Below are 61386 nucleotides of genomic sequence, written 5' to 3'. Positions count from 1 at the left end.
GCCATCTCATGGATAAAAACAAATGAATTTTTTAGCTAACCCAGTATCTCTATGTTCCACTTTTTTATGTACAAGAATAAAACAGTAAAGTCAAATGTCCTGTAAATACTAAGAACAGCACAAATTTGTCACAATTAAACTTAAGAAGCTGATATGAGTATTAAAAATGTAGAAATGTAACACATGTAAGTACAGAATGCCAAGATTGTATCAATAAGTTTTATATACAGAACAATATACTACACTATTTCGAGCTTTTTAGATTTTTGTGTTTATTAATACATGTCTTTGGTTCTAAATCAAGACCTTTTTTTAAAAAAGAAGGTCACTTGAAGATACAAAAGATTTTTTGTAAATACACTTTCTGACCTGTCTTCCTGACAAATTCAGCACTAAATCACAGCTAAATCTTAGTACCAAGCTCTTTGACAATTCCATATTCAAAAGCAATGTAAAATATAAAAGGAGAATGGAAATATTTTGAGGAATAATCAATTTTGATATTATTATTTTCTTAGCTATCTATTTTAATAATTTTCTTTGAAACTCTAGATAAATGATTTCAATAGTCTCATAAAATTAACATTTAAATAAAATCATTCATCCAAATTATTTTATGCTACTTATAATGACTGTCTCAATTTTTATCTTAAATTGAAATGTTTCTATTCACAAAATGAGAGTAATTTATCTCTAATACATAAAGTACTCATTTTTGTAACTCAAATGAAGATAAAGTCACTTCTCACAAAATAAATAGTAACTTAAGAGAATTAACTTTCCTCTATTGGCACTAGATGCTTGAAGATTATCAAAGATCAACACAGAGCACAATAGATGTTGGAATTAGTTGAGAATACTACAAAATTTCTACTAGTAAATATAATTTTATCCAAAAATGAAGACAAAAGACAGAAGTAATGACAATTCTAGAAGAACACTTCTAGTCACAAATAATTAGGTCTTACTTAAGTTTATGGAAAGCGTTTAATTGCATAAAACTTATAGGGGAAAATGGCCATATTTGAAGACAGCCACAAGGATCAAAGTAGAACAAAGGATGGTAACAAGTAGAGTCGCAGAACATACTAAAGAGGTATGTGTAGTCAGTCCCACTGGGACCTGTAAAGTCACATTTTCATATACCTATAAAGAGAGATGGAGAGAAAAGTTAGAGACATTTAAAATGCATGCTATAAGTGAGACCACTATTTCTTTGTTTTTAAGTTTTTTTAAAAATATCTTTCAGCCAATGCTATACTATATGTAACATTATTGATTGAATGATTCTTTTGGATTGAACATTTCATTTAGTATAATAAAATCAGACTCATCTCCCACAATAATTCTTAAATTCTCATTAGTTTTGACTTTTTGTACCTTTTACAGAGAACTGAGTATATTCTTTTTTAAAAATGCAGGCTATATCCCAATGTCACCTCTGTAATCAATACAATATATGTTTCATATTAAATTACAGAATTCTAAGTTGAAGCCTTAAAGGAAAAATATTAAAACAACAATAAAACTAAAGTATCCATTCATTTTGTTTTGCTGTTTCTCTCCCTAAATAGCTTTTAAAAGTCTGTTGTTCAAAAATTATATAATTGAATGTATCCTTTACTATTAACACAATATTAAATAGTTGTGATAATGACTAGCAATGAAAAAGTGCTCCTATGTTCAACTTAATTTATATTTTCTATTTGGTTTTGAACATAAAGGGTTCAATTAGAAACTCTGGAAAATCTTATGGTTTAAAAATGGGTTTTTAAATACATTAAAATTAGGTAATTTGGGGATATATTTATTTTTGGCTTCCTTTTATAAATACCTAGATTATAATTTCACATACAAAAAAGATTATGTTACCAACACAGTCTGTAACAAAGTACTACTTGAAAATTATCTTTCAAAAAATGGCATCTTAAACAAACAAGCCCTGGTATATAGATCATCACCTTAGTAACGGTCACCTATTTTCTGCTATATATAAATAAGAAATGTAACACAAAGTAAATTTAAAAAATCAAACTACTTTTTAAAAAAGATTTTATTTAATTATTTTTAGAGAAAGGGTAAGGGAGGGAGAAACAGAGGGAGAGAAGCATCAATGTGAGAAAGAAACACTGATCAGTTGCTTCTTGGATGTGCACCAAACCTGCAACCTAGGCGTGTGCCCTGCCTGGGGATTGAACTGGCAACCTTTCACTTTGCAGGACTATGCCCAACCAAACCACAGAGGTCAGGGTTAAAAATATCAAACTGCTTAATTATGACCTCTTATTTGAAGTTACATGGTCTTAAATGGAATTGAATTAAAAATGTTTTAACAGGGTAATTACTTATTTTACAGCAATGCACATCACCAATTTTTAAAATTAATAAATCATGTATAAACACTAATCATACTCTTCATTCACACAAGAAAATCTAATGCAATTCTCCAGATGTATTTTAGAATTTGAAAAAATTGAAGTAGCATGTGATACTGTGATTTATATAATAAGAAATACATATTTGGTTTTCATTCTCCTTCCTTGCTCAAACCTCCCCACACTGTTGGAATTTCCTAAGTGTTGAGAGTGACCATGGATGTCTTTTATGATGATGAAGTCACTTTTGAAAAGCACCTAAGGATGAAAGCTGGTTGCCTGTGGAGCCAACCATATGATAACAGAGTAGGAACTCTCAGTCCCACCTCTTGACTTCTAGGAAGAGGAGAGGGACTGGAGGTCTTGTAAAGATTTAACCACTTTGAAGAGAGAAAAGAAGTAGACTATGTTAACTAAAGAAGGTAAAAAGAGCCCTGGCTGGTGTGGCTCAGTGTATTGAGCACAGGCCTATTCACTAAAGGGTTGTTGGTTGGATTCCCAATCAGGGCACATGCCTGGGTTGTGGGCCAGGGCCCCAGTGGGGGGGTGCACGAAAAGCAACCACACACTGTTGTTTCTCTCCTCTTTCTCTTCCCTTCCCCTATCTAAAAATAAAGAAATAAAATACTTTAAAATAATTAAAAAAAAATAAAGGTGAAAACTGTAGACTTCTTAGACAAAACCAGTGTTAATTCAATTATTAATACTTACCTAATTTAATAACTAAAAACAAGTTAGGAGGTCAAAACTATAAAAATGGTCTCAAACAGCCTAGATTTAAATATATAACAGTACCCTAGCCAGTGTGGTTCAGTTGGCTGGGCACCATCCCACAAACAGAAGGGTCACTGGTTATGGCACGGGCCTGGGTTTCCAGCCCGGTCCCCAGTTGGGGAATGTACAGAAGGCAACCAATCGATGTTTCTCTCCCTCTCTTTCTCCCTCCCTTCTCCTCTCTCTGAAAAAGAATAAAAATAAAATAATAGATATATAATAGTAATACAACTGTCTAAAAATTAATCACAGTAGAAATGATTCTACTTTAAGTTTTATTTTCCTTTTTTCACTTGTTCTGCGTAACACAATGAAGTTAACTACTTTATTTTGCTGTTCAAAAAATTAATAAATATTTCTAAATAAACTAAAGTTTTAACCAGATGGACATACTATTTTTTTTTTAGCCATTCCACACCTTTAAAAAGCCTATCAGCTACACTTAAGATCTGGACCAATGTGGCATGGGATTAATGCTAAATTACCAGCCCTCAAAGTAAATGATTCAATGACTCTTTATAAAGGAGAAACCACTATTGCCATCAGTAGCAAAGAAACAACATTAACAACAACAAAACCCCCCCTAGTTTTCTATGGTAGAACATAAAATTCTAATCCCTTAAATGTGGCAGAAACATTACAGAAAGAATTTTAGATGAGGCAGTATGATCTAAAACCATAAAATATTAACTTACTGATCTATATTTCATATTGTCCCACTGGCAAATATCCTTACTCTTCAAAGCACAAGGAGCTGCCACTTTTGACTGAGACCAGCATTTCAAAATGGGAAACTCTGAGAAAAGTGGTAGAAGATCGTATCAGAAAACCTGTATCTAGATTAGAGGCTAGTCCAGAGGCCAAACCAATCAGTCATGTTGGTATATAAGTATTCAAATATTTTAATACACAACATACAGGATTTGGATCCATCTATTACATGCTGTTTTATTTTAATAGCCTATACTAAGTGAATGCGTGAGAAATTATAAAATTACTTCTTAACAAATCTCATTAAACTAGGGACTACTTTAAAAAATTTTTAATTTAAACTATTTCTTGAAGTAGATAAAACATACTTAGAACAGTGCACAGAACCTAAGCATACAACTCAATAAATTTCCAAGATTAAACACATCCATATAAAAAGCACTCAGACTAAAAAACATAACAGCATCAGAACCCCAGATTCTTTCTCAGAGGGCATATTTTTTTCAAACTTTACTTTGGATATGTCAAAGGTATAATTAAGCCCTGGCCAGGTAGCTCAGTTGGTTAGAGCATTGTCCTGATAAGCTGTGGTTGTGGGTTCGATCTCTGGTCAGGGCACATACAAGTAGCAGCCAACAAATGCATAAATAAGTGGAACAAGAAATTGATGTTTCTTTCTCTCTCTGAGCCTTCCTCTCTAAAATCAAAACTTTTTTTTTTAAGGTACTACTAATAAAAACAGAAACCTAGGTTGGATGAACAAAGCTAACACAGTTGAACACTTTTTTATTTTCTCATTATGAAACATATGATGGCAGCAAATGTATGGATTAAACACTTCTTATCTGTCAGTCTTTAGTAATCATACTAGTGACTTATACAAACACTTTAATCAGCCAAAATTTGGAAATACAAAGAACCAAAATCTGAAAGGAATTTCTGTCTTGATTCGAAGAAAAACAAAAATGGTGAAAGCATAGTTTGTTTTTATTTATTCAAATCTACACATAAATACAGAACTACACACAGAATCAAAAACTCATGGACTATGTTTATAGCAAAACTAGGTGATAAAGTACCCCCTCAAAAACCAATAGCTGCAGTCCTGTACTGCTAGCACAAATACATGGAAAGCAGCCAAGAGGCAATGAGGACCAATGTCTGAAAAAAGAAACACACCAGACATTATATATCTACTCATAAAAGAACATGGCACCACCCTTAGTCTTGCCAAAAGAAGTAAACCTGAACTGATCACACCTCTGGAGCCAGTTGCCAATTTCCAGTAAATAAAAAGATCAGATGAACTACATGAATACTGTCACCAAAACCCCAACTCTGAGAAAACTTTTTAAATGGGCAAGACTAAATTAGTGTCTAAGAATGCCCATGTGGGTGATAAAAGTATAAAGAAATATAAGGAAGTGATTAAATGTCAGGATAGTGGGTTTGGTCTTAAAAGACAGGACGTGGCTACGAAGGAGACAGCATACATGAACTGTTGCTGGGGTGGCTGGCAAAGTTCTATTTCTTGACCTGGGTAGTAGTTAAAGGATATTTGCCTTATAATAATACACTAAACTATATATTTGTGAAGTTTTTTTATTGTGCTTTATTTTATAATCAAAAAGTTAAAAAGAAAAAAGAAACACATTTTGTTATCCCTTGACTTCAGACCTGCCACCATACCTTTATTTTTATTTTCAGCCCTCAGAAAAGATGTGCAACCCTACCTTGGTCACAATACATGAGTAAATCAGGGTTATTGATTACAATAAAGGTTTCTCCATCTTTACTATGTGGCCGATGATAGCGGTAGTGCACAGGCAAAAGAGCCTGGAAACAATCAATGCACTGTGAATCCTGTCTGGCATAAATGAGAACTTCGGATTCCTCAGACAAATAGTTGGGAGCTTCTATATTAAAATCTTCTGAAACCATCACTGCCTGTCAGAAAGAAAATAAATATTAACCCAATAGAAAAAAATGAATGAAGATTTCAAAAACAAAAATAAAACCAGAAGACTGCTATACAGGTGAAGAGAAATGTCAAATTCATCCCCCTTATAAACAATCCCACTGCCCTTCCATCTTCAACTTTAAGAAAACACAAGACATGATGATCTCTGTTTAATAAAATTTTGTTTATTAAAAGTAAAGTGAAGAAATTATACTGAGATGCAAAATTTTCTAACAAAAATTATTTCTATGTAATTTCTTTATCAATCTTTGTTTAGGTAATAAAACAGGCACTAAGAAAAATTTTGTGAATAAATATAGCATTATTTGATAAGTATGAAAACCATTATGTAAAAAAGTTAACCCAGTATTGGGTTAAAATGATTGGTATCCTTCTAGTAATTTCCTGTTCTTCAGGAAAGCAGGTAAGATGGTAGTGAGATAAAGCACTGTGTCAGGAAGTCAAAGCAAAGGTCAGCACTCTTTCTATACTAGTTATGAAAAGGTAATGGAAAAAATGGTAATAATGCCTATAAGAAATAATATAGTAAAAACCATTTTAAAGTAAGTATTCTATACTAAAAGTAAAAATGTACATGTGGAAGAAATTAGCCCTATAGTATAATATGCACATTTGTGTATTACATATGTGTCCATATATGTACACATATTGATACAAGTATGTAGGCATTATATACATACCTGTGTTTGCATATGGATGTATTCACACATACAACTTCCCTCTAGATTATCTATGCAAAGCCCTGACATATCTCAGAAAACAAAGCAGCATTAACTTCTTCCCATCACAGCAAAAATCCTAATGCTCCTGTTTGATAATGACACCAATTGCTGTATTTTTTTCAGATGTTGTTGAACTCAGTGGCAAAGGTCATGGGATTATATAATCTTATGAGTCATAAGGAAACTCAAGAGGTGATCAAATTAAACTACTGTCCCAACAAGGATATTTTTCAAGTGTCCAGCAACTGCTTGATTACTTTCAATGACTGAGTTATTTCATTTTATCTAATGTTAAAAGGTTTAATGTTATTCTCTTCCTATGAGTAGAAACTTGATGCTCTGGTCTATAACATTAACCAATTGTCCTTGCTTATAATATCTGCAATGAATCTGTTCCTCATTTCACTAAGGGTCCTTAAATATCAAAAGTCCTCCATCACGCTGCCTCTACTACATTTTCTCCCCCTTTCTCACAACATGGCTTCCAAACCATTTATCATATTAGTTGCCTTTGGAAATACTCAGGAACCAGGGTAACAATATTACCTTCTTTAGCCAAAAATTACATTAGCTTTGTAGCAGCCCTATTTCAGTGTGATATCTAGCTAGCTAGCTATAGATAAATTCTTAAAAAATTAATAGACTTTATTTTTAAGAGCAGTTTTAGGCTTACAGAAAAAAATGAGCAGAAAATGCAGCATCCACATATAGCCTACTCACCCTCCACACACAGTCACATAATTTTCTCTACTATTAACACAGGTGCAGTACAGTAATTTTCAACTGGTGTGCCACAAGAATTCTTAAAACATGCAACACCTGACTATTTAGTCAGGGGCACAGACTTCTCTTACGTTGTCAAATAAAAATAAAAGGACAACAGCCAACACAATAACTGCCCAATGTGAATGAATCAAAATTATACCTATATTTTGTCAGACTGGCAAAAAATTTAATATATCTTTTGGTGTGCCACAGAATTTTAGTAATTATTTTATGTGTGCTACCACTGGTGTAGCACATTTGTTACAATTGATACCCAATATTGATATGTTATTAACTAAAGTTCATAGTTTTAAAGTCAGGGTTCACTCTTTATTTTGTATAGCCTATGGATTGACAAATGTAAAATGACACGTATCCACTATTACAATATCATACAAAATAGTTTCAGAGACCCCATGCTCTACTTACTCATCCCTATAGTTTTGATTTGAACTTTTTGCAGAAAACTTTAGGTAAATTCCATCCTACTTTTTCAAGTAATTAACTCAATCAATTAAATGCAGGACTTTAGATTGATCTCTATTAAATTTTATCTTTCTGGCTACAGTTCATTTTTTTCTAGACTGTTGAGATTTAATCGAAATCCCAATCTGTTAACCAACATTTATCTAATATTTATGAACATAGTAGCTATGTCTTCAGTATTTTTAATCTAAGGACAAAAATGTTGACTTTTTTTTGTCAACATTGGAAGGTCAAGAGAAAAGTCCTAAGGAATATTACCAGAGACCTTCCACTAGAAATTTTTAAATGAACTCTTTCAGTATAGGATACAAATCAAAATAACACAGCCCAAATTTTTCTATCTTGTCTACAAAGATGTATATGTGACCTGATATCAATAAAGGTACCTTTCTTTGAGTACTTACAATTAGGAAGCATTTCACAAAGTGGTTAATGTACATTATACCCTTTAACTTTCACAAGAATTTTATTAGGAAACTATTAACTCTGTTTTGTGTGTGTTACATGCTATTGAATTAGCTTCAACTCCTGGTGACCTCTGAATGAGTGATTTTCACAATGTTTTGTCTTCAACAGCCCTGCTCAGTTACTGCACAGTCACACATACAGCTTCTTCTATGGAGTCAATCCATCTCTCATTTGCTCTTTCTCCTTTCCTGCTGCCTTTTATTTTCCCCAGCATTATTGTCTTTTCCAAAAAAACTCTGCCTTCTCATAATGTGCCCAAAGTAGGGCACTTTCCGTTCTGTCATTTTTGCCTCCAGAGATGATTCAGGCTTAATTTGCGATAGACCCACTTGTTTTATACTTCTGGCAGTGCAGAGTATCTGTAGAGTTGTCCTCAAACACCATATATTTCAAATGAATCAATGTTTTTCCTATCAGCCTTCATCACTGTCCAACTTTCAAATCTGTACCCAGTATTTGGGAATATAAAGATACGGATATCTTAGCCATGGTCTCTAATGATACATCTTTGCTCTTGGTGATCTTTCCTAATTCTTCCATTGCTGCCAAGACTTCTCCTGATTTTTTCCTTCCTTCCCTTCCTTCCTCCCTCCCTTCTCTTTCTTTTCTTCCTTCCTTCCTTTTTTTTTTTTCCTCAAGATTTTATTTGTTCATTTCTAGAGAGAGGGGAAGGGAGATGGAGGAAGAGAGGGAGAGAAACAGTGATGTATCAGATGTGTGAGAGAAACATCAATGGTGGTTGCCTCTCACATACCCTGATACCCATAGCCCAGGTACCTGGCCTACAACCCAGGGATATGCCCTGCCTGGGAATTGAACCAGCAACTTTTTAGTTTGTAGGCTGGCACTCAACCCACTGAGCCACACCACCCAGGGCTCTTTTGTTTCTTAATCTCACAGGAGGACATGCTTACTGATTTTAGAGACAGTAGAAGGAGGAAGAAAGGAGAGAAACATCAATGTGACAGAGAGACATCGATTGCTTGCCTCTTGTATGCATCCCGAAAGGGGATAGAACCCATAACCTAGGTATGTGTCCTGACCAGGAATTGATCTCATGACTTTTGGTTTTACTGGATGATACTCCCACCAACTGAGCCACACCAGCCAGGGCTTCCTTTGATTTTTTTTTTTTAAATTTAACCTTTTTTTAAAAAAAGATTTTATTTATTTATTTTTAGAGAGGGAAGAGAAGGGGGGAGAGAGAGAGAGAAACATCAATGTGCGGTTGCTGGGGGCCGTGACCTGCAACCCAGGTATGTGGCCTGTCTGGGAATTGAACCTGCGACACTTTGGTTTGCAGCCTGCACTCAATCCACTGAGCTACGCCAGCCAGGGCTAAAATTTAATCTTTATTGAATATTTTTCCATTATCATTTATATCCTTATACCTCCCTCCCCCTGGCAATCACCACACTGTTGTCCATGTCCATGAGTCCTTTTTCCTCAATTTCTCCACCCCCTAACTTTTCCCCGCAACTGGCTGTCATCTGCTCTCCATCTATGAGCCTGTCTCTGTTTTGCTGGTTAGTGCAGTTTGTTCATTCGATTCCACATATGAGTAAAATCATATGGTATTTATCTTTCTCTGACTAGCTTATTTCACTTGGCATAATGTTCTCCAGGTCCATCCTTACTGTTGCAAAGGGTAAAACTTTATTCTTTTTTATGGCCAAGTAGTATTCCATTGTATAAATGTCCCATAGTTTTATCCACTATCTACTGATGGACCCTTGGGCTGCTTCCATATCTTGGTGATTATAAACAACACTGCAGTGAATATGGGGGTGCCTATGTTTTTTCAAATTAGTGTATATCTTCAGATATATTCCCAGAAGTCAGATCACTGGGTCAAAAGGCAGATTCACTTTTAATTTTTTTAGTTATATTCATACCTCTTTCCACAGTGGCTGCACCAATCTACATTCCAAACAATGCAAAAGGTTTCCCCTTTCTCCATGCACTTGTTACTTGTTGATTTACTGATAACCATTCTGACAGGTGTGAGATGGCATCTCATTGTGGTTTTAATGTGCATTTCTCATGATTACTGATGTTGAGCATCTTTTCATGTCTGTTGGCCATCTGTGTGTCCTCTTTGGAGAAGTATCTGTTTGGGTCCTTTGCTCATTATTTAATTGGGCTGTTTTGGGGGTGCTGAGTTTTAAAAGTCCTTTGTAATTTTGGACATTAACCCCTTGTCAGATGTATCAGCAAATATGTTCTCCGATTTTGTGGGACGTATTTTTATTTTGTTGATGATTTCCTTTGCTCTGCAAAAACTTTTTAGTTTGATATGGTCCCATTTATTTTTTTTCTTTTGTTTCTCTTGCCTGTGGAGGTATATCCAATAAAAATTGTTATGTTCTAAGATTTTGCTGCCTATGTTTTCTTGTATGATTTTTTGGTTTCAGATCTAACATTTAAGTCTTTGATCCATTTTAAATTTATTCTTGTGTGTGGTGTAAGGTGGCCTAACTTCCTTTTTGTGCATGTATCTGTCCAATTTTTCCAACACCACATATCGAATAAACTTTCGTTAGCCCAGTGAATATGCTTGCTTCCTCTGTTGACTATCAATTGACTATCAAAGCACAGGTTTGTTAAGAACCGCCCTGCCTGGTATCAGAAGCTGTAACCCCCGCCTAGGCTATGGCTGCGGGAACGCCCTTGGAACAGTAAGCCAGCAAGGAGACAAAAGCTTATCTCCCTGGCAGAAGCGCTGCTTCTGCCGCTTCATTCATAACTGAACCCCAATGCTTGGTCAGTTAGCCAATGATGGGTAAGATTCCCCAAGGGGGGAACAACGTAAGACAGGCACGATCACATGGGAGGCCCCCAAGAAAGGACTTTGGGGGCTACAGCAAAATGGGGTGATGGACCCTCACTCCTCAGGTTTGATATAGCCTGAGTCCTCATTGTCTGGGAGAAAATCTCCTTATCTCTAGGTTGCCTTAGTTCCCTTGCTCCACCTAAGCCTGAAACAATGACAGGGTAGTGTAGCTCTGTGCTGAAAAGGGGGGGTTCCCCGGGTGATCAGGCCTAAGAAAGAATATGTAAGATCCTGTGAAACCTGCTTTGTTTAGAATGCTATCAGTTGAATGATAAGGGTCTAAGGAAGAAGTAAGTTTGTTCTTTAAAGTTTTACAGCTCTTTGATCCTGACTCAAAATAGGCCCTCAGACTTCCTTGCTATCTATTGTTTGATCTTTACTTCCCCAGCAATGTTTAACGAGCTTTTACCTGAATTCTTACTCAAACGAGCTTTTACCTGAATTCTTACTCAAATGAAACCAATAAAAAGCCTCAATAAAAAGCCTCTCCGGAGAGGGAATGGCGTGCCCTCGAAACCAATAAAAAGCCTCTCCGGAGAGGGAATGGCGTGCCCTCGAAACCAATAAAAAGCCTCTCCGGAGAGGGAATGGCGTGCCCTCCCCACCAGAGAGAGCGTGGCGAGGAGTGGTCCTTCTGTTCCTATTCCCCCACAGGACCTGGTTGTCTCTGTGTATGTTTTTAGCATGTTTCAATGAGCATCCGCAGCTGAGATGGATACTGCTAGCCGGTATCCTCCACATGGGTTTATTTCTGGGCTCTCTATTCTGTTCCATTGATCTATGTGTCTGTTTTTATGCCATGACTATGCTGCTTTGACTATTATGGTCTTATAGTATAGTTTGATATTAGGTAGTGTGATTCCTCCAAATTTGTTCTTCTTTCTCAGGATCAGTATTACTATGTGGGGCCTTTTGTGGCTCCATAAAATTTTTTGAAATATTTGTTCTAGTTCTGTGAAATATGCAATTGGAATCTCGATAGGAATTGTGCTGAATCTATAGATTGCTTTGGATAGTATGGACATTTTAATTATGTTAATTCTTCCTATCCATGAACACAGTGCTTCCACTTATTTGCATCTTCTTAAAATTTCTTCAGTGCCTTCTAATTTTCTGAGTACAGGTCCTTTGCATCCTTGGTTTATTCCCAGGTGTTTTATTCTTTTTGAAGCAAGTATGAATGGGACTGTTTTCTTAATTTCCTTTCTGTTGGTTTGTTATTGGCATATAGAAATATAACTGATTTCTGGATGTTAACTTTGTATCCTGCTACTTTGCTGAATTCATTGATCAATTCTAGTAGTTTCTTGGTGCAATCTTTGGGGTTCTCTGTACAATATGATGTTGTCTGCAAATAAACAGACAGTTTTACTTCTTCCTTTCCAAACTGAAAGCTTTTTATTTCTTCTTGTCTGACTGCTATGGCTAGGACTTCCAGTACTATGTGAATAAGAGAGGTGAAAGAGGACATCCCTGTCTTGTTCCCAATCTTAAGGGGGAACGCTTGTAGTTTTTGCCCACTGAGTATGATGCTGGCAGTGAGTTTGTCTTATATACCTTTATTATGTCTAGGTATGTTCCCTTCAATCCCACTTTGCTGAGAGTTTTTATTGTAAATGGGTGCTGGGTTTTATCAAAAGGTTTTTCTGTATCTATTGATATGGTCATGTGGTTTTTATTCTTTTGTTTATGTGGTGAATCACAATTACTGATATGTGAATGTTATACCAACCTTCTATTTCCAGAATAAGTTCCACTTAATCATGCTGTATGATCTTTTTGATGTATTGCTGTATTCAGTTGTTTGCTAATATTTTATTGATGATATTAGAATCTATGTTCATCAGGGGCACTGGACTATAATTTTCTTCCTTTGTGTTGTCTTTATCTGGTTTTGGAATTAGGATAATGCTGGCCTCGTGAAACGAATTTAGGAGTCTTCCCTCTTCTGAATTTTTAAAAATAGTTTGAGAAGGAGAGGTGTTAGTTCTTCTTGGAATGTTTGGTAAAATTCACATGGTGAAAGTTTTTGTGCTTCAGTTTCAAAAGGTGTAATCTGTCTATTCAGAATCTCTAATTATTCCTGATTTGTTTTGGAAGATTATGTGTTTCTAGGAATTTATCCATTTCTTCCAGGTTGTCCAGTTTGTTGGCACATAGTTGTTCATAACATTTTCTTACAATCTTTTGTATTTCTTTGGTGTCAGTTGTTATTTCTCCTCCTTCATTTCTGATTTTATTTGGGTCCTTCTTTTTCTTGATGAGCTTGGGTAAAGGTTTGTCAACTTGTTTATCTTTTCATGACATTTTGTATCATTTTTTTAGACTTTATTTCATTTATTTCTGCTGATATTTATTATTTCCTTCCTTCTACTCACTCTGGGCTTTGTTGTTCTTTTGCAAGTTTCTTTAAGAATGAAGTTAGATTGTTTATTGGAGGTTTCTCTTGTTTTTTGGGATAGGCTTGTAATGCTATGAATTTTTCTCTTAGGATTGCTTTCCCAGTGCCCCATATATTTTGGGTTGTAGTGTCCTCAATTTCATTTGTTTCAAGGTATCTTTGGAGTTCTTCCTTGATTTCGTTGTTGGTCCACTAACATGTTATTTAATTTCCACATCTTTATGTTTTTTTCAGTGCTCTTGTGTATGAATTTAGTTTCATAGCATTGTGGTCAAAGATGCTTGATGTGATTTCAATCTTTTTAAATTTATTGAGACTTGTTTTGTGTCCTAACATGTGGTCTCTCCTAAAAAACAGTCCATGTGCACTTGAAAAGTATGTATATTCTACTGCTTTGGGGTGAAATATTCTGAAGATATTGATTAAATCCATTAGATCTAATGTGTCATTTAAGGCCACTCTCTCTCTGTTGATTTTCTGACTGGAAGATCTATCCACTGAAGTCAATGGGGTGTTAAAATCCCCAACTATGACTGTATTTCTGTCTATCTCCCCCTTTATGTCCATCAAGATTTGCTTCACATATTTAGGTGCTCCTATTTTGGATGCATAAATGTTTACTAGGGTTATATCCTCTTGTTGGATTGTTCCTTTTATCATGATGTAGTATCCTTCTTTCTCTCTTACTGTAGCCTTGATTTTAAAGTCTATTTTGTTGGATATAAGTACTGCTACCACAGCTTTTTAAAATTTTCCATTCACATATCTTTTTCCACCCCTTTACTTTTATTTTGTGTGAATCTTTTGATCTGAGATGGGTCTTGTTTTCTTACCCATTCAGCTACCCTCTGTCTTTTGGTTGGAGCATTTAGGCCATTCACATTTAAGGTGATTAATGATATATACATATTTAGTGCCATTTTATTGTTAGACTCTTTTCCTCTTTTTTTGTTGTTGTTTCTCTTCTCCTCCTCCTCCTTAAAGCAAGCCCTTTAATATTTGTTGCAGTATTGGTTTGGTGTTAACCAACTCCTTTAGTTTTTTCTTGCCTGGGAAAACCCCTTATATCTCCTTCAATTTTAAATATAGTCTTGCTGGGTAAAGTGGCCTTGGTTGTAGGTCCTTGCTTTTTATCATCTTGAATATTTTACACCACTTCCTTTTGGCCTGAAATATTTCTGTTCAGAAATCAGATGAAAGCTAATCGGTGTTCCCTTGTATGTAACTACCTGCTTTTCTCTTGTGGCTTTTAGGATTCTCTCCTTGTCTTTAAGCCTTGTCATTTTAATCAGTGTAGGCCTCTGGGTTCAACTTGTTCAGGACTCTTTGGGCTTCCTGGACTTGTGTGATTCTTTCCTTCACCAGATTATGGAAGAGTTCAGTCATTATTTCTTCAAATAGATTCTCGATCCCTTGCTTGCTCTCCTCTCCTTCTGATATTCCCATGATACAGATGTTGTTACAATTCACATTGTCCAAAATGTTTCTTAAGCTCTCATTTTTTAAAATTCTATTTCCTTTTTGCTGTTCTGCCTGTGTGTTTTTTCCTACCTTGTTTCCCAAAACATTGATTTGATCTTCTGCTTCATCTAACCTACTGTTTATTCTCTCCAGTGTATTATTTATTTCAGATATTGCATTCTTTATTACTTATTGGTTCTTTTTAATGGTTTTTATGTCTCTTTTCATGTTGTTGAGTATCCTTATAATCATTACTATAAACTATCTGATCAATTGCTTGTCTCCATTTCACCTACTTCTTCTGGAGAATTCTCTCATTCTTTCATTTGGGGTCTGTTTGTCTTCCCATTTTGGCTGCTTCTTTGTATTTTCTGCCTTAGCTGCTAAACTAGTCAGTCATCAAACAGATCACTTGTTGATCTAATCAGGCTGTGATCAGCAGCCTGGCTTAAACACCACACAGCAGGGAAGAGTAATTCCTGTGAGCAGCACTGTTGCTTTCCCTCAGGCTGATGTCACTTAGAGAGGAGTGCTCTGCCTGAGAAAGATGGCTTCTGTAGCATACAGTATGACACAGCACATGGATCCTGGTAGCTGTTTCTTCAGTTCTCTCCCTAGAGCCACCAGTCCCAGACTCTCCTCAAGCATTTCTAGTCCACTCTGCCTTCCCTCTGCCAGAGCCCAGGGTACAAAAGAAATTTTGGGTATTGGCCCTTTAACAGGCTCTCTGCATCTCCAGCTGTCTCTCCCTGGCAGACAGAAATCCTGTTGCTTTTCACAGCTGGATGTTACCTGGGTTCCTTTCCAGCTGTGGTGCTGTAGACTGGGGAGCCCAGCTTGGGGTTTAGACTTCATACTTCTCAGGGGAAATCCCTGTGTGCTGAAATATTCCTCTGGAACTTTACCTGCTGTCTGTGGGAGCCCAGCTAGCCCTCTCATGCCTACTCTGCACTGCCTACCTGTCTTGTTGTGGTGAAGTGGTTTCTTCTGCCTCTCCTTGATTATAAGGCTTCTCTCTACCTAGTGTTCAGTTGACGATTTCTCTACAATTTATTGTAATTCCAGATTGGTCCTGGGAGGTGGTTAGTGTAGCTTCCACTTACTCCTCCACCACCTCGGATCTGGATTTCTTCTTTTTAATTTCTTGAGTGCAGATTTTATTTGAATTGATGAATGAACCAAGGTAAGGAAAACTTTAATAGTTGTAATGTGTTCAGTGTCAATGTTAAAGCTGTGTATTTCTTCTGTAATCATGAATTCTGTCTTGATGTTCAAATGCAGACCTACTTTAGCTCATTATATAAATGGACAAAGTTATCAGAGTGGATAAACAATATAGTTAGGAAGTAGAGGAGCCAAAATTCGAAACCAGGTCAAATTGACTCCCCTATTGTACTAGGTTAAACAATATAAAATAATGTTTGACTAGTTGAAAATTATGCATAGTAAGAACTGACATAAAATATATTCCTGACTGTGCTGTTTAGAATTTATGACGGCACTATGACTTCAATTTCTCTAATTATTTATTTGTTTTGTTTAATATTTTGGTTTTTTTTCACAGAAATAAAAACATGGTAACTCTCCCAAAATTGAGAATTTTTAAAAATATGAATTTAAGCTAAGATATATGAAAAATGAGGCAGGCAGAAATGGCAATTTGGTCTTTAGAGAGGGCTCTGTTGCTCAAGGATTATTTGGTGATGGTTAAAAAAAATTTATTCCTGGTACCTTAATTTCAAAAATTATCCTTATAAGGGGTTTCTTTTCAGGTGATGAAAATGTTCTAGAATTAGATAATGGTGACAGATGTACAACTTTATGAATATACAAAAACTACTAAATTGTACATTTCAAAAGTGTGAGCTTCATGTTGCATGACTTATGTCTTGATTTTTAAAATAAGGATAATTTTTTTAAATGAACCTTAAATGAGACCCAAATCTATTTTAAACCAAGATCAATTAAGAACGAGCAGAAGTTAATCCACAGACAATAATTTGAGGTCTTGAAACCAACTTAGGCGTTTTAGGTATGAGTTTTTTTGAAACCTAGTTTAAACAGGGAGAGAGAAAAAAATTATACAAGTTGGTACATCAATTGACAAGTGATTAAAATTTCAGACAGTGGAGGTATGGATATCACTTTAAATTTAAAACAACGGAAAACCATTTTTAGAAATTATAACCTGACAATCAAAAGTGATTTGGACAATGACTGGATGCTGGAAAAACCTCCCAAACATGTGAGAAACCATTAATGGAATCCCCAAAAGTACAGTGACTATATGCTGACCTGCAAAAATTATAACTCATTATTTCATTTTTCACTCCAGATAAGACAACAGCAATAGCACGTTACCAAGAAATTGAAATTATGCATTAAAAATTAATCCTAAAGCACATGCATTGGTTAACACACATGGACCTATACATTTTCATGACGACACTCAACAACATGTGTCACAAACTGACCATAGCAAAGTTAAATGAATTAAGCTACAAAATTGCTATATTCACATTTGCAAAATCTTTCTCTCATGGACTAGAGTTCTAAAAAAGAATCCTCAATTAAAACAGTAACTGGTGCCTTTGAACAACTCAAACATATAATCTAAAAATGTAAAACTTTATAAAAATGAAATATATAATATTTTTCTGACACTGGGATGTTAATCCTTGGATGTTAATTTCAAGTGGGAGAGTATCTGGTACCTGTTCTCCAAGTTGGGCATGGCAGAAATCCTAATACTACATATTTTGATTGAGTAAAATTTATGATTTCAAAAACACAGCATTTCCATTTTGACCATAAAATGTTAATTTCATGTTTCAATATAATATAATGCTGTTTTCAAAGAATGTGAGAGGTTTTGATTAAATATATCTAATAGATCTATCTAATAATGGAATTATTACTTAATAATGTTAGCTGCTCACAAACCATCACAAGCTGTTTTTAAAAAAATATTTTATTTCTTTATTTTTAGAGAGAAGGGACAGGAGGGAGGAAGAGAGGGAGAGAAACATCAATGTGTGGTTGCCTCCCATGCATTCCCCCATTGAGAACCTGGCCTGCAACCCAGGCATGTGCCCTGACTGGGAATCGAACCAGTGACCCTTTGGTTTATAGGCCGACACTCAGTCCACTAAGCTACACCAGCCAGGGCTCAAGCTCTTTAGAAAACATTTTGTTGTCACATCACCCATTTGATATAGACTCACTGTTCTATTTGCTGCAGCCAAAAATTTCATGTCATGGAACAGAGTCAAGATCTCAAGCTAAATATATAAGCATCAATCTATATATAAATTCTCTTCTTTCCATTTGAATTCATCACATAATATCGCTTCTCATGACAAATTTTCTGTTCACAAAGAATTGAGCCACAGTCTCAAGTCACTGAGGCAGAAGGAAATAGCACCTAATAGAGCAAGAAATCAATTTCCAATGATTTATATGTCATAAGTGAGACATCTATTTTTCTAAAAATTACCAAAAGAAAAAGCAAATTCACCTAACTGCCTTATAATTTAGGATTAGAAGATTAGGAAGCAAAAAATATTCAAGAAAAAGAGAGTTATCAATCAATCTATAGTGGCACCCTTTACTCCCTTCATTATCTTTACTATACAGTCAACCAACACACATCCCAATCTCATCCCAACCAAAGGTGTGGGCATGTGACTTCACTCTGGGTACTTCTATGCAAAAAAAAAATTCCATTTTCTTACAACATAGAAGACAATTTTATTAAGTAGATTTAAATATAATTCTAACACATATCACTACAAGTCGAAAACTGCATTTAAATTCAAAGCCTATTATTTGAAGTTTCAAAAACCTCATTCAGAATTCATGATTCAGAGAAGAAACAAATGAGAAAAAAAGCAACAAGGTCTTTCCACATGTGTATATGTATCTAAACTGGTATATATGTAAACATGGGTATCAAAACTGCTATATATACACAAAACAGAGCACAGGAGAAACCTTGATGAGTGGGAATTAAGAGAGATGGAAGCTTATTATTGTGTACCTTTTTATACATTCTGAATTTTGAAGTACGAGAATGCAATTACCTATTCAAAAAGAAATTTAAATAAAGAAAGATATAAAGAAAGAAAGCAGGTGGAGAAACTGGCCTCAACAGAATTAGAAGTAAATTGCCGTCATGAATGCGTCCAAGTGCATCCATATTTTGTCTTTTTAAAATTCATATTTACTTCCGGCAAGATGGAGGAATAGGTGGACGCACCGTGCCACCTCGCACAACCAAGATTAGAGCAACAATGATTTGCAGACAGAATATCACTCAGAACTGACAGAGGATTTATCTGAATGGAAGTCAGACAGCCAAGAAGTTGAAGTGGACCCGTACATCCAGGCTGGTAGGAGACGACAAGCCGGGCAGGCACGGGGCTGGCGGGGGTCGGCGGTGCGCGGAGGTCGGGGAAAATTTGGCGCAAAATCGGTGCGACAGCCATCCGGGGCGCAAGGACGCAGTGGTGATCCCTGAGTAGACAAGCTGTAGCTGGCAGACCCAGTGGGGCAGCGATTGTGCACCAAGGCAGAGCTCGCAGCCCGGGAGCCCAGAGAAGGGTCTGAGCCCAGGAGAACGGAACTATCGCCATTGTTTCCTCCCTCCAGTCCCCGCTCCCGCCCCCACATATAATGTCACAATCTAGCGACTGGAGTAACCAGCCCCGTTGAACACCTAAGGCTCTGCCCCCCCACCGTAACAAGAGCAACCAGACCGAAAAAAAAAAAAAAAAAAAAAAGGAGGAGAGACAGGGAAAGATGTAAGACATGTTTCCAACAGAACAGATCAGTCCCCCAGGACTCATCCTTTTGAGCGACCAAGAAATAGCCAATCTATCAGATGCACAGTTCAAAACACTGGTGATCAGAAAGCTCACAGAATTGGTTGATTTTGGGCGCAATTCGGATGAAAGGATGCAGGTTACCATAAAAGAGATGCAGGAAGATACACGGAGGAGAGCCAATAGTGAAAGGAAGGAATCTGAGTCTCAAAACAATACAGTGGACCAGAAGGAAGATAGAATCAAACAAGCAGGAAAGCATGATGAAATAAGAATTCAAAAAATCGAGGAAAAGCTTAAGAGCATCCAGGACACCTTTAAACGTTCCAACATCCGAATTATAGGGGTACCAGAATGGGAAGGAGAAAAGCAACAGATTGAGCACATATTTGAACAAATAATAAAGGAGAACTTCCCCAATCTGGCAAAGGGAACAGTCTTCCAAGAAATCCAAGAAGCTCAGAGAGCCCCAAAGAAGTTGGACCCAAGAAGAAACACACCAAGGCACATCATAATTACATTAGCCAAGGTAAAAATGAAGGAGAGAATCCTAGAAGCAGCAAGAGATAAGGGGACAGTAACCTTCAAAGGAGTTCCCATCAGACTGTCAGCTGATTTCTCAAAAGAGACCTTATAGGCAAGAAGGGGCTGGAAAGAAATATTCCAAGTCATGAAACACAAGGACCTACATCCCAGTTTGCTCTATCCAGCAAAGCTCTCATTTAGAATGGAAGGGCAGATAAAGTGCTTCTCAGATAAGGTCAAGTGAAAGGAGTTCATCATCACCAAGCCCTTATTTTATGAAACGCTAAAGGGACTTATCTAAGAAAAGAAGATAAAGAAAAGACATGTATAGTAAAAGGACAGCAAACTCACAATTATGAACAACCACACCTAAAGCAAAACCAAAAGAAACTAAGTAAACAACTAGAACAGGAACAGAACCACAGAAATGGAGGGCACATGGAGGGCTAGCAGCAAGGGGGTGGGAGGAGGAGAGAGGGGGGAAAAGGTATAGAGAATAAGTAGCATAGAATGTAGGTTGAAAATAGATAGGGGGAGGGCAAGAATAGTATGGGAAATGTAGAAGCTAAAGAATTCATAAGTATGACACATGGACATGAACTAAAGGGGGGGAACGTGAAAGGGAGAGGGGGTACAGGGTGGAGGAGAGAGAAGGGGGAAATGGGACAACTGTAATAGCATAATCAATAAAATACATTTAAAAAATAAAATAATAAAATAAAATTCATATTTAGATTATAATCTTATGAACTAAGACAGTGTCTTCCAAAATTTTTAATAGGATTCACCTGAGCCATTAAAAGTAGATTTTGGGATGTAATTTAGACCAACTGAATTAAGATTCCCCGGAAGACAATAAACTGTAGGAAAAGTACCCCCAGGTGATTCTTATTAGATAAACCCCTTAACTAAGGAGTAAGGTTTGTTTCTGGAAAGAGCAACAACTTTGCAATTAGACAAACCTAGATTCATTTCTTGGCTCTTCTTTCATCTACCTATGTGATCCTGGATAAACTTGATCTCTTTATGCTTTGCTATCCTTATCTATAAAATGGAGACAATATTTCCAGGGTTGTTATAAAGACTAATCTATGTAAAGGATGTGGGACATAATTTTTCTTAAATGCTTAATTTTACCTTTCTTAAAAACAGATATCTGGCATACAGAAATCCAATAAATGCCAACTTTCTTTCCTCTCATACTCAAATTATACAGATGTTGGTGTGTGTCTCTCTAATTTAACAAAGTTGCTCCCTGGGTAGAGTGGCTCAGTGTTTCCCGAAATTTCTTAATAGGAGTCACCTGAGTCATTAAAAGTAGATTTTGAGGTCTAATCTAGACCTACTGAATTAAGATTCAGTGAACCAAAGGGCTGCTGGTTCCATTCTCAGTCAGGACACATGCCTGGGTTGCAGGCCAGGTCCCCAGTTGGGGTCACGCGAGAAGCAACCACACATTGACGTTTTTCTCCCTCCCTGTTCCTCTGTCTAAAAATAAATAAATAAAATCTAAAAAAAAAAAAAAGAAATCCAATAAATATTAATTTCCTTTCCTCTCATACTCAAATTATATAGATGTTGGAGTTATGTCTCTCTAATTTAACAAAGTTATTGCCCTGGCTGGTGTGGCTCAGTGGATTGAGTGCTGGCCTGAGAACCAAAGGGTTACTGGTTAGATTCCCAGTCAGGGCACATGCCCTGGGTTGCAGACCAGGTACTCAGTCAGGGATGCTCCAGAGGCAACCACACATTGATGTTTCCCTCTCTTTCTCCCTCCCTTCCCCCATCTCTAAAAGTGAATAAAATCTTAAAAAAAATAATTTAACGAAGTTGCTGTTGAAATAGGATTAATTACTTGTTAATCTTCTTAGATACATATATAATTTTTCTAGTTACTAAACTAGGAACCAACTTGCCAAAAAGCATTTACTAGTTCAGTTTAGGTTTACTACTGACATGTACAAGTATCACTCACTTGTTAAAGAAACTCCTACCCCAGAGAGGAGCAGGGAGGGAACAGTGGGGAGAAGGGTTTTCAGGAACTACTATAAAGGACACATGAACAAAACCAAGGGGGAGGGTGGAAGCAAGGGAGGGACGTGGGATTGGCTAGAGTGGGAGGAAAATGCAGACAACTGTAATTGAACGGTCAAGTAATTAAAAATATATATATAAAAGAAACTCTTATCCAAATTAAAAGATGTTACTTTTTACACTTTTACAAAAGGAATAAAAAATACTACAGTTTAGTTTTCTTGCATACTAGTTTGCCTTAATCTAAATTATAGCTTCCTTTAAAAAAAACTCTCAAAAAATCTTCTAATAGTTGTAAAAATCCTCTAATAGTTGTACCTCTGTTATGTTTCTCTCTCGTAATGAAGCCAACTCATATGGATCCACAAAAAGTCCTGTTGGGATGTACTGTTTAATTAAGAGTCGGCAGGTCTGTAAGTCCTCAATGCTTTCTCCAAATTTCACTTTTATTAAAAGGTCCCTGTAAGACAAGTATGTTTAAAGTAAATCTCTTCATTCAATTGTTAATGAGATAGCATAATACTACATTCAAATGAGTAGAAACACTGTATTTCAAAGATTATAAATAAAGTCAAATGAAATATCTAATATAATGTCAGAACCACCCATTAGATCAGAGATGTCAAACTCATTTTCACCAGGGGCCACATCAGCCTAGCAGTTGTTTTCAAAGGGCCGAATGTAATTTTAGAACTGTGTAAATGTAACTACTCCTAAACTAAGGGCAAGGAGCTCGGTGCTACCGCCAGGTAGAAACAAGGTGCTGGGCCAGATAAAACAAGGTAGAGGGCTGGATTTGGCCAGTGGGCCTTGTGTTTGCCACCTGTGTATTAGATCTTTCATATATTTATGTCATAAGCCACAGTATTATATTAGTGCAACAATTTTCAACCAGTGTGCCACAAGAGGGACACTGCTGTGCTGAAAGAATTTTTAAAACATGCAATACCTGACATTTTTTTTAGTCAAGGACACTGACCTCTTTTCCCTTAGTGTCAAATAAAAAAACAGCCAACACAACAATAGCCATCCAATGTGAATAAATCAAAATTATACCTATTTTTTGGTGTGCCACAGAATTTTGGTAATTAGTTTACATGTGCCATGAAATGAAAAAGGTTGAAAATCACTGTATTAGTGTGAAATCAGACAAAAGTCAATAGAAAGAGATAGAGTCCAAAAATGGTCAAACACATATTATCTTCCTTTAGAAAAAAATTTTTGACTTATTTATTTTTAGAGGGAAAGGAAGGGAGAGCGAAGAGAGAGAGAGAAACATCAATGTGAGGGAGAGACACTGATTGGTTGCCTCTCAAGTGTGCCCTGACCAGGGACTGAACCTGCAACCAAAGCATGTGCCCTGACTGGGAATCAAACTGGCGACCTTTTGCTTCATGGGATGATGCCCAACCAACTAAGCCATTCCAGTCAGGGCTAGACACACACATTTTCAATAACAGTGCCAATATAATATGACGGGGAAAAGATAGTCTTTTCAAAAAAAGACACTGAGTGGGGAGGGTTGGGAGGGTGAGCTGGATTGGGAGTAAAAGGAGAAAACTGTACTTGAACAATGATTAAAATAAAATTAAAACAAACAAACAAAACGACACTGAAACAACTGGATATCTATATAGCAAAAAATAAACCTTGACCTACACCTCATACCATATACAAAAATTAATTTGAAATAAACTATAAACCTAAACATATAATTGTCCTAATTTTCTGTCTGGAGGCACATTTGGACCAAACGCAGGAAATGAGATCCAAAGCACACCATGACAATTTTGCTTAAGTGAGAAAATAGATGTAAAAGTTAGGGAAAGCTGAAATGGCTGGAAGTCATAACACTAAGATCCAGAGAGGAGGAAACTATGTAGGAAGAGCTTAGAAATATGAACTGGGGAGTCCCCTTGAGTTTTTGTGGAATATTAAGATACACATGAGTAAGGTGTGACTCAACAAGATGGGCAAAGGATGATCAGGGAACCGAAAGATGAGAAATTCTAAAATTTCACACAAGGTAGGGAGATATTTCCATTCCAACCAGTCAAAGCAAAGAAATCCCAATGGGGATCCCAATCAAAGCTTTCACTTGAAATCCCAAAGGGTAAAGCCTTAGTAGCTAAATTAGCCTTGCAGTAATGAAGGGCCATTTGTAACTTTAGACCCATACCAAAAAAATGGTTAAAAGGATCAAGTTTATAAATAAGTAACTTAAAACTGCTAACAGCCCTGACTGGTGTGGCTCAGTTGGTTGGGCATCGTTCCACAAAGCAAAGGGCTGCTGCTGATTCGATTCCTGGCTGGAGTACATGCCTGGGTTGTGGGTTCAGTTCCCAGTCAAGGTATGTATGAGAAGCAACTGATCTATGATTCTCTCTCACATCAATGTTTCTTCCCCTCTCTTTCTCCCTCCCTTCCCTTCTCTCTAAAAATAAATGAATAAAATCTTTAAAATAATACCTTAAGAAAAACTGCTAATGAAACTGCTAACTCCTTTAAAAGATAAAATCCACACACTGAAAAACATTTATATCTACAATATTCAGTATCCAATTAAAAGTTACTAAATATGCTAAGAAGCAGGGAAATGAGACCAATAATGAAGAAAAAAATCATTCAAAAAAAGAGAAGTAGAAGTAACAGTGACAAAATTAGCAGAGGACATTAAGTCATTATAAATATTCCTAACATGTTAACATGTCAGAGATTTAAAGAAAAACATGAACATTATAATGGAAAGTGAAGAAATATATATAGAACTAAATACAACTTTGAGAGATGAAAAAGACAATTTCTGAAATAAAATCTATCCAGATATGATTAAAAGCAATTAGACACTGCAAAAGAAAAGATCAGTGTCTTGGAGATACAATAACAGCTATACAAACTGAAGCATTCTGAGCAAAGAAGAATGGGGGTGGGAGAAACCATTTCAGAGATCTTTCAACAATCTCAAGTAGAGAATATCAAAAGAGGCAAAGAGAGAGAGAGACAGAAAAAAGAACATAACAGAAAGAAAATCTGAAGATGATATAATGGATGAAAATTTTCTGATTTTCATGAAAACTCTAAGTTAATAAATCCAAAAAGCTCAACAAATACCAAGCAGAATAAACACACACACAAAAATACTCCATACTAAGACATATTATCATCCAGTCACTGAAAAAAAGTTTGTTTAAGCAATTAGAGAAAAAAGGAACATTATGTATAGAGTAACAAACATAAGAACACACCAGAGGACAATGGAACAATGTATGTAAAGTATTAAAAGAAAAAAAGCTGTCAATTTAGGATTATATAGGAGATAAATCCTTCAAAAATAAAGATTAAGACAAACACAAACTAACAGAATATGTCACTGCAATAAATAGTAAAGGAAGTTCTTCAGGCAGAAAAAGGAAATCAGATGGAAACTTGAATCTACAAGGAAGACAGAAGAGCAAATGGTAATGTGTGGGTGGACATAAAAACATTTTTCTTACTTTTTAATTTCTTTAACATATAATTGATAGAGAAACTGGAACCCTTGTGCATTGTTGATGGCAATGTGAAATGGTGCAGCCACTACTGAAAACAATATGACAATTCCACAAAAAAATTAATATAAATGAAACTTGAGGACATTAAGCTATGTTTGATAATCCAATCACAAGTACTGTACAATTCCACCTATATGGGGTACCTAGAATAGTCAAATTCATAGAGATAGAAAATACAATGGTGGTAGCCAGAGGCTGGGAAAAGGGGGGAATAGAAAGTTGATGTTTAAGAGGTATAGAGTGTCAGTTTTGCAAGGTGAAGAGTTCTGTGGATGGATGGTGGTGATGGTAACACAAGAGTGTAAATGTTCCTAATTCCACTGAAGTGTACAATTTTAAAAGTTTAAGATGGTATATTTTATATTACGGGTATTTACCAGAATTAAAATAAATAATAATGTAATAATGACTTTCCAAAACAAAAATAATAACAATATATGATGGGGTTTACAACATAAGTAAAATATAAAGTTAACAAATGTATGTCAAAAATAGCATAAAGAAAAGGAGAAGGAAATGAACTATTTTGATGAAAGAGTCATACACTATTCATGGTGTAAAATAATACTATTTGAAAGTAGACTGTGTTAAGTTAAAATTGTATACTATAGACCCTAAAGCAACGAACTAAAAAAAAAAACAAATACAGTTAGTAAGCCAAAAATGGAGATAAAATGACATGCTTAAAAAATACTTAAGTTTATCCAAAATAAGGCAAGAATAAAAGACTATATGGGCGGAATAGAAAATAAGTACCAGATGGGTGAGTTTCAGCCAACCCAAACAAACCAATATTTACTAAAAGTAAATGGTGTAATCACTCCAATTAGAATGTAGAGATTGACAGACTGGATAAAATAGCAAAGTTTAATTCAATGTCCTATTGGAGATCCTAGCCAGGTAAAAAGGGGAATAAAAAGATATAAAAAGTGTACAGATTGTCTTCATTCACAAACCCATGATCATCTATGTAGAACAGCCCAAGGAGTCTACAAGAAGGCCATAGGCATTGATAAGTGATTTCATAAGGAATCGGGGTTCCATAACACCATATAAAAATCAATTATAGTTCTATTATTAGCAACAAACAAGTAAAAATGAAAATTTTACTTAAAAAAACATGAAATATTTAGGGATACATTTAATAAAATATGTGTAAGACATAGACTCTGAAAGTTACAATATCATTAAGATTAAACTGATTAAACTTCATTTACTTCTAAGTAAATGAAGATCCCATTTTCATGCATTAGAACACTCAATGTTCACAATCAGTTCTCTACAAACTGATCTAGAGTTTCAACAGAATCCCAAACAAAATTTCACAAGGCTTTTTTGATGAAATCTACAAGTTAATTCCAAAAGTTAGATGGAAATGCTCCAGCATTTCTCTGATCTACCTATCTAGTAGCTCTATAAAGAAAATAAGTTTTTAATAAATTTGTGCTAATTCCCAGAGACCTCCACTTCCTCCTGTATGTACTTTTAATAATTCTGGTCTAGAATTTTGCCCAGAACCTACATGAACTAACTCCCAGATTATCCAAAGATTACAAACATAAATTCAGCAATAATTTAAGCAAATTCTCCCACTGAAATGAGATATAGTTCATCAGAGAGGGGAGACCCTACAGTCTTTTGTAGCAGTAAGGCCCTATTGTATACCTCCCTTCCACATTCTGCACTTCAGTTTCCGAATACCAATGCTTGCTTGATCCTTTCCAAAGTGGAATTTTCCTTGACCAAGAAGCTACAAATAAGAGGACCTATCGAAGTTTACTTTCTTTAATTTGTTAATGTTTCCTCATCCACCCTAGCAGCAAGACTACACATGCTCTACACATAACTAAAAAGCCTTTTTTAAAACAATGATTACTGGCATATTCTGAAGGTCTCAAATAATAGATTTCCAGTTTCTGAAGCTATTCTTGTAGGTGCTGTCTCTCTTCATATTTGGTTTTAGGTACTGCTTTTTATCTGCAATATTTACAACTGAACAGCTACTTCTGCCCTCACAACAGCCTCTCTAGGCACTTCTTTCTTCCATATTAGAATTATTTATGAGTATACTGCCATCTTTATAATATTTATTATCTCTCAATCCTCTTGAGAATACATCCCAATGACTTTAAAGAGAGAAGCTATACACTTGGCACAGTTACCTTGGCACCGTATAAAATGTGCCAGGAACTCTGTCAAAAAACTCCTTTCAAAAGCAACTGCCCTCCCAAAGTCAGTTTTATTACTTTATAGTAATACCACCTTTTTGAGTGAAACTGTACTTCCCTGCTTGATCACTTGTCTCAGTATTAATAATACCTAACCTTTTCTAGGTATGTACTATGTAACAAGCACCATATTAAAGGGCTTTCCATATGCTGATTTAGTTCTCACAACCCTAATGAGGAACTACTATAGGTAGATAAGGTAGTAAAACTTAAGTAATTCGATTAATACCATGCAGATACTAAATAATAGAGCTAATTTTTGAGCCCAAATCTGAGTTAAAAAGAAAACAACAAAAAACAACCCCGCCCCCAAGTTCTTTCTATGATACCTCCTAGTCATTCACATGTAGGCCAACTTTGAAGAGGAGAGTGAGATATTTTAGTTTAAGGTGACTTATAAGTGAAGGGATTTTAAAAATAAATATTATCAGGCCCTGGTTGGGTGGCTCAGTTGGTTGTTGCATTATCCCCTATACCAAAAGGTTGCAGGTTCAATCCCTGGTATAGGAGGCAACCAATTGATGTTTCTCTCATGTCAATGTTTCTTTCTCTCCCCACGTCCCCATCTGCTCCCCGAATTCTTTCTCCCTAAAATCAATAAACATATCCTTGGGTGAGCATTAATAAACAAATAAATAAATAAATGCATCAGAATTTTAAAATCAAATACCTGAGAATCATTTCAAAGTAATCACCTTGGGAAGCTTTAAAGTTGGGAAATTTTCTTATGGAGCAGTTTCTACAACTTTTTATCAGTCTTTTAAATATCTTCAATACTGGCAAATATTAATTTTTGAGGATAATTTGTGTTTTGGAAATAGCTTGGTCATTTGCAACCAAGTCTTGAAAATCACAAATAGTGACTTAGGGTGGTATAATATCTTAGCACTACTTGTGAACATAGCTTTGGAGCATGGCAGTCCTAAATTGGAGCCAGATCTGGCTCTACCACCCTACCCACTACCAAATTATTTAAATTCTGAGCCCTAGTTACTTCATCTGAAAAATTAGAAAGGTATCATCCATCTCACAACCATTGCAAAGATTAAACAGGATATTGTATCTATAACTTCTAACTATATGGTAAATAATAAACATGTTTTCTTTTCCACTGTTATTTTAATCATTATTTCAAACTGTAACCATATATAATAAATCTGTCACTTATAACTGGAAAAAGGCAAGTGATTTCTTTTCAGTTCATCCATTTTTCAACTACTGATTTTTTTGCTCTAAATTATATGAAACAGTACTTTGATGCAAGTATAAAAGTCAGTAGGCAATTTACCTGTGGAAACCATCTTTCAGAACTTCTTGTCGCAAAATAATTTCAGAGCAAGTGGGCCTTATGCCTATAAGAACCAAAAGAGTTTTTTGTTTAAATAAAACAAACACTCAAAGAAAGAATACTTAAATACTTAGAAAATAATTGTTTTAATAAGCTTTACTTGAATGGAAAAATATAACCAACCTCAAAATAAAACAAAAACTTTTAAAACTTAAACTGAACTACATATTAATCTACTTCTAGTATATATAGCATGGGGGTTAGGAACATTGACTTTGGAGTTATTGCCTATCTTCAAATCCCAGTCTGTCATTTAATAGCTGTGTGACTTTGGGCAAGATAGTTCATTGCTCTGCTAGTTGTCATGAGAAAATATATGTAGAAGGACTTAGAACAGGTCTGACCACATAGTGTTATATGTGAGTATTTGTTATTAATATTACTTTGTTCAGATGATCCCAGGACACCAAAAAGAACAGAATGGCTAGAAAAGAGCCAGCAAATCTCAGTTTTAATACTAGCTCACTGAAACTGTGTTTTAGATTCATACTGGCAACTTCTGTATTCTACCATCTACACCTATAAAACTGAAAAGACAGCACATTATGCCTTTTGGAGATGTTAGGAGGGTTTAAAAAAAACAAAAACAAAAACTGGAGTTTTTTCAAAGGGTTCCTCTATAAACTTAGAATAACCAGAAATCTCACTATACAGACTTCATGCAGATTTCAGACATTAAAACTATCACTTAATATCAGCATCATACAATTAAAAATTCCATTACTGGTGATCAGATCACCAACTCTGCCAGGCATCTTGCTACATAATTTTACTCCATTTTCAAAAGCTGGCAGTGTACAGAAAGAACATTAAAACAAACACACTGAAAACCATATTGTATTCTATATTGCTAGGTCCATTAGATATATTCCTGAAAATACACATGAAAAAAAAGTGACATGGAGATGAAAACATCTGAACTATATATACAAGGGAAGGAAGGGAAAAACTATGGAAAAATAACATTTCTTAAATAATATTTATATGACAGATACTCTACTTGGGGCTTTCACATGAGTTTTAACTTTCACAATCTAGCAAAATAGGCAGGCAAAATTATTGCCATTTGTACAAAGGAGGCTTATAAACAGTTACTAACTGGCTCTGGGTCTTACAAATAAGTGACTGATTGAACACCAGATTTGCCTGACATTTAAAGCCTCAGATATTTCCATTTTTCTAGCTATTTAAAGCTAGCCTCATTTACTACAAACAAATAACTTAGGGTACCTCTTGTACAAATCCAGATGTTTCTTCGTCATGTTTAATACTAAGGGGGGTGGGGTAGGGAATAAGAGTTTTTAGATACCAATATATTAAATTAGAAAAAATGTCAGATTAAAGGTTTAAATTGGAATATACACTAGAGAGTAGTAAATCACATTCATCTGGAGATGGTAGGAAGGCTAATTTATAAACAATATACCAAATACTAGACAATTTATGATTTTTAAGGCAAAAGCACCATTTTCAAAATGAATTTTTTGCATCTGAACTCACCTTATATATTTTTTCACTTAAGTATTACTTTATTTGGTTATTGTGGTCTGTTTATACTCCCTCTGGAAATTGACCCCTTTTAAATCATGAAATGCCAGTGTGGGAACAGTCTAGAAAGATATTACCAAGTCCAATGGTTTAAAAAATCTTTTTGGCCTCAAAATCTTGTCTTCAAATAAATTTTGAAACATAATATGTAAACATACAAAAGCAGAACTGAATTGATTGACAGACATTAGTCTAATATGCTCATTTTCCAGATGGAGAAACTCACATGGGTTTTTGGACTTTTTTTTCCTTAGCCAAGTCGTAATTTATCCGATTATCACTGCAGGAATCTGTGTACCCCACCACAATGAAAACTCCAGGAGGGCTGGAACCACAACTAGTACAGCACTCCAGCCCACGTACTGGGGCCCAAAGAAATCAATGACTCGCTTGCTTAGACAGGAATGATAAAGAAACCCTAGCCCAAAAGCAGAGTGTAAGCAATGAAGTAGCTAGAGAACTTCCACGCATGACCGGTGGACATGGACAATGGGGTGGGGAGATTGCCTGAGGGAGTAAGGGGTGCTGGGTGGAGGGGGAAAGGGGGAAAAGCTGGGACAGCATAATCAATAAAATGTAATTTAAAAAATAAATAATAAACACCTGGGATGAGTGAAAAAATTTTTTTAAATGTTTGTAAAATAGTCTTCTTTCCACTCCCCCAGTCTCTGTATTCTGGATTGGGATTCTCACACCTCACAGGGCACAGAAGCCTCTCTGGCCCCTCCGTGATAAGAAGCTTCATGCATCCCAAGACGCTTCAAGGCTGTACTTCCTTCACAATATTTTAGTAACAGAGTGGTCAGTCCTGCCTCTGAACAACAGAGCCCGACTCTCCAGAGTCCACAGAGCTGTGCGGGGCGGGTGGAGTGACACAGAAGAGGAGATACGTGGATTTTGTTTTTAACTTCTTCCAGCTCACCACACAGTCCTAGGGTCGCGCGCGCCGGGTTACAGGACTGCCTTTGCAAACTACGTTTGCAAACCGCTTCAGGGAGAGGACTCCGGAGTCCGAGCCGCGGCCCACCCCCTTGGCCCTCAAATCCCGCCCCCATTTTCGCAGACAAGCCCTTCCCTTTACCGGCGTCGGTAGGTGCGGCTTTGAGGGCGGTAGCTGCTGTGCCGGTGAGCCCAGCCGACTCCCAGAGGAGTAGCCAGGCCACCACTCGGACGAAGGCAGGGGCAGCCAGGACCCCGAAGAATGTGCGCCGGAGAGGAGCGCACCTGGGTGCAAAGCAGACGGAGGAGCCTGCATACGCTTCACGCCGCTCCTAGAGCACGCTGCCAAGCAGTTAGTGACTGGGACGGAAGCCTACGTGCGCGTTTGCCTTTGTTCCCCGCACGCTTTCGGTCCCCCAGTTCCCAGCCACTACTCCTCGCAGCCCCGGTGCCCGAAACTTACAGCCTCTCCAGAGGCGGCAATCCTGGACCCTTGGTTCGCTCCCTAGATGCCCCGCCCTGGCTGTTCCGGTTGAGGGCGGGGCTAGGAGAGGCGCAAGCGCCTTTGAGTGCACCGGGGCTGTTTCTGTGGGAACCGTTTCCTGGGCTTGGAGCCCGAACGTGACCTGGGCACGCTGGCTTGGGAGGGCGCTCTCCTAGTTGTCGTCCTTGACCTCCACTTCCAGGTATTTGTGGGTTCGGGCCACCTGCCGGGGAGTTTTACCCCACAGCCACGTCTGCAGGACCGTGGTTGTTGCCTCTTCCTGCAGTGCCAGAATCCGCCAGGTGTCAAAGTCGAGTCAAGTGCTTCACAGTGCACTGCAGTTGGATGGAAACAAGCCCCTCACGGAGTTTTTAGATGATGTCCTGCCGGAGAGAATGCATTTTCTGTACTTCTCTAAGGGTAAAAAAAAGTCTTTCACTGATAGAGACGTGAGTAGGGAGAGGATTGTCTGTCTACACGTTGGCAAAATCCGTACACTGTGGGGGATGCTTGGCTAGATTCTGGCAGTCACTGATCCCTGGGGTGGGGATACGGGGGAAGGGGAGAGTATTAGTGTCTAGGAAGAAGCATCCGTCTGTCTTCATGAATTGAGTTGAATCTGTAAGTAGGCCGAAAGAGTGTCCATTGCAGGTTAGAGCAGAACAGAGGGCTGTAGGACAAATGTCTCAAAGAGGAAAGATGCCAGAAGATAAAAACTGAAAATAGCAGAATAAACATGCTACGATGAACTATTGAGATAAATTTTGGAAGAAACTCTTGAAAAAAATTGAAACTGGTTGTCCATAGAGAGGGGAAGAGCAGGGGACCGTAGATTTATTAAAGGTCTCAGACTTACTTTACATTTTAGATAATACAAACATTAGTAAAAATAAAAGTTAAATTAAAAATATAAAAACGTCTATAGTCAAAATTACATTATTGAGTGTCAATTGTATACATTCTTCATCAGTACAGCCATTTGCTTGAGTGTATGGAATTTGTGCTCAGTGGAATCTCCTAGAAAATGTGCTAATGTACCAGATTTTAGTGAGATGAACTGGGATTAGTATTTGTTTAAAAAAATAGGAAGAAAGAGGGGGTGGAGTGGGATAATTGCATTAGATCAGGGGCAGAGCACATAAATTTGAAGAAGCATTTTTTTACATGTTATTAATTTTCTAAGTACAAAATTCTCACATCCAACAATACAGGGTGAATAATAGACATTTTGGTATATCCATAGGAAATTCAGCAGTCATATAAATATTCACATTTTAGTGGAACTTAATGACAAAATTACATAGATTGTTAAATTTGAAAGGTTCTTTAAATTTAATAGTATGTGTAATATAAAAGACCATACTATAGTTAAAAAAATAAAACTATGTCTAGAAAAAAGGCTGGAAGGAATCAAGGGCGCTTATTTTATGTTTCTTCCACCTCCTGTTGATGTGGACTCCAGACTGTGAGGTCTGCGTGTTGTGGCTGGGATGAACAAATTCACACAAACTACAGAAGTCCTGTGGAGAAAAAGGACAGGATGGCTACTCTCTGAGAGGAGGGCCCCGATCCTTGCCTGCACAGGCTTTTATTGCTTTTCTGGGAATTATATACATTGAGGATGGTCCTCATTTCCTATGCACAGGTTCGCTTTAGGTGGTTACCTTTTATAGATAACACAGGAAAGGATGTTGTCAATTACTTCAAAGAAAAGGATGTTTCAGATGCAAGGGGAAACGTGGTTGACCTGGTTACACTCCATCCTTGGGAGGTTTAGCATAGATTTTAGGAAGTTATTTTAAAGATATGCAGTAAACATTTGCTGTCTCAATTCAGCATGAGGGAGTTTTAGCAAAAAGCGAGCCTCATAGCAGCCTAGGTACAATGTAGGCCTGATTCCCTATCAGAAAACCGATCCATGGGCTCGGTTCCTGTGTGTCGACTTGCTCCCCACCAGTTTTCCAAATTGGGCTGGGTTACATTCACCATGCCATGTGGATAGGTTCCCTATACCCCATCCCCTCCAGTTTTCTACAGTGAACATGTATTAAATAACTATGTTCCTATGGTGATTCATGGACAGAACTGAGTATATGGTTACCCTATGCTGCTTTACTTCTAGGTTCCTTGATATTTGCAAATTCTCCTGGGAATAATGTAGTCATATCTAAAATAGTCCCTATAATTAAGTATACTTTGGCATTGGGGGCAGGGGAGGGAAAAGGGAATAGAAAGTATTAACCTACAAAATAGTTGTATTTCTTGTCACTGAAAAAAAAATCATATAATGAGACAAATAGGTTGAACTAAAAGTCATGTAAACTTTATTGCCATGTATATGTATAGGCTGATTCTGCATTGGGTCTGCCTTTTTGATCATACAGACTGTAAAAACTTACAGGATGTACACAGTCTGTCTTATTTTCATATATTGAGTTAACTATGTACAGAATGCCTACTATATTCCAGGTGTTGCACTGTGATATTGTGGTAAACAGTGGATATAATCCCTGCCCTCTTGGAGCATATAGAACAGAAGGGAAGAAAAATGATTAAATAAGCAATTATAGCCCTGACTGGTGTGGCTCAGTGGGTTGGGCATTGTCCTGCAAAGGGAAAGGTGGCTGGTTTGATTCTTGTAAGGGCACCAGCCTGGTTTACAGAAAAGGTCCCTGGTTGCGGGCATGTGAGACGTAACCCATCAATGTTTCTTTTGGACATTGATGTTTTTCTCCCTTCCTCCCTTCCCCTCTTTCTAAAAATAAATAAATAAAATCTTTAAAAAAATAAGTAATTACAAAAACTCCATGAGTACAATAATTGGGAAAGTACAAAGTAAACAGATTTGGTCCGGTGAACCCCTCCAGGCATAATGTTTAAGATTATAGAGCATGCTTGTATATACTTGTTTAATTGGTAAATAAAAAAGATCCTGTAAGTCAGTTCTTGGGCTGACTCATGGGTTCATACACAAACTTTGTTTAAGAGTACAGAACACTAAGAAATCAAAACTGAACTGCGTTTCTAAGCTCATGTGTGACTATAGCTACAGCCCTCAATGAATCAGGGATCCAACAGACTAAGGCTAACCAAGGGCCAAACTGAACTTTTAGGATAACTCTTGAAATATTGAGCTTGGTAGGCTGATCATGCATCTCTAGAACTGATGTAGATCTGGACTAGAGCCAGATATGCTGGGGAGGAGAGGTGGGGAGGAGTGTGATTTATCTAACACTTCTGGTAATTTTTTTTCTTTTTTGTAGGAAGTCATTATGTGATTAACACATCTTCATAAGATTTCCTCTGATTTACCCTGAAGTGTATGTGAGAATGATGTGCACTGCCAAGAAATGTGGAGTTAGATTCCAGCCTCCAGCTATTATCTTAATCTATGAGAATGAAATGAAGGGGAAAAGTCGCCAGCGCATTATGCCTGTACGAAACTTTTCAAAGTTTTCAGGTACCTCATGTTTTATCGCACCTCCTATCTTAAATATTCTCTAAATCACTTAAGAATGATTTGAGTCTTATGGCGTGACATGGCATTCAGAGTTAAACAGACGTCTTAGGTTACCAAAATAAAAAATACATCCCTCCTTTCTCTACCACACTCAAAGCTCAATATAACAGAATAGTTCTGCAGAATAAGTTGTTCTCAAAAAAGCCACTTTGCTACTTGGCTATAATGGCAGATAATGATGTCAGTAGTGTGCGGTGCACCAATAGTTTGTGGTATATAGGTTCTGTGTGATATATAGTTTTGTTTCTCTCCTAGATTGCAACAGAGCTGCTGAACAATTAAAGAATAATCCACGACACAAGAGTTACTTGGAACAGGTGTCCTTGAGACAGCTAGAGAAGTTATTCGTTTTTTTACGAGGTTACTTGTTGGGACAGAGTTTGGCAGAAACAATGGAACAAATTCGACGGGAAACAACTATTGATCCTGAGGAAGACCTGAACAAACTAGATGACAAGGAACTTGCTAAAAGGAAGAGCATCATGGATGAACTTTTTGAGAAAAATCAGAAGAAGAAGGATGATCCAAATTTTGTTTATGACATCGAAGTTGAATTTCCACAGGATGAACTGCAGTCTTGTGGCTGGGACACAGAGTCAGCAGATGAGTTCTGATCCCCAAAACAAACATTTATTGGGTAACAGAAACTCCATGTTTATACGGAGAATAGAGATTAGTTCTAGAAAATTCTGTAAAGAACACTAAATGTACATGTTGGATCATATTTGGATTGACCATGTGACTTCAAAACCAAGACATGTAGAAAATCTACTATGTAGGTGCATGAGGAATATAGAAAAAACAGAACATAGGAATCTGACTTTAAGGAGCTTACAATCTAATTGGAAGATATGTCAAAAACTTGTGAAAAGCTAATGAACAGTATTAGGCAGCAAAAATATTAAAGCCAAATGATTGATAAAGATGAAAAAGAGTCACAGCCTAGATTACTGTAGAGCAGAATAGTCAGGGAAGACTTGCTCCTTTAGTGGCAAGATGGGACTTTGGCCCTTGAAGTGGTAGTACTTGAATAGAAGCTTGTATAGGATTCCAGATGAGAGAAATTGGGAGGAAAAAGAGGGGAAGGGTACAGTAAGCAAATTATAATTGGATAAGATTAGAGGGTGTGTATGGTTACAAGGGGATTATCCTGTATATATTATGTCTTTATATACATTTAACTCTGTTTTACAAGTATTTAATCCTGGAGTAGAAGAGCAAGTCCATGTCCTTTGATGGACAGCAGGGGAATTCTGCCCTTCTGGTATCAGGAAATATAAACCAAAGATATTCTGAAACCCTGAACCTCTTCCTGTAAGTAAGAGGTTTCTTTATAAAATGGGAACTCTACCCATAATAAATGAACAATAAGTACTGCCAGTTTAGACCTGTTCCTGAATTTGCATGTACAAAGAAGATTTTTGTTGAACAAGGTTATATGTGTACAGATCTTTCTTTCTATATTATTATTTGATCAGTAGAAATCCTGCATTTTCTGCAAGGAAATTAATACTAAATAAAGCTGGAAAAATTAGTCATTCTTTGTCTGTTTCTACTCTCTTTACCATTATAAGCCCCCACTAAAGGGATCATTCTTATAGTGACACCACCAGGGACTTAAGATGGTCATGACTCATGTATATTTGCCAAAGGTGGCAAAAGAATTTTCAGAATTGGAGATTCCTTCATATCTGCATAATATTTTAGTTTATAGATATAGATGATATATTTTAAAGTTGACTTTAGATTGTTTTCTCCTTTCACTGTTACAAACAATGCAAATAACCTTATAAATTCTCTATTTTGCATGTGTACATGACTATAAATAATGCATAGAGGGGAATTGCTGGATATGTGCATTCTAAATTTTCAGAGATATTGCTAAATTTTCTTCCAAAGAGTTAGTTTCTTTCTTTCTTCCTTTCTTCCTTTCTTTCAGTGCTTTGTACTGTATAAGTACCCACTATGTGCTGAGCATGTACTGTTCTAGAGTCTGGGGATGCAGCAGTATGTACAACAAAGTCCTTGCCTTTATAAGGTTTACAGTCTAGTTGGAAAGGGAACAGTAAACAAGTTATGTCCTATGATAAGTAGTCAGAGGGGGTGGAAGCCATTGGTTTTGATACAGTTGATCAGAGAAGGTCCCACTGAAGAGGTAACATTTGAGCAAAGGCCTGAAGCAAGTAGGGAAAAAATATGCATTTCAGGGGTAGTGGAGAAAGGTAAGTGCATAGGTCCCAGGGTAGTGTGCTTGGCACAGTTGAGGGACAGCAAGGAGGGCGATGTGGCTCATACAGATGAAGCAAGAGAAAATGGTAGGAGATGCGGTTGGAGTACATGAAGGTCTGTCTGAAAAAAGTGCAACCATTGTTTATGTAACGAGAACAGTTTGTACAACAGCAATGTAATCTGGCAGCCAAGGAGAGTGGCCTGGAATGCTCATGTGTGAACAATGACAACTTCACTGTACTAGTCAGTGGGGGTGGTAGATGCTGTTGAGTGAGCATGTGCACTGTGTGGCCATCACATTCAAAATGACTGAGTGAGTAGAGCAATGAATCTGTATCAAATTTTGTGTTAAGCTTGAACAGTCCTCCATGGAAACTATTCAGATGATTCAGAAGGCTTTCTGCAACAATACAATGAGTGCAGCGCAAATTAAAGTGTGGCACAATGCTTCAGATGATCGAGAATCTGTTGAAAGTGATCCATATTCTGGAAGGCCTGCAATAAGCAGAACTCTTGAGAAGGTTGAATGCTTATGGGCTGCAATCAAGAAAGATCAGAGAACTGTGTGAGGTCCCAAGGTGCCTACTTTGAAGGCAACTGAAACGTTATCGTCCTAGGTACAATGTTTCTTGTATCTGGTATCTTCTTCAATAAATACCTCTATTTTTCATATTACATAGCTGGATAGTTTCTGGACAAACCTCGTATTTTACCAATGGGCAGTACTTACCATAAAGGTTGTACCAACTTAAATATCAGCAATACATGAGAGTACCTGTTTTCCCCACATGCTTATCAATAGAATGTTAACAAACTTGTTGATCTGTGCCAACTTTATCATTTAAAAAATAGTATTTCATAGTTTTAATTTGCATCTCTTTTATTATAAGTGACACTGAGTATAAGATCTATTTTTAATGAAATAACTTATGTCCTTTTTCTTTTGGGTAACTCATTTTTCTTTTGGGTTACTGGTCTTTTTCTTACTGATTTGTAATAAGTTCTTTATTAAAGAAAATAGTTCTTGGTCTGTGATTCGAGTTGCAGATATTTTCACCTTGTCATTTGTTTTGACTTTGTTCATATTTTTTCCAGGCTGATGTTTTTCAAGTTGAATTGATCAATATTTTTCTCTATACTACTGCATTTTGTGTCATATATAGAGAAGCATTCCTCATTCCAAGATTTTTTTTAAGCCCACGATTTTTTCTATACAGGAATATATTTTGGTTTTAGATGTGAGATGTGACCAAACCCAACTTTACTTTTTTGCAGATGCCCATTGAATGCCACTGTCTATTGAATTACCTATCTTTCCCCACCTTGATTTGAAATGCATTCTTTTCCATATACTAAATTCCCATATGTATCAAAATAGTTATCTTTTGATTATGTTAATGTCACCTGCAGCACACTTCCCAATCCATGTTTTTTTGACTAAATTAAATATATAGGAAGATACAAAATGTGCCATAATTTTTGCCTTTGAGATGTTTAGCTAAACAAAGTTTAGCTAAAGCCACAAAACTAGCATATATGACGTAGAGGTACTGCTACATACAGGTAAAGCAGAAAGGGGAGATCATGAGAGCCAAGCAGTTGTGGGTGTTTTCTGCCATGTATGTTATTCAAAGCTTATTATTCTGCTGGTATCTTTTACATTTTTTCCACTAGAAAATTAATACATGTTCAATGTTAATTATTTTAAAAGTTTAGGCAAATACCAGTGTAAAAGTGAAATGGGAAAATTCTCCCTTCAACTCAATTCTCACTCTGCACAGAAATTGGCTTTCCTAGAGGACTCAGGGTTCCATCTCCTCTTGTGACCCTGCTTTATCATTCTCTTACTCTGACCCTGTCTTTCTCACTTCAGCTTCATTTCCTGCTGACTCATCCTCTGCAATCTATAAATATATGTAAGACCCTGCCGTATTAAGTAAATACTTGAAATCACCTTGTCTTTTCCTACCTAATTCTGTATCTAATCAAATTTTATCTCATTGTTAGATGTATCTGCTTCCCCTGATCCTGGCTCCTCCCACTCACCTATCCTTTAGAGCAGATCTAGAGATGCATTCTTAGCCTGTGAAGCTCCGTACTTCAAGAGCTGCCCTGAAAGTTCAGTTTGGCCACGGGTTATCCTGAGTCTTTTGGATACCTAAGAATCTCTAGTTCATTGAGGGATATAGGTTTGGTCACATGTGAGCCTGGAAATGGAATTCAGTTTGGACCTCTTAGTACTATAGCCTGTACTATACCCTTAACTAAAGATTGTATATGAATCCCTGGGTCAGCCCAAGAATTAACCTGAAGGGTCTTTTCTATTTACCAATTAAGCATGTATGTATCAAGCACCCTCATATCAAGGTACTGTAAGTGATTACGTTAAATATGTCCTGGGACTGATTTGTCTCCCCTGTATTTTTGCAATTATTTTACTTGTCAAGTTCATTGTAATTATTTAATCACCTATCTAGTATTTTGACAATACTAGTGGATGAATATTGAGGAAAGGGGGTTCTGGGCAAGATGGAGGTTGTAGGTAGAAACCTTTTTCTTCCTTGTACAACCAAAAGGAGGATAACAACCAATCTAAAATCAATAAACAACCAGAAGTACCAGAAAACCAAACTGCATGGAACTCTAACAACCATGGAATCAAAGAAACAGTCAAAGAGAACAACCAGACCAATAAGGCAGACAGAACACGCTGCAGGGTGGCAGACCCGGAGCAGGTGGGACTGGCTGCATGGTGGGGCTGACTTAAGGGAAAACTGAGACTCAGAGCTGACTGTGGACTACAGCAGTTGCTGTGGTTGGAGAAACTTCCAGTCTCACAGGACAGTTTGTTGGAAAGTGCACTAGAGACAAGCAGGCAAATTGATTTATTCCCTCTCCAGCCCCTCCCCCACAGGCAGCTCCGCAGCACAGCAAGGAGAGTTGCCCTGGTGAATACCTAAGGCCCTGCCCCCTTACAACTTAACAGGTGCCCCAAACAAAGAAATAGGGCCAAAATGAAAGAACAGAGCAAAACTTCAGAAAGAGAGCTAAGCGAGGAGGAGATAGCCAACCTATCCGATGGAGAATTAAAAGCCCTGGTAATCAAAATACTCACAGAACTGACTGAGCTTGGTTAAGAAATGAAAGAACAAATGAAAGATACTCAAAATGAAATAAAGCAAAATGTTCAGGGAACCAACAGTGACAGGAAGGAAACCAGGACTCAAATCAACGGTTTGGAACAAAAGGAAGAAATAAACATCCAACCAGAACAGAATGAAGAAACAATAATTCAAAAAATTGAAGAGAGACTTAGGAACCTCTGGGACAACTTGAAACATTCCAATACCCGAATTGTAGGGGAGCTAGAAAGAGAACAACAACAAGAAAATGAAAACTTATTTGAACAAATAGTGAAGGAAAACTTCCCCAATCTGGTGAAGGAAATAGACTTCCAGGAAGTCCTGGAAGCCCAGAGAGTCCCAAAGAAGTTGGATCCAAAGAGGAACACACCGAGGCACATCATCGTTAAGTTACCCAAGATTAAAGACAAAGAGAGAATCTTAAAAATAGCAACAGAAAAGGAGATAGTTACCTACAAAGGAATTCCCATAAGGCTATCAGCTGATTTCTCAAAAGAGACCTTACAGGCAAGAAGGGGCTGAAAAGAAGTATTTGAAGTCATGAAAGGCAAGGACCTTCATCCAAGATTGCTCTATCCAGCAGAGCTAACATTTAGAATGAGAGGGCAGATAAAGTGCTTCCCAGATAAGGTCAAGTTAAAGGAGTTCATCAACACCAAGCCCTTATTATATGAAATGTTAAAGGGATTTGTCTAAGAAAAAGAAGATGAAAAATATGAACAGTAAAATGACAACAAACAATTATCAATAAATGAACCTAAAAAAACGACCCAACAAAAACAAAAGCTAAGCAAACAACTAGAACAAGAACAGAATCAGAAAAATAGACATCACATGGAGGGTTTTCAGTGGGGAGGGGAAAGGGAGGAATGATAAGCATTAAATAGAGAGAGAGGTAAAAAATGGCATAGGAAACAGAGAACTCAAAGAATTTGTATGTACAACCCATGGACATGAACTAAGGGGGGTAAGTAGAGGGTTGGGGGGGTGCAGGGCAAAGGAAGGAAAATTGGGAAAACTGTAATAGCATAACAATAAAATATACCAAAAAAAAAAAAAAGAAAAGAAAATTGAGTAAAGGCCATTCATTGAATTTGGCAACTAGTTTTCTGTTAACATTCTAGAATGAAACCTGAAGGGGCCAATTAGGATAGAAATTGCAGGATATGAAAATGGTAACAGAAGATCTTAACCATGTGAGGTGATGGATAGGTTAATTAGTTTGATTGTGGTAATCATTTCACAATGTATATGTAGTATATCAAAATGTTGTATACCTTAAATATATTTAATACTTGTCAATTATATCTCAAGAAAGCTGGACAAAAAATAAAAATAAATAAAAATATAAAGGAAACAGAGATCATATGCCTAAATGAAAAACATAAAACTATACAACTTTTAGAAGAAAATAAAAGGGAAAATTTTTATGACCTTGGCACATTAGCTCAGACTGCCACAACAAAATACTATCTAAACTGGGCAGCTTTTAAATAACAGAAATTTATTTCTCACAGTCCTGGAAATTAGAAGTTCAAGATCAGGGTGCCAGCCTGGTCAGTTTCTAGTAAGAACCTTCTTTTAGGCTGCAGGCTAACAGCTGGTGTCTTCACATGGTGCAGAACAGAGCAGAGCAAGCAAGCTATCTCATGACTTAAAAACAATCCTCACCCTCGGATATGCTTATTGATTTTAGAAAGAGAGGAAGGGGGTGGGGAGAGAAACATCAGTGTGAGAAACAATAATTGAATCAAACCTGCAGCTTAGGTATGTGCCCTGACTGGGAATCAAACCTCCAACCAACTGAGCAACCCAGCCAAGGCTCTCTTGCAACTTTTAAGGGCACTAATCCCATGCATGAGAACTCCACCTGTATAACTTCAACTAATCCTGATTGCCTCCCAAAGGCCTCACCTAATATCATAATGTTGGGGGTAGGATTTCAACATATGAATTTTGCAAGGACAGATCCAGTCCATACAGATGATGTCTTCTAAAATTGTACACCTGAAACCTGTGTAATTTTATTAATCGATGTCGCCCCATAAATTCAATTAAATAAAAAAGATTCAGTCTATAACACTTGGGTTAGACAAAAAGGTCTTATAATTGATATCAAAAGCATAATCTATAAAAGAGAAAAACTGATTATGTTGGACTTCATTAAAATTTTAAAATTTTGTCCTCCAAAAATGCTGAGAACATAATAAGATAATTCACAGGCTGAGAATCTGCAGATCATGTATCTGAAAAAGGACTTGTGTCTAGTATATATAAAAACTCTTACAACTTAATAATAAGAAGAGAAATAACTCATTTTTTATTTGTAAGTTTATATTTAAAGAACCCAATTTAAAAATGAAAAGACTTGCATAGACATTTCACCAAAGAAGATAGGCAAATGTTAATAAGATCATGAAAAGATGCTCAAAATCATTGCCATTAGGAGAATGCAAATTAGAAGTACAATGAGATACTACTTCATACCCACTAGAATAGCTATAATTTAAAAAGACAGATAAGTGTTGGTGAGGATGGGGAGAAACTGGAACCCTCCTGTACTGCTGATAAAAATGTAAAATGGTACAGCCACTTGGAAATTTGGCATTTTCTTGAAAAGTTACACATAAATTTACTATACTACCCAGCAATTCCATCCCTAGGAATCTGCATAAGAGAACTGAAAACATATGTCCACCTAATGACCTGTACTTGAATGTTCATAACAGCATTATTCATAATAGCCTAAAACTGGAAACACTTCTTTATCCATCTGTTGGGTGAGTGGAGAAACAAAATGAGTAACATTTGTACAATAAAATACTATTTAGCAATGAAACATATACTAGGTGAAAAAAGCCAGACAAAAGACTGCATACATAGAATATGATCCATTTATAGGAAATATCAAAAAAAGGCAACTCAAGAGATAGAAAGCAGATTAGTCATTGCCTGGGGTTGGAGTTGAGGAATGGGAATTGATTACAAATAGGCATGACAGATATTTTGCAGTTGATATAAACACACTAAGATTGGTTTGTGTGATGTTTGTACAATTCTATAAATTCATTAAAAGTCACTGATTTGTACATTTAAACACAGGTGAATTTTAGTGCTGACTTCAGCAGCACATGTATTAAAAACAGTTGAATTTATGGTACATATGGTGAAGTATATAGTTACTTTAATAAAGCTGTTAAAAACAGGAAACAAGGAATAGAATCAATGTATGCAGATCATTTTTTCTAAGAATGAACAAGGGTCACAGATATGCTGAAAACCTCTTTGAACACACATAGAGATGGAAACTGAAAAAAGGTTAGAGAAGGAAGGAAATAAATGCCTTCATTCAATAAACACTTTTTGAGTATTTATGGAAGCTCCCCAGGACATCTTGAATGGGATAGCTTTAACGAAGGAAGAATGAGAGAGAAGACTGACAAGTTTATGATTTTAGTCTTCTCTTTAATGAACCAGGTGGAGCCAACAGATTATAGTAAGACGAGGAAGAGTTAGGGGAGAGAGTGAGGAGACAGGGTGAAAATGAGAAGTGAGCAGAAGGGCCTTTGTTAAGACAGAATGGCATGTTGGATGTGTTAACATGGGTTTTTTTAAAAAGTAGACTGTGGAGGTCACATTAAAATCTGAAATATATCTAGGAGTTACAAACTAAAAAGGATTGCCTCTATCCTCACCTCCTCTCCCCTAAAAACAAATTAATGAAAGAACTTCCCATGATCATATTTATAAAAATGTTAATAGCTGAATTAAAAATTGAACTTCAAGCTAAAATATTTTAGCTTTTATGGCTATAAGGTCCTTCTCTCAATTGTTCACATATCACACTATAGCAGATACTGTTGATTACCTACCTAACATCCCTTTTTCCTTTTTTTGCACACACAATATTGTTTTCTTTGGGGGGGGGGGGATAACCCCTCCCGCATAAGTCTCAGATCCAGAGGCAAATCCTGAGTAGTCTCAATGAATCCCAGTGGTCCCATTTCATTGTCTCTGATTGGTTTATAGATGGGCATGTTACCCAGTTCTAGTCAATGAGATGTGAAGAGGTATCTATTGTACAAGAACTTGTGAAAAATGTGTTCTCTATTTGTTTGAGAAAAGAAAAATCCCCTCTATTTCTCTGGACATGGTTGTATCTGAATGTGACACCTGGAAATACTGCAGTCATTTCGTGGCTAACCTGAAGATGTGCTAATCATTAATGAGGGCAGAACAAAGAAAAACACAGAAAGAATAAGCCAGAGCTCTGGCATGCTGCACCTGGAGCCTGCCCTACCTCTGAACATTTTGTTATGAAATAAATTTCTCCATTTTTAATCCAGTTTTAATTGCTGTGTTTCTGTCTGTGCAGCTAAAGAACTCCTAACTAGTAACAAAGAAGTAAGCCTCTTCCATTTCTGGACCCAATATGACCCAACTGTGTTTCAAGGATAGGCCCAGAGACCTCTGGAAAGAGATTGATACAATGGATAAAGCAAAACATAAGGATTCGAGGAAGACCAGGCAACTGGCAAGGGCAGCACAAAGCGGTGGACCTTGGACTCTCAGGTTGGATGGAGCCCTATGGAACCAGGAGGAAGCTGAGTTAAATGGGAGGGGCTGAGCAATCAAAAACACTAGAAAGGGTAGTGCCAGAAGTCAGCTCTGGCAAGTTGTGACAGGTGAGCTTGGGAGAAAGAAATTAAAGTGCTTGTATTGGAGAAGGGAAATGCTAAGTTAAGGGATCTCAGAAGTTTAGCAAGTCCTTGGTGTTGATGACATCCAGCATGTGAACTTGCCAGACCAAGACTGTTAGAGAGGGAATTCAGTGAAACCAAAATAATTATGGAGTCTAGAGGTTAAGGAGGCTAGAGGAGCAATAGCTCAGATATTAAAAGATCCTGGGAACACTGATGAGGGGCAAAGAGGAGAAGAAAATCAGCCAGAACCTAAAGTCATCTGTGTAGGTATAAAATGCTTACTATGTTTTTTGGGCAATTGCATCTATAATTTGAAGAAGAAAATATGGAAGGGTGTTTAGAAAGAGGGAGATGAAAAGTACAGAGGAGAAAAGTGATAAAAGATTAGAGGGTTTGTTGGTTTGTTTGTTTAAACAGAAAAAGTTCTTGTATGTGCTGTACCAGAAGGAAACAACAACAAAACTCAACAAAATTGGTAGTACGTGTTCAAGACAGACAGGATAATCTTTAAATCGAACGAATGCTCCTGGTTCCCAACCTGAATATGACCACCCTAATATAGGAATTTTTCAGTTTCTGGTAAAAACTCTTAGGTTAGGAAATTACATTAGGGTTGCCTTATTGACCTTGACCTTGTTAATAGTAGCCTTATGTAGTTGGGCAGATAATTACCACATGCCTCAATACTTACAGGGAAATTTTAACCAGAGCCAAGATCTGTTATCACCACTGTTAAAAATTTGTTGATTTCCTTGTCCATCTTTCCTATTATTAGATGCTGGCTACTATATTATTATACTATATTACATGAACTTTATATAAAACATATACATATACAATTTATATAAAAATATCTAATATATATATATATATATATATATAAATGTCTGTTAAGAAAAATTACATGTGTCTTCTGGTGAAGATGGCAGTGTAGTCATCTCCTACAATATCAAAATTACAACTAAACTGCCCAAAGATCATCATTCAGAACCCCCTGAAATCTGGCCAAACAGAAGTCCTACAAATAAGGAATTAAAGCAGAAGCCACATTAAGACTGGTAGGAGGAGTAGAGACCCAGAACAGGCTGGTCTCACACCCATGAGTGGCAGATAAAAATTGGGAGGGATATCTTGACTACAGAAGTACCCTCTGAGGAGTGAGGGGCCTTTGCCCCACACGAGGGCCCCCAGCCCAGGGTTCAAGTGCCAGGAAGATAAGTCCCCATAACCTCTGGCTGCATAAAACAGAGGAGATTGAGGCTGAGTGAGATGAAGCACTTCTAGAGTTCCAGGCAGTTCCTCTTAAAGGGCCACACACTGACTTACTCAGATTCACTCCCTGCACTGGGAGTTCCAGCTCCAGCACTGGGGCAGCAGCTTAAAAGGCACCAGAGGCACATAGGGGAGAAACTGAATTGTCTGGCATCAAGGCAACAGCTGTAGGGGCAGCTTTCTCCCAAACAGAAGTGCTGGCAGAGACCATTGTACCTTTGATGAGCCCTGCCACCACAGGGCAGGCAGGGGATGCCACATCTGAGGCTCCATAAACCTGGTTCACATTGTTTGCCCCACCCTGGTGAGTCCCTCAGACCCCACCCAACGCAACTTTGGGGCTCACCCAAGCTGTTTCCAGTGGCTTATCCATAGAATGGCCTGCCTTGGCTTATGCTTCATATTTCCTAAAATCAAACATGACAAGTATCTGGCTTCATTGTGCCTGTACCTCTCAGTAGGTGGTCCTAGGCCTGGCACTAGCAGCAGTTGGCCTAGGTTCACAGCCTGGCCTCTTCTGGGCACCTCTAAGACCAGCACAAGTAGCAGCCATCTACAGATTACTTTGTAGCTCACCCCGGGTGGCTTGGGGCACAAGACAAGCAGCAGCAGACCATGGCCTGTTTCTCCTGGGAGGCTCCAGAGCTAGTGCATCCAGTGGATAGCTTCAAACCACGTCAAAGCACCACTGAACCATCTCCATAAGTGACACACTCAAGCGAGGAACTCACGGAACATGAGAACCCTGCAGAAGGAGGAGCTGCTCTGTGGGGTGAGCCCCTGCACAGCCAATCCTCCATAGTGGTTGGAGGTCAGTGGCCAGAGGTCAGTGATTGCAGCCAGTCCATGCAGCTGATTGGCCTGGGAGTAATTTCCTCTCATTGACATGACAACAACAATCAAGGCTCAACCACAACAGGAGGGTGTACACAGGGCACACCTCAAGTGCCCAGCTTGGGTGATAGGGGAAGCTCTGTGGGGGACCACTGGACCCTACAGAACACCTAGTACATTAGGCCACGCTATAAAGCCTGGGGGACATAGCAGCTCTACCTAATACATAGAAGCAAACACAGGAAGCCTGCCAAAATGAGGAGACAAAGATACATGGCCCAATGAAAGAACAGAACAAAACTCCAGAAAAAGAACTAAACACCTCTGGCTGATTTGACTCAGTGGATTGAGCACCAGCCTGCAAACTGAGAGGTCACAATTTTGATTACCAGTTAGGACACATGCCTGGGTTGGGGCCAAGTCCCCCACTGGGGGTGTGTGTGAGAGGCAACCATGTATCTCTCACACACTGATATTTCTCTCCCTCTCTTTCTTCCTCCTTTCCCCTCTCTCTAAAAAAGTAAACAAATAAAAATCTTTAAAAATAAAAGAACTAAACAAAATGGAGAAAAGCAATCTACTAGGTGCAGAGTTCAAAACACTGGTTATAAGGATGCTCAATGAGTTTAGTGAGAATCTCAACAGCATAAAAAAGGATCAATCAAAAATGAAGGATACACTAACTGAAACGAAGAATAATTTACAGGGAATCAACAGTAGAGCAGATGAAACTTAGAATCAAATCAGCGATTTGGAATATAAGGAATAAAAAACCCCCACAAAACCCAATCAGAACAGCAACATGAAAAAAGAATTTTAAAAAATGAGGTTAGTGTTAGGACCTTCTGGGACAACTTCAAGTATACCAACATTTGCATCATGGGGGTGCCAGCAGGAGAAAAGAGAGAGCGAGAAATTGAAAACAACCCTGGCCTTGTAAGTTAGTTGGTTAGAGTGTCATCCCAGTATGCCAAGGTTGCGGGTTTGACCCCAGTCAGGGCACAAACAACAATCAGCCAATGAATGCATAAATAAGTGGGACAACAAATTGATGTTTCTCTCTCTCTCCCTTCTTCTCTCTCTCTCCACAAAAAAACAAACAAACAGTAAAATGGCAATAAATACATACCTATCAACAATTGAATCTAAAAACAAACAAACATGCACAACAGAAACACTAATAGATACAAAGAACATGTTGAAAGTTGCCAAGCCCTGGCTGGCATAGCTCAGTGGATTGAGCATGGGCTGCGAACCAAAGTGTTGCAGGTTCGATTCCCAGCCAGGGTACATGCCTGGGTTGCAGGCTATAACCCCCAGCAACCGCATATTTATGTTTCTCTCCCTCTATCTCCATCCCTTCCCACTCTGAAAATAAATAAATAAAATCTTAAAAAAAATAAATCAATTAAAAAAAAAAAGAAAGTTGCCAGATATGAGGGGGATTGGGAGGATGGGTAGTAAAGATGAAGGCATTAAAAAGTACAGATCAGTTATTACAGAATAGTCATGGGCATGTAAAGTACAGCATAGAGAGTATAGTCATATATTATTCTTACTAATAACTATGTATGGTGTCAGATAGGCTCAAGGTTTATCAGGATGATCACTTAGTAAGTTTTATTTTTTTAAAGTTTATTTATTTTTAGAGAGGGGGAGTGGAGGGAGAAAGAGAGGGAGAGAAACATCAATGTGTGGTTGACTCTCATGTGACCCCCATTGGGGACCTGGCCTGCAACCAAGCCATGTACCCTCACTGGGAATTGAACCAGCGACACTTTGGTTCCCAGCCCACGCTCAATCCACTCAGCTACACTAGCCAGGGTCACTTAGTAAGTTTTATAATGTCTGATCACTGGGGTGTGCACCTGAAAATAATATAATTATGTATGTCAACTGTAATTAAAAATAAAAATGAATATTAAGGAGAAAAAAATTATCAGGACTTCCAGCAAGATGGAGGCACAGGTGGACGTACCGCACCTCCACACACAACCAAGATTAGAACAACAACAATTTAGAGCCAGAATAACACCCAGAACTGACAGAGAATTTATCTCAATGGAAGTCGGACAGCCAAGAAGTTGAAGTAGACCCATTCATCCAGACGGGTAGGAAGGGAGGAGCCGGGAAGGTGTGGGTTGGCAGCGGCATGCGATGATCGGGGAAAACTCAGTGCGAACTCGGCACGAAGGCAGTGCGATGCGAACTCGGTACGTAAACCATCCGGGGCACGCAAGATCATAGCGGTGGACCCTGAGTATGCAAGCAGCAGCTGGCGGACCCAGTGAAGCAGCCATTGTGGACCAGGGCAGAGCACACAAACCAGGATCCCAGAGAAGCGACTGTGATCCCAAGAGAATGGAACTACCACCATTTTTCCCTCCCGCCCCTGCACCAGCCCCCACATACAACATCACAATCTAGCAACTGGGGTGCCCAGCCCAGGTAAACACCTAAGGCTCCGCCCCTCACCGGAACAAGAGCGACCAGACAGGGGGGAAAAAAAAGAAGAGACAGAGAGAGACATATGTCCAACAGAAGAACAGATTAGTCCCCCAGGACTCATCCTTTTGAGCGACCAAGAAATAGCCAATCTATCAGATGCACAGTTCAAAACACTGGTTATTAGGAAGCTCACAGAATTGATTGATTTTGGGTGCAAATTAGATGAAAAAATGCAGGTTACCATAAAAGAGATGAAGGAAGATGCATAGAGAACCAATAGTGATGGGAAGGAAACTGGGTCTCAAAACAATAGAGTGGACAAGAAGGAAGCAAAAAACAACCAAACAGGAAAACATGATGAAATAAGAATTCAAAAAAATGAGGAGAAGCTTAGGAGCCTCCAGGACATCTTTAAACGTTCCAACATCCGAATTATAGGGGTACCAGAAGGAGAAGAGGAAGAGCAACAAGTGGAAGAGTTATTTGAACAAATAATAAAGGAGAACTTCCCCAATCTGGCAAAGGGAACAGTCTTCCAAGAAATCCAAGAAGCTCAGAGAGCCCCAAAGAAGTTGGACCCAAGAAGAAACACACCAAGGCACATCATAATTACATTAGCCAAGGTAAAAATGAAGGAGAGAATCCTAGAAGCAGCAAGAGATAAGGGGACAGTAACCTACAAAGGAGTTCCCATCAGACTGTCAGCTGATTTCTCAAAAGAGACCTTACAGGCAAGAAGGGGCTGGAAAGAAATAGTCCAAATCATGAAAGACAAGGACCTACATCCTAGATTGCTCTATCCAGCAAAGCTCTCATTTAGAATGGAAGGGCAGATAAAGTGCTTCTCAGATAAGGTCAAGTTAAAGGAGTTCATCATCACCAAGCCCTTATTATATGAAATGTTAAAGGGACTTATCTAAGAAAAGAAGATAAAGAAAAAACATGTATAGTAAAAGGACAGCAAACTCACAATTATGAACAACCACACCTAAAGCAAAACCAAAAGAAACTAAGCAAACAACTAGAACAGAAATGGAACCACAGAAATGGAGGGCACATGGAGGGTTAGCAACAGGGGAGTGGGAGGGGGAGAGAGGAGGAAAAGGTACAGAGAATAAGCAGCATAGAATGTAGGTTGAAAATAGATAGGGGGAGAGTAAGAATAGTATGGGTAATGTAGAAGCTAAAGAACTCATAAGTATGACACATAGACATGAACTAAAGGGGGGATATGGGTGGGAGAGGGTGTACAGGGTGGAGGGGAGTGAAGGGGGAAAATGGGACAACTGTAATAGCATAATCAATAAAATATATTTAAAAAAGAATACAAGAACACACACACACACACACAAGAATAAACAATAATACAAGAAAAAAAAAGAAAAAAATTATCCAAAACTTAAAAATAAGGCAAAAAATGAGGACCACATGTCTTTTTAAGTATATTTTATTAATTATACTATTACAGTTGTCCCATTTTTTTCTTCCCTTATCCCCCTCTGCCCTACATTCTCCCTTGCATCAGCATTCCCCTGCACTTAGTTCATGTCCATGGGTCTTACATACAAGTTCTTTGGCCTCTCCATTTCCTATACTATTCTTAACCTCCCCCTGTCTATTTTATACCTACCATTTATGCTTCTTATTCCCTGTACTTTCCCCCCATTCTCCTCCCACCCCCTCCCCACTGATAATCCTCCATGTGATCTCCATTTCTGTGATTCTTTTCCTGGTCTAGTTGTTTGCTTAGTTTGTTTTTCTTTTTGTTTTTTTAGGTTCAGTTGTTGATATTTGTAGATTTGTTGTCATTTTACTGTTCATAATTTTGATCTTTTTCTTAGATAAGTCTCTTTAATATTTCATATAATAAGAGCTTGGTGATGATGAACTCCTTTCACTTTACCTTATCTGGGAAGCACTTTATCTGCCCTTCCATTCTAAATGATAGCTTTGCTGGATACAGAAATCTTGGATGTAGGTCCTTGTATTTCATGACTTCAAATACTTCTTTCCAGTCCCTTCTTGCCTGCAAGGTTTCTTTTGAGAAATCAGCTGATAGCCTTATGGGACCTCCTTTGTAGGTAAACTTCTTTTCTCTTGCTGCTTCGAAGATTCTCTTCTTATCTTTAATCTTGAGTGATTTAATTATGATGTGTATTAGTGTGTTCCTCTTTGGGTCCAACTTCTTTGGGACTCTCTGAGCTTCCTGGACTTCTTTGTCTATTTCCTTTGCCAGATTGGGGAAATCTCCTTCCTTATTTTTTCAACTAAGTTTTCAATTTCTTGCTCTTCCTCTTCTCCTTCTGGCACCCATCTGATTCAGATGTTGGAATATTTAAAGTTCTCCCAGAGGTTCCTAAGCCTTTCCTCATTTTTTTGAATTCTTATTCCTTCATTCTTTTCTGGTTGAATATTTCTTTCTTCCTTCTTCTCCAAACCATTGATTTGCATCCCAGTTTCCTTCCCATCACTGTTGATTCCCTGTACATTTTTCTTTATTTCACTTAGCATAACCTTCATTTTTTTCATCTAATTTGCGACCAAATTCAACCATTTCTGTGAGCATCCTGATTACCAGTGTTTTGAACTGTGCATCTGATAGGTTAGCTATCTCTTCATCACTTAGTTGTAATTTTTCTGGAGCTTTGATCTAGTCTTTTGTTTGGGCCTTTTTTTTTGTCTCAGCACTCCTGTTATGTAGTAAGGGGTGGAGTCTTAGGTGTTCACCAGGGCGGGGCAACCCACGTTGCTGTGTTGTGATGCTGTATGTGGGCAAGGGGTCCAAGAGGAAACAATGGCACTTGCTCTGCTGTCTGCTAGATTTCAGTCACTTCTCTTGCTACCCACAAGCAAATTAGGCCCTTCTGGTGCTGATTCCTGGGTGCGTTGGCTTGTGTACGATCTAGGACCCTGTGGGTCTCTCTTCTGTGAGGCTGGGAGTTTCTCCCACTGCTGCCTCAACCCCCATTGGTGTTTTCAATCAGAGGTTTAAGGCTTTATTTCCCCATGCTGGAGCCCTGGGTTGTGTGGTCTGTCTTGCTCCCCAGTTGTTCCTCTTGGTTTATCTGCATGCAAATGTGGGACTGCCCACTCCACCAGCTGCTCCCTTGCTGAGAGTCCTCTCTGCCCAGCTGCCCGTCTCCGCCTTTCCTACTGGTGTGGATGAATGTGCCTTCTTTAAGTCCTTGGCTGTCGGACTTCCATACAGTTCCATTTTTTTGTTAGTTCTGGTTGGTTTTTGTTTTTAAATTTGTTGTTGCCCTTTTTTTGGTTGTGCTGGGAAGCAAAGCATATCTACTTACATCTCCATCTTGGCCAGAAGTCAAAGAAAGATCCCACATGTCTTTTCAACATTGTACTGCAGCATTAGTTAAAAATCTTCCCAAAGGTTAATTAATTTTCTAGGACAATATATTTGTGTTTCACTTTGCTGTTTACCATCTGATTAGAACCTAGATACTGAGTTGTTAGTTCCATGTTGATTTGAAATTTTTTGTCCAGTAGAGATGACCTATAGGTGTATTTACCTATAAGACATTAACCACTTTTGTATCTAACCTAGCAATATTATTCTAATATTCCTTTGTGAAAGCCTATAAATACTTAGTTTTTCAAAATAATTTTTGAATTAGTGTTATCATCTTATTGGCCCCTTCATCAGTGGGTTAATAAGACTTAGACATGTACTTATTTTACATTGGTATGAGAATTACTTTTTTTAATTTTGAAAATTATACTTTGACACCTGATAGCCCATATTAACCACATGATAAAAGGATTAATATCTTTTTAGTCTTGGGACATGCTTTTGATATAATGGGCTGACATATTTTAAACTTTAAATTTTTGACAGTTCCACCTATGAGAGGACCTGGGAATAGGAAGTCAGAAAGAACAGAAAGCTTGAGGCAAAAGAGAAAAAGGCCAAGTTGAGAAGTTAGAGAAATAAAGGACACTTGCCATATGAGGGGTCACCCTTCCTTTGGGCCACAGTTGGCCCAAGCAAGCAAACTGTGTCCCCATCTTCTGATAAGCCTTTGAGAAGGTCCACCTTGGCACTGTAAAGTCAACCACTGGGACTCCAGAGTAAGAGGGCAGCGAACTGGTCAGAAGGGTTGGGGTTAAGGGTAGTAGCTAGGAGAATTGTTTTGAATATGTAGATGCAAGTGCATTGTGCATCTTAATGTCCCTCCCAGGCTACTTCATTTCCTGCAGCCATTACCTGATCATAAGGGAATGAGGATGTACAACTATTGCTGCTAAAATTAAAAAGAAAAAAACCCCCACTACCATCAGAGGGCAGTGTTTGTTTTTTAATTTATAAAAAGGTAGCTCTGGCTCAGCACTGAAAGGATGTTAATAATATTTTCTTAAAAATGTAAACAATGTGCCTGTGTCCACAACTAGATAAGTGCTAGGGTAAAACCTGGCTCCGCCTTTACATAGTTTTCAAATAATCTTTCTTAAATGCTAGGTCTTCTGTACTATGCTTAGATTCATTCATTTTAAGCACCTAATGTATGCCAAACACTAATTTAGGCAAGAGAGACATAGAGGAGAACAAGACAGGACTCCCCTTTCATGGAGCTCGCATTTCAGTGAGGAGAAGTAAGAAAATAAGGAAAATATCATACATACTGTGCAGATAAATTTAAGTAGAGTGATATGGGGCAAATCCTTCACTCCCTCCTGTATAATATAAAAGGAAGACAAGAAAAACATTCTATCAGCCTGATAAATCCACAAATGCAAATTCCAAGATCATGTCACTAAAACACTTGTATGACCAAGTGTTCTATATTCTATAACATTGTATGCCCAATAAGCTTTATTCTTATAATCCAAAACTTCATCTTTTTCTGTTTTCAAGTTTTGTCCATTTCTATGCCTGACTTCACTTTTTCCCTAAAGGGTGATGAGATGTCTCCCTGGGGAGAAGGAGCCAGGGGTTAGTTGTTCTGTTCTCCCTCCCTTTTGGTCCAAGCCTTTCAGCCACAGCTGAGGATGGATTGTGGGGTGGAGCTTACACAGCTTGTGCACTTAGGAGTATCTATATGCTCAGTTGTCACTGAGACTGATGGCTGAGACAGATCCATCAGAGAATAGGATACCTTCATCTTCATTCCTTTTTCTCAGTTTCCTCTTGTTAAATGGGATATTCACACCTGTTTTCACTGGGCCAGTGTAAAGATTAAATAAGACAATGTGTATATTATCTTGCAAGGAGTAAGTATTCAGTAAGTACAAATTAAAAAAAAATCTCTTGCATCTCCCTCTCTCCTAAGCTCCAGATATATGTTATCCGTCTTCCAGATGCACAAAACTAACACTAAAATTCAAGGCAACTAAGGCTGGGGAGTTATATCCCACTGAAGAACTGAATGAAGATTTTATAAGATATTAACATTTTGTTTTTCAATTACAGTTACATTCAATATTGTTTTGTGTTAATTTCAGGTGCATAGCATAGTGGTTAGACAATTTATAATATTTTGAGTGACTGGACTAAAACCAACAGGATGAAATATTATGAAGATAAAAGTAAAGTCCAGCACTTAAATTAAAAAATGTCAACTGAGGAGCACAGGATGGGAAAGAATTTACTTCACAGTATTAATGTGAAACAGAGGGCACTTAATGGACAGCAGACTCACTATGAACAGACTGTAGAGTGGCTGCCAAGGAAGCTAATGTAATTCTATGCTGCACTAATTGAGGTTTAATGTCCAGATTAGAAAAAAAAAAGAATGGCCCATTGTACACTGCCCTGGCCAGATCCTATCTGGAGCCATGATCTCTTTCAGGAGCCTCATATTAAAAGGACAAACTGGAGTATGTCCAGCAGAGAGTGACCATGTCACATGAGAGTCTGTTGGAAGACACGATGAGGTGTTTGCCTAGAAAAGAGAAGATTGCTCTTAACAAATTTGTATTTGAGGACTTTTCATGTAGAAAACTGTAGGACTACTTTTAAAAGGAAAAACTAGGCACAGTGGGGGAAACTTTAGGGAGCAGCTCTTACCTCATTGAAAGGAAGAATTTTCTGAGGACCAAAGTTTTCAGCAACAGGGAGATGACTTTCTGAAGTAGCAATCTGGATGTCCCAGAAAGCAAATGAGCAAGACACTGGATGGGAGGTTAATCAGATCAGTGTTTTTCAAACCACTTTCTATGGAGGGGCATCCCAGTGACCCAGGATGCGGGGGTAGGGAATGGTCATTTTTCCAGATTATAGAAAGGAAGGAGGCTAAGGAGGAACTGAACCTTTAACCATAGAAGTTCAGTTCTTGTTTTAAGTTTCTCATTGTTGGAGTTCCACTTGAGATACTTAAGGGCTCTGCTCCTAAAATCAGATATTTAAAACCACTGGAGGTGATGGCTTTCTCACCAACTGAGGTGGTGACACAACACCTCCTCACTCTAGAGCACAGTCTGGGAAAGACTTAGCTTTGTCTGAGCTCAGTCATTACTAAAGCTTTCTAAATGGTCCCCTCCTTTCCCTTAAAATAAATAAATACGTAAAATAGAGCAGTCTTGGTCTTTCGGTTAGTAGCCCTTGAATCTGTAAGGCCTGACAATTTTCTGTACGTAGCACTGACCTTTAAGCCATGCACCCTTCCTTCTGTTTTACCTCCTCCATCAGTCTCCACCTCTGACAGACAAGGCTTGCCCCTCCACCCAAAGGTAGAGAAATCCTGGGGTCAAATTTCAGTCAGAACTCTATGCCAGGACATTTGTACTTACTTCTGCCCCAGCAGGCCCTCCAGGAGATACTTAACCAGCACAGGCCATTGGAGGGGAGCTTGCCAGGTAGGAGGATCCCTTCCTGCTGGCTAGGGTTTTCCAGCCACCCTACCCCACAGCTGAGTTCTCTCCTCCGTACTCAGAACCTCATTACTATTATTTATACCAGAGCTTTTCAAAGCAGGCTTTGAAAAGCCTTCTCTTTATGTTGTCACAAAAAGTTGAGCAGCTTTTTAAAAGCACAGACCCAGTTACTCCTCAGATCTCCTGAGTCAGAATCTCCCAGGGTAGGATCTAGGATTCTGTGTTTGTAACAATCTTCCCGCAGTGATCCTGTTTGGAAACCTCTCGTCTGTATCACCCACTTTGACACTGAGCCCACTTTACCTTGTGTAACTATTATCTTATTAACGTACCCCCATCTTTCCTCAAAGTGAAAGACCCCGTGTCACTTTGTTAGCATAGGTAGCTAAATATTAATAAAGGAAGGAAGCAAAGGGAATCAGACATTATTAAGCATAATCAACTAGGGAGCATAAGCCTGATTAATCAGGAAGTTACAACTTCACACACTCCCCAGGGAACCACCAGTCCAACTGCAGATTACTGAAGAGAGGGATCAACAATGAAGGGGGAAGTAAGCACATGTGCAGTAGAAGCCAAAGTGGTGAACAAGGGAGGTGCTTCTATAAGGCAAGAGTAACAGGAAGCAAGATGGTGACCATAGTGTTCTGTCTGTCTAGCCTGGAAGAGGAATTAGATTAGATAGGGGGAATGAAGCCCTGGGGTGAGGGGTAGACCCATCCGAAGCCTGCAAAAAGCTTGAGAAATTGACTGGTTATTTTGAAAAAGCACCTGGTGTCCTTCTCTCTCCCTCTCCTGGTAACACTGGCTAGCTAGCTCTGTTGGTGCTTTCTCTCTCCATAGCAACCATGTGGCCCTAGCAGCTGAAGTGGCAGTGCATGGACTTCAAAGGTAGGCCCCAAGCATAAGCAAGGGACCTACCTTTGCTTAGCACTATTCACAGCCAGGAATAGTGCTAAGCTACCTGGACTGGGACAAAGACTGCTGATACCGGACCATGGCACAGAACTTTTAGGCCATGGCCTTTGTTTTGGGCTTGATGAAGACAAGATTGGACTTTTTCCACAGCAGGATGGATGGAGATGAGACATTGGGACATTGGAGATGAGACCTGGGTCACTCCTTTGAATATGCATCTGGCACCACAAATAAATCTTACCACACCACAATCTCTCATACGTGGGTCTCACGGAATGCTTTCCTACAACACTACAAGGACCCACTTCCACCGGCAACAGCTTGGATTTGTTTCTCCATTTCCCACCACCAGGTCCAGACTGTAGCAGTTGACAATGGAATAAAGAATGAGTAACAAACATCTAGAGTTCTCTCTACTTGCTTTACATTTGCTGAGACTTTTGGTTGCCAAAGTTTCTTCTTTACTACCTTTTCAAATTTCCAAGTTCATCAGACTTACCCAGAGAACTTGTTAAAACACAGAGTGGTAGGCCCCACCCTCAGAGAGTTTCTGATTCAGTTGGTCTGGAGTGGGGCCTAGGAATTTACATTTCTAGCAAGTCCCTCAGACTGGACTGTGACAAACCCTAGGCTAGACTCTTGCTTTCATTCTTTTTTGTTGTTGGGTGTCCCTTATATTCATATCAACTCCAAAATATTCCATAGTATGTCTCTGCTTATAGGCCTCCCCTTTTGTAATGACATGATTTCTGTGGGATTCACATATGTTGTGGCCTTCCATTTTAAACTGTCCCACAAGCCCTGGTTCTCTGGCCATTAGGCTGTGGCCCTGGGGCTTACCCTCACAAGGTGCTGTGCCCTTAGAAGGTGATGTGCATTCTTGTTGAAGAAATTCAGAGAAGGGAAGGATTGGTATAGACTGGAACAACTGGGAAAGCTTCCAAAAAGGGATCAGACAGAATTCAGTTTATTCTAAAAGGGAGATTTATCTACTTAGAAGGGAAAGAGCATTTTTGAAAGGGAACCACATTGCCAGTGACCCCTGAAAACAGGAGCATACATTGGAACACACTCAGGAAACAGACTCACCCCGGAAAACACATCTCTTCAATGAAGTGGTAAAGTATGTCAAGGGAAAGTATCCCAACTGTTGCCAGAACCACGGTAACTTATTAAGTGCAATCAACCACATGGGAGGCAAAGTGATGCTGATTTTGTCACATTGGGTGATTCAGGGGCTAGGAAGCTCCAGGGGCAGCAGTGTTGTGTAGGCCAGCAGTGTGGGCCTCCTCTCCTAAGTCACAGGACACGTAATTCCACATCTTCTTTCTGTGGAAAAAGCCCCACCCTTGCAGGGTATGGCAAGAGCTGACCTGAGGAAGAAGCTTTGCTCAATAGGAAATGTGCGATGATGGTGAAATGAGGAAGCCCTGCTAGGCTTCAGCTTGATGGTTTTGAATTACAAAATGAAAAAGAATGTGTAAAAAGTGAACACAATAGTGGAAAATTAGAAACAACCCAAATATCTGTCAATGTAAGAAATATCCAGAAGCAGCATGGTCCTGCTGCCACCTAAATGTTAGACTTCTATCCTCCAGAACTGTGCCAGAATAAACTTCCATTGTTGAGGGAGGGAGGGAGGGAGGGGCGGGGGGGTGGGGAAGAGAGGGAGAGAGAGGGAGAGAGGGAGAGAGGGAAAGAGGGAGAGGGGAGAGGGGGAGAGAGAGAGAGAAGAGAAGAGAAGAGAAGAGAAGAGAAGAGAAGAAAAGAAAAGAAAAGAAAAGAAAAGAAAAGAAAAGAGAAAAGAAAAGAAAAGAAAAGAAAAGAAAAGAAAAGAAAAGAAAAAAAAAAAACAACCAAACCTAACCTGTGGGGAATTTTTATGAATTTATTTGTGCTAAACTGACAACTTATGCTGGGAGCAAGATCTGAATGCTGCAGAGAGTAACAGTTTTGCATCTTATTTTATGCCTTTGAAATTAAGGAAGGTTATGTGGAGGTGGGGGAAAGCAAGGTGGGGATTGAATTACAGGATAGTTAACGAGATTATGTGTTCTCTGAAGGTGTGTTAACCTAGAGGCACAGAAATGAGGAGCAGGGCTTGCTGAAGGCAAAGATAAACCTTTTACTAAGGAAGTTGTATGCCTGGGGCTGACTACTCACCATGACCTGCTCAGTTAGGAATTTATTATCAGATTTTCTGCAAGGTTACTTTCCAAAGAACCCCTTTTTGGTCCACATATCCATCAATAAGACACTTGCTAAATAAAATTGGGCTTATTCATGCTGTGTCATATTGTGACCCCCATAGGAAAAAAGAGGTAAATACCTGGAAATACCTCCAAGTCACATAGTTACCTGAGAAAAACAAATTACCAAATACTAAGTATATTTTAATCCATGATTTAAAAAAGATAGTAAAAATTATTGAAGGATGATCAGAAACTTATTTTCCTGTGGGGAGGGAAATGAAGTTAAGGTGAGAAGGGAGGAGCTTAAGTGGGATTTAAAATAAAAAAAAAAATAAATTTCTGAATGGTTTGACATTTTTACACATAACTGTAATAAGTACAACCTAGTTCTTACTAACTGCCAGACACTGTTCAAAGTGTTTCAGACCTATTAACCTATTTAATACTCCCAGCAAAGCTATGGAGGCAGGTATATTAATTTCTCCCATTTTCTTGATAAGGTAACTGAAGCACAGAGGACACACAGGTAATAATTGGAAGAGCTAGGATTTGAACCAAGGTCACTTGGCTCCAGAGTTTGTGCACTAAATCCCCTCATTATTATGTGTTATGTTTCTTAGTGGACTATGTTGGCCCATTGAATGTTAACTGTAAATGTAAAATGATCCAAATTGAAAGATGAACTATACAGAGAAAAAAATGGAACTCAAGTCTCTAAAGCTATTTTTTTGAAACACCGATCCAAAGATTCACTTTGAAATCCAGCTCAGATGAAATAATTGAGGCATGAAAAAAGTTGTTCAGAGCACAAGCCAAAGTCTTCCTTCTCTGTTACCCCAAAC

The 61386-nt window shown here is 38.0% G+C and overlaps 2 protein-coding genes across 3 annotated transcripts; one reads left to right on the top strand and one right to left on the bottom strand.

Moving 5' to 3' along the window:
- Nucleotides 1–796: 796 nt before the first annotated feature.
- On the bottom strand, nt 797–33684 carry PIGX (phosphatidylinositol glycan anchor biosynthesis class X). Its single transcript, XM_036016213.1, has 7 exons — nt 33655–33684; nt 32116–32305; nt 29427–29490; nt 22678–22819; nt 5594–5807; nt 3845–3945; nt 797–1146 (listed from the first exon to the last, which is right to left on the bottom strand). The coding sequence occupies exons 1-7, from the start codon at nt 33682–33684 to the stop codon at nt 1003–1005; spliced, it is 885 nt and encodes a 294-aa protein (XP_035872106.1). The 3' UTR covers nt 797–1002.
- CEP19 (centrosomal protein 19) lies at nt 32511–38320 on the top strand. 2 transcript variants are annotated; one of them, XM_028504561.2, is made up of 3 exons: nt 32511–32659; nt 35721–35917; nt 36233–38320. In XM_028504561.2, the coding sequence occupies exons 2-3, from the start codon at nt 35788–35790 to the stop codon at nt 36589–36591; spliced, it is 489 nt and encodes a 162-aa protein (XP_028360362.1). In that variant the 5' UTR covers nt 32511–32659; nt 35721–35787; the 3' UTR covers nt 36592–38320. The 2 variants fall into 2 exon arrangements, with proteins under 2 accessions (XP_028360362.1, XP_035874174.1); XM_036018281.1 differs by lacking the exon at nt 32511–32659 and adding an exon at nt 32857–32877.
- The last annotated feature ends 23066 nt before the right edge of the window (nt 38321–61386 follow it).

The sequence above is a fragment of the Phyllostomus discolor genome, chromosome 2 (assembly GCF_004126475.2).
Source record: "Phyllostomus discolor isolate MPI-MPIP mPhyDis1 chromosome 2, mPhyDis1.pri.v3, whole genome shotgun sequence".
NCBI lineage: Eukaryota > Metazoa > Chordata > Mammalia > Chiroptera > Phyllostomidae > Phyllostomus > Phyllostomus discolor.
The sequence above is the reverse complement of the archived record's forward strand: the minus strand, read 5'-3'. Positions and strand labels throughout refer to the sequence as shown.

Bases quoted from the DNA above. Each gene is read 5' to 3' on its own strand.
- PIGX (XM_036016213.1), bottom strand. From the start codon at position 33,684: ATGTCTATTATTCACCCTGTATTGTTGGAT. The intron at 32,306-33,654 runs GTGAGAATTTTG...AGCGTGCTCTAG, and splicing joins TTCACCCTGTATTGTTGGAT to GAGCGGCGTGAAGCGTATGC. The intron at 5,808-22,677 runs GTACAACTATTA...TCTTTCTGACAG, and splicing joins GAGAGAGAAACATAACAGAG to GCAGTGATGGTTTCAGAAGA.
- CEP19 (XM_028504561.2), top strand. From the start codon at position 35,788: ATGATGTGCACTGCCAAGAAATGTGGAGTTAGATTCCAGCCTCCAGCT. The intron at 35,918-36,232 runs GTACCTCATGTT...TTTCTCTCCTAG, and splicing joins AAACTTTTCAAAGTTTTCAG to ATTGCAACAGAGCTGCTGAA.